The following is a 72,089-nucleotide window of genomic DNA, read 5'->3' on the forward strand; positions in this document are numbered from 1 at the left end:
AAATATTGCAGTCAGTATGCTGATATTCCATGGAGAATGAAAAATGTTTAGTGGACAGTTTAGAATATTGTCAGAATATGGTGTCATCAAAACTGCTGAATTCGCTTCTTTATTTATATCACTGAGGTAGGTTTAATACCATTTAAATATCTTCAAAGCCATGTCTTTACTGAAAAAAATCAGCTGTTTCAACAATAGACAATAAACACTTTCCTCCTAGCATGTTTCCCTTGAATATGAGCTATAGGCAACTGGGGAGGGACAAAGCTTGGCACCTCCTGTCAAAAAGCAGACAGTCTGCAGGGAATGCAGAACTCATCACCTCTGCCATGCAAGTTCGTCTTTCGCATGTGTGGATGGAGCTGGGTTCAAGTCTGTGAAGGGAGAGTAGGAGCTGGTGGCATGAAAGGAAAAGGAAGAAATTTAACCTATTCCCCAAGAACAAATCATAAAACAGAGCGCTCATCAGATTCTATACATGCCCTCATAAGTTCATTGTGGCGGAGGACAAAGCTGATTAATCGTGTTTTCTTAGTTGCTACTACTACATTAATTAATTCAATGCTTTCAACAGATGTCCGCATGAAAATGCGGCAACTCAACTAGAAAAAACAGATCTTATAAACAGGGGTCTTAGGAGCTGAGATAATACTCAAGTAAAACAGTAGTTCTCTGAATAACAGGGCCAGTACCAGCGATATGGAAAATAAGCAAATGAGACCCTGAGGACAGAATGAAGATGGAGAGAAGGAGCACAGTTACAGTGCGTCTTCTCAGGTCAAGGGTGGAAAAGTTCTGGGATTGTGTATGAAGCTACATGTGTGTTTCTGTAACTTCTTAAAAGCCTTGCATATCTCTCCAGTGAAAAATGTATTTGCAGTATTCCTTACCCATTATTGGAAAGGAATAAGTTAATTTCCTATTGGACAAGAGATTGCCTTAAGTTATCCAAACACATTTAGATCAAGTTTTTCTAGTGTAACGCCTGTCTAGAAATATCCAAACAAGTGGCTTTTACAGCAGAGAGCACTGGTCACATAAAAGATGCCTGAATTAATGATATTGCACACTGAAAATGCAGCACTGTCGGTTGCATTGGAAATGTCCCCTCTCTTCACCTGCCTCCTCATAGTGAGGAGGACACTCTCCTGCCTCCCGTCCATTCATCCTGAGCCTGTGCTGCTGCCAGCACATATGACAACTATTGCCAATTGTGACAGTTGTTTCTGTGAAGGGGGACATCTGTCTACATAAAAACAGGCTGGGGTCTGCAAACTCATTCACAGAGGCCATGAAATAGTCATCAGATGGTAAAAATTACCTTCTTGGTTAAAAGACAAACTAGGGTCTCAAAAATGAGAGAGACTGTATCTGACTAACGCTCACCTGAGCCAGGCTGACGTTTGTATTATATGTGTTCAGGGGAACCCCTGTAATTGCTGACAGATGGGTTCCATCTAAAGATCCTTCCACCTCTACATGCATCTTGAATGTTTTGAAGTGTTGACATAAAAAATATGGTCCCCACCATACACCAAAAAGCAGAAACATGAAATTTTTGAAAAAGATACCAATATGTACTACAGATGTCTCATCATGAGCTGTTTGCAAACGCTAATCAAAGAGCCCGCTAGTTTTGTGCCTTTCCATAGATGGGATTTTCCCAGAGGAGTTTCAACATGAGCCCAACTCTCTCCTTGGCATCCTGTTTCTCTGCTGATTGTTTCTCTAAATCTTTTGCTGTAAGCCTAAAAGCAAAAAGTCCTCCATACAGTTGGTTCCAATTAACCAAATTAAAGCTATAGATTTTTAAACAAAAATAAAAAGACAGGGACAACATTTAAGCATTCAAAGCACAACAAGAATGAGTCTATTGCTCAGTGATTGGGCAGGCAGTTATATTAACTCTTGACATTCTACCTGATACAACATAGTTGCAGGGTAAACGCATTAGCAGTTTGGTGTTTCTTTAATTTTTGCATAGAAGCATCAATTTTTTTTTGTCAGATCACATTTTGTAACACAATATCAATCTTGCCATATACATGTTCTAGACAGGCTATAGGGATTCTGCTATAATTATGTCAAAAAATGAAATATTTCAAAATCTGATTGACAGCTTGATTACAATAATGCATGTGATTAAATTTAGGGTGTGCTGATGTAACGAAGGATGGAATGTCAGTGATAATTAACTGTATTTTTGTTAAATTTTATTGAGCATTTCTTGCTCCTAGGTTGGAGTATATTGAAACTAATGAGACACCTAGTGGTAGCATTTTTTTAGAGTTTCTTAGTGCCATTTGGGACTGGAGAAAACCAGTTCTTATGCAAATCATGTATTTTTGTTACATGTCATGTGTAAATTTTATGTAGATTGGCTTGGTCATAAACACCAAAACTGCAGTAAACCAGCATGACGGGAAGGATTCCATGCTATGTTCGAGTACAGAAGAGCAGCAGTAAGGATTTTTTCTTCTCCAGACAGCTAGTTCTGGATAATCAAGCTTGCCAGAAGAAAGAAAATTGTGGATTATGATGAAATGCAATGGTTTACTTTTAATTTTCATTGTATGGTATCTTCTCCCGAGAAAATAGTCAATGACTTCTGCCCCTTCTACTTCCTCAAAGAAAGTTTGTACAAGACAATTAATCCACCAAATACCTATTTATATGAACATGGATTAACTTTTGATATGAAAAAGGATTCAATGTGTTCTGCTTTTCATTAGGGTGGTTTTTTTTCTCTGAACAATAAGCTCCTTGGATAAAAACTTCTGTGTCCAATCTCATAAAAGATCTTAGGTATTTTAGGGTGTTGCTTGGAAAGAAAAGAAAAATGTTACCTATATGATAAATTTTTAGTACACTTTCTGTAGTTCTGTTCTCCCTCCAAGCATTAGCCAAACTGCTGGATAAAAGCAGACATGGGAATCTGTTATTTCCTAGACTCAAATAATTCAAGGTGCTTTTGAATCATAGATTCAAAACTGTGCTCCTTCACTGGTCTGCTGATATCTGCTAACCTTGATATTCTCCTTGCCCATCTCTTCCACAAGTTTTACCACCCTCTCAAATGTCTCCCTTACAACTGGAACATCCATTCCAGGCCAGTACTCTTCCTCTGACCCAGATTTATTCCCTTTTAAAGGCGTGTAACTGCTGGCTTGTCAGAAACCAGGTTACCTATATTCATTCTATTTTTGGGAGTGAGGGGACAGGGTAGAACAACTAACAGAAAGCTCTGGAATTTATTTGATATTTAGTGACTGTAATCTCTTTCAACAAATGTTATGTTTTCCTCTGTATCTGGGTAACACTCAGTAAACTTTGCTTGCTAGCAAGATATAGATGGTAAAAACACATAAATAAAATGCAGCATAATATAATAAAGTGGAACATAAATATATAAAGCTGACATACTCATTTATTTTCTGCAAAAGGAAACCCCAAAGAGATTGCTAGAGAAAGTAACGAATACATGGTGATTCTTTATTTTTCCTACCACATAAATACAGTTTCAAAAAGTGGGAGGAAAGATGCATTTTTTGTTATTTACAAGCAACAGAGTTAATGTTGTATTGTTTAAAAATCCTCTGTGGAAAACCTACAACAGCCTGGTGATACTGGAAGTGATAGTGACATGTTTTAGCAGCGGGAAATATGGAATTGTAGATAGGGAGTAACTATACAAGTTTTTGCAAAGCATGGATCTCTGTCTGTAACAAAAGGGTGTTGAAAAACATACAACCTCATTCTTCCTTGCATTTTGGTAGAGCCTAAGCACCTTAAGAAACGACTGTTTGATCAGTAAGTCTATTGCTAAGGGTAAGGTCACCTCATTCAAGAGATCTCTATCCTCTGAGCTACAAAGGATAGGAAATAAGGTTATAGATTCCTGGCTTCTTATTTAAATAGCGTAGTGAGAACACCACTACTGTTTAGCAGAGAAGTGTTTGGAGGTATGCTAATGACCACAAGAAAATTTCAAACCTCCATAATGTGCTTTAATCACCAGCTGGAGATCAAAAGCCACCATGTGATTTTATACAGCATGGGCAGCTTCCAGAAATGCCTTACATGGAAAGAGATCAATGGTAAAATTGGTAGATACAGCAAAGCTTTTGCAGTAAAAGCGTTTTATGTATCTTGTTCAAAGCATTTAAGTGCCTTTTAGATCACTGATTGAACCATAGACATTATAAAGTGGAACCTTTTAATACCAAAATAAAATTGCAGAGTAAAATTCCATTATAGGAAAAAGCATTGCACTGCAACAGGACAGATAATAATTCTTTCACATGTAATGGGATATATGAAATCTTTGATGATAAACAGAAGTTCTTTGTATCATTATAGTTAGGCTCCGTGTACTGTTGTTTGTGTGCATGTGACTGTATCTACAGTGTAGGATATACAGTGCTCCCCAGATAAAATGTATGCATACCTATAAATATAGCTTCTAACTGAGATGGGTGAAGACACTTCACATCCAAGACAGTCCAGTTGTTTATTTTTAAGTAGCAAAAACTGCCCATGCATATGAGTTTGGACCTTGACCAAAGAAAACATACAAACCCTTTAGAAACTCATGAAAGTCCTTTAAATTGGATTAATTTAATGCACTTCAAACAAATTCTAGTCTTAGAAGCTTCAAGTTATTTAAAATTATTCCCTTTAACAGCTTCAAATCACATGTCTGTTAGGATCACAAAACTTCCAGAAAAAGTGAAACTTCCAATGTTCCAATGGATCTGACTCTGTAGCTTTGCTTCCACAGCATTTTCATTACATTGTCTAATACTCCATCCCCTTTCCATTGAATTATTGGGTTCTCTGTAGAGTTTGGATGTCTTCTTCCCCACATTCCGTTCCTTCATCTAACTATACAACTACTTAACTCGGGGAATGAATACATTAAGATGCCTCAGCATCTTAATTTTGAATTTAACGTTTTGAACAGTACAATTAATAATGGTTTTGAATTCATAATATAGAAAAAGGAGTCAAGAAATATAGGTCTCACTTGAACATTTATTACAAATTTCCTTCGTCACGTCAAGCTAAACATTCACTCAGCATCTCTGTGCCTGATTCTTCATTTGTAAGTAGGTGTAAGTATTCATTTGCTGAAGTGATTTTTTATTAAGTCCTTTAAGAACTTGATCCTATTATGAAACAAGATTGCACCTTTCTTTGGTGAGGAGAACTTAGGTGACAGCTTTATCTCATGTGTAATTTTCTAGACAGATGTGTAATAACTTGATTGAGCAAAAAAGTTGTTTCATCAAATAGACTGAATATTCAAAATAATAGTTGATTCTCTCTGGCTTCTTATTCACTGCATTCTGAAGGAATTAATAAACAAAAATTAAAATATCTATCTAATCAAATACAAAAATTAGTCTAACTTCTAAAGACACCTGGAAAGATCTTAAACACATGGCAAAACATATTTTGTTCCTAGCTACCTTTTAACAGCCCTCAGACACAATAGGATGTTGTATTGGTCTCCTAAAATACACACAAGCTCTGAGGTTACAAGACAGATCATCTTAAATACTCTTAGAATGTATATTAATGGATGAACAAAGACAACTCTGGAGCACCACACTGCTATTCTTAGAGAACAGCGATTACCCTTTTAAAGTTTAATAGAAGTACATTAGAGGAAAAAACCCACACCCTTCATTTAATTTATACACATCTTTCCACTTAGGAAAACAGTGTGAAATGTGAATGAGAGGTAAATAAGAAAGAAAGCAAGCAAGCTTGCAGTAATCACATTTTTCCCCTAGTGTCAGTGTACTCACACTGCAGGATAACACATAGATATGATGGGAAGCATAAATCTTTGCACACCACAGTAGGTACAATGTGGGCGGGCGGTAACACAATGCTACTGAGTCAAGAACTGCTTCTTGGAATGTGATCGTACCACTGCTTCTTCTCAAACTATTTATGGCCTCTGACCACCAGGTTTTTGGCAAAATTTTTTGGTCTAGCACTTCAAGGGGACTGTAATTTGAAGCAAATACTGTGGTGATTTTTAGGAATAGTAAACTCTAGTCTCTACTCCTGTTTGTGTTCCTCAAACCCCAGTTAGGACAGCCGAGTGCAGTGCATATGTACTCTTTTATCAAGCATCTGTAGTGACACAGTCTCCCCATTCATTTTGGAATGTTTGTTCATTTTATTTTAACTTTTTTTAAAAAAAAAAGGTTTGCTTTTTTAAAGCATTTTGTGTAGTATGGCAAGGTGTTTGTGAAATGTATATGGACTTCTCTCATTTTGCAAAGAATAATAAAAGGTTTGCAGAAAGGGACCACATGCTAGAAGTCTGAGCCATTTAATTCTATAATTTTTGGAAGAGTGGAAATGTGAAGAACATAATGTAAAATTATCACCGAGGCCTTTAATAACTTTTTAAAATCAAAGGTCATTTAATCTTTCTCTAAAGAAATAAACAACAATCTTGTGAGGTTTTATGGCAATAATTTTCAAGAACAAAATTTAAGGGAAATGTTGTATTACTTTTAATTTTCTAGATTGTTGCTTGCTTACTTGCATCTGTATGTGGAAATGCACGTGTGCAGCTTTTGCTCCAGTATTCCCTTCTGATATCTTGCAGACCTTTCGTCTTTAGACATGAGCCTAACTGAAGTATAACACACTATCTCACTATTTGCAGATTTGGCATTCTCTTATTTGGTATTTTTACTGGAACATTCATATTAATGCATTCCTCTGTTGCACTCTACCCAGCCTTGTGAGAAAGAACTGAACCCACTTAGATCTGGTCTACATTTCTGACCTTGCCTAATAATCTCTGAAGACCTTAAGGAAATATTTTAATCAATCTATGCCTCAGTTTTCTTACTGTAGAATGAAATTGTGAGGCTAAATAGTTCAGAACATTTCACTTTATTTCTTTCTTTTTTCTTTTTTTTTGGGTGAGGTAGGAGGATTCAAATGTTCTTTGAGCTATTTTAAGTCTTTTGAGGAACATTCTTAATATTCTCCTGGTAATGAGGATGTAACTTGCATGTCTTCTGGAATTGATGAGTACATGTAGCTCTCCTGAAAGATTAGCCATTTGTGAAATGGTTATTCTCCATTTATTCTGGAGATTCACCAGTCTTCTGGAAACTTTCAAGGTTAATCAATCTAGGTTATTTTATGATATGCTGGTTTAGAAGAATTTATACTGCAGTTTGATCACTATCTCTTCAGATGTTCTTGTCAAGCCATACTCAAAATGTGACACTTTTTATCCCATTGCTAAATTAAAAGGAGGTAACTGCCTATTTGCCTCTGTACAGTTTATAATGCATATTTATTACTATTTAACAGTAGCATCTGAACTCTTCTTAACAGCTCTATCTGTAGTGCACACATAGACTGGATTGACCATTTCATCTAAGATTAGCGATCTTTTAAGGAAAAGTTATAAAGTTCTCTCTCTGGAGAAGAATTAAACACAATTATAAAACCTAAAACAATTCTTAAAGCATATTTGAAAGTTTTAGTCAGCACTTTCCAGGAATGCTCTTACTACACATTACAGTGAAGGATGATAATGAGATACCCATCCTACGCTTTTGATTGTTCGGTCAATACTTGCGTTTCTGAGATCTAGTCAAACCACTGACAGTATATAGGGAGCAACTGAGAAAAGCTGTGGCCACTTCAGATTTGGTTAAAACTTTAAGAATCTCCAGTTGTAGCAGTATTAAAGCAAACACATCCAGACTGGCTAAACAAAAATCCAGCCCTTTAGTGTATGGAAACATAATATATTAAAGTCTCTGCCCTGATAGCTTATTGGCAGAATCTTATCTTTTTATTAATAAGAAGTAGGACTGGTATATTGAAACTATGCCTTTTGCTTAAAACTGAATTGATTATTCTGGATCAATGGAAAAAAAATTAGAGGCACAATGATGTCCTGGTTTCTCCCTTCCTGCAGGAAAGAGAATATTTTTTGGCCAAACTTTTAGATGGGATAGCAGAATTTGCTTTAGATCTCTATGGCCTCATTGTTAAGATTGTTTTCAGACTGACATCCTAAAGATTAGCTTTTCACTAAAGGAATGAATGGAATATCTATTAAATTTTTAATTTTATTTTCTATATCAGCATCTTAAAATGTTTTCACGATGCCAGGAATCCCATATTAAAGAGAATAGTATATTAAAGAGAATAATATTAAAGAGAAAGTGAAATGCTATCATGTGTGGTAGCGTCCTCCGCTTCTTTCAAACAAACCTTTGGTCTTTCCTAAGAGCCGCAACACCGTATAACATTCAGAACAGCTCAGATTTTTTAACATCTGCAGGATTCCTAGTGTATATTTATTTCCATTATTCCTAATGTAGCCCAAGTTTTCAACGAAATATTCTGTATAAGTACTATAATGATGAACACACTATGGAATGATTGTTCTTAGTTTGTTTTAAGCTATTCAGTACTTCTAAAATTGCAGCATGGTGAAGATATTGGCCGTGAAAACATAATGCTTTTTTTAAAGGTTTGAAACCCTCAGCAAAGTAACAGACCAGAAACAGTAACAGCCCTTTTATTTTCCTGCCTCATCTTCTAAATCCCCTGTTTTGGCATATCTTTAATCTTCCATGCTTGCCTCCCACTTCATAGCTTGCAAGAAGCAAGTGTGAGTGTGCATGCATTTGTACCCAACAACAAAAGGAGATGTAGTGATACCGGATGCCAAATGGATCAGATTTGCTATGTGAACTGATGTTGTATGATTTGACTTGGACCTGAAGAAAAGCAGATTGGAATGGGGAGGAAAGAGAATCAGAAGAGGAAAAAGTCAGAATCCATGCTGACCCTTCAAAGGCATGGGCTCTTTTTCATAAAACTTTGCAATTATTTTTAATTATGCAAAATGTTCTGCACTCAAAACAATTTGAGTACCACAGACATGTTAAAAAAAAAAAATCGGTCAGGACTAAACACAGGCTTTGCCGAAGCATAGATAAAAAGCTTCTTTGGTGTAGGAAGAAGCTCCATTGCACAACTGTGCGAGACCATAGTAGGTAAAATGAGAAAAGTTCTGACAGCTAAGGAGGAAAGTAGGTAAAATCATGAGGTATGTAGTGGTATGTAATGAAGTAATGTGCAAACACACGCTGTGGCGCTGAGGTGGCTGGAGGAGTTGGTTTTGGCCTGGGCATCAGTCATGCAAGATGGAGAACTGATGCATAACCTTGTTCTCCAGACACCCAGTGGCCTCTGTCTTGCCCTCTTTCTGGGCCAGAGGTTATCACCACACGGCATCAGCCTGACGGAGGCCTTTCCAAACTTATTTTGTCTTAAAGCGCCCAAATTTCGTGCTGCTACACCGTAAAATACTTCAGCTCTTGGCCCATCGCGGCCGCTGTGCCTGATGGGAAGTGTAGTCCGTGACCGCCGCTGGCCCGGCGAGGCTACGGACTACACTTCCCATCAGTCACCGCGGAAGAGGCGGGGCGAGGGCGGGGGACCGTGGCGCGGCGGCCCAATGAGCGCTGGCGATGGTGGGAGGTGAGCGCCGCGGCGGGCGGGCTGCCTCAGGGCTCCTCGCAGTGCGGGAATTTCGGACGGGGCGGAAGGAGCGGCGGCGGGGCCTGGGCGCGGAGGAGGTATTTGAAACTGGTGTCTGCTTTTGGGGTGTAGTGCGGTTTTTTTTTTAAGGAGGTGAGTTTTGGGTGTTGTTTCGCTTCCCCTTCGGCCTGTCGGGCATCTCCGGCCTTTTTGGTGGAACGTGGCCGGGTTTTCCCGCTTCCCTCGATGAGGCGGTTGGTGGGAGCGGGCCCCGTTCCTGCCTTTCGCCTGCTGCCGGGGGTAGGAAAGGCACCTTCCCTGCTGCCCCTCGTCCCGGCCCGTGGCATCTTCCTGGGCCGCAGGGAGACAGAGAACCGGTGGGTAAGAGCTCCCTCCGTTTCACCGCTTCTCCCGCCTTCGTGGGCTGCCTTTGGTGATAGCAACCTAAATTGCTTTACTTCGCGCTTTTTTTTTTTTTTTTTTTTTTCTTTCTGGCACTAAGGTGCGGTGGGGGAGGCGGAGTAAGAGCTATACTCAGTGCCACTTAGAGGTTTGTCACCTTCAGAAGCATCCTGGTGTGGCTAACAAGCAAAATATCACTATATCACTTTGGTTGGGAGGCATTCCTGAGTTTTGCTTTGAAGTAAACATAATATTTTTCTTTTAAATGCAAACCTACAACTCCAAATAAAAATTTGCAATTTTAGGATTGGGAGAGGCCTGTTGTGTAAGAGACAGGACCCAGCTCAGCCCAGTTATCAATGGTTGTGTGTTATTTTTGTTTCCTATTTCTCGCCATTTACCTTCTTTTGCAATTGCAGGCAAGGTGCACCCTGTTGTTTTCTTTGGTTTTCTATTTGTGCTTAAGCCTTTTAATTCATAGGGAAGCTATGGACCCTTTTTTTACTTAGCAAAAAAAAAAAAAGTTGTTGTGAAGCTTCCTTTAGGTATTACTGTGTCAAAAGACTTGTGCCTTCCTCTGTAGGAATAACCTGTCCACTTAATTCTTGGGCATAATCCCCAAATAAGGTAGGATTCTTAATGAATTTCAGAGCTGTTCGTTTTTATACACTGTGCCAAACTATCAAAAAGCGTTTGAGTGTCTCATATGCATGGGTACTTGCTGTTGGTTTGGTGGTGAGGTGATTTGGAGTGACAGATGATTTGGCACTGTATAGAGCTTACTGTGGTCATTATTGCAATAACTGAGTGATGCTTAGGGTTTTTGGGAGAACCTTAAATACTCTTCAAAAGAAGAAAATGTATTCTTGAGAAGGCAATTTAAAATTAGTTAGGAACACAGTCATTCCTCTTGTGAATGTTTCCTATCTCTGAACAAATTTTAAAAAGACACCTCTATGACTCTCTATCCCTCTATGAGGGGAAAAAAAAAGTGTTCAGTTTTCCCAGTATGGCGCTATTGTGATGAAATGCTTCTTGTTAGTTGTGGTCCACCAATATACATTTATTCATTTTGTCTAAAAAGACTTTTTCTTATTTCTTGGGGAAAGAACCCTAGCACCTCTTCCTCCGTAAGTACCATTATTTGTCAGATGTCTAAATTGCCAGGAAATGAGATTATAGCGGTACTCAAAAATGTAACACAATGATAGATCAGTATCAGAATGTCCAACTTATTCAGGAAAGTCTTTGTTTACTATCTACCTCACTTGGAATTATAAGCCACTGATACTTCAGGTACTCTTTTTTGTGGTCCCTCCTATGAAGCAGTTCTACAGTATTCAGAAGTCTTAAAATTTAATGTTCTTTCCTTCCCACTCCTTGAGCAAAAACTTAATTTTGGGTTTTTTTGCTTCTCTTTATTTCCTTTTTTGCAGGGAGACCTAGATGTCTTGCTATGACTGATGAACAGTATTAATGATGTATAGACTTCAGGTCTTGCTGGGGCTTTTCCAGAGAATAAAAGACGACGATCAGGAAGAAACCAGTCTGCCTTGCCACTCAGCAGAAATACTTACTTCAAAATAAATTTAATTTGTATTCATTTCAGAGTTTTATTGAGAATGGATGCCAACAAAAATTGAGAAGTGGCTATTCATATTTATTCTACGAGTTCAAGTATCGTTAGAGTAGCAACCATTGCAGACAACATTTGTAAAGACAACATCACTAATAGCACTACTGATGCAAAATTGTCTGCATATCTGAAGTATAGTGCACTCAGTTTCTTCCAAGATGTTTTATTAGGGAGAAGCAGGAGAAATAGCCTCTGTAGTACTAAGAGGCTTTTGGAGAGAGTTTAGACAAATAGACTTCTGTTATTCATACTTGTTAGTAGCAAAGTCTTTGTTTTGAGCATATTGTAGCCACATAAAATGCTGCTGTTTACAGTCATGCACCTTGAAAATGGCTCTTGTCAGATAACTTAGCTAAGTAGGGTCAGGTCTGTTTGATACTTGAATGTTAGTATAGTACTTGACATCTATGGGACTCTGTTTCCAAGGACTTCAGCGTGGTGGCAGGCACTAATGAATTAAGCTTCACGGTACCTGTGGGATAGAAAATATTTCCATTTACTGATGGGGGGAGGTAATGGAGATGCAGGAAGGTTAAAGGTGATTTTTTTGTGTGTGCGTGAATTTTTAAAGGTGGTTTTAGGGAGAAGTAGATGACTTTATTCCAGTTGTGCAACGTACAGTAGGCAGCTCTACATCATGTTTGCTAGTTCATAAGTTTCCCGACAAACCCCTCATGTTTGCTGTATTGTGAGTGGACAAGCACATAGAATGGTGGAACTTACACTAAAATGTTATTATCTGTTTTTGTTGTTTTTGTCTGTTTTTGTTTTTTCCCAGTTCTATATTCTCATGTAGAAATTTTTTGCAGTCTCCAGGTGTTTCTGGTTTCAGTCAATAGAAGGTCATTGAATGGGTTTATCCAAATAAATGTGAAAGCATGTGCAGCCATTGCTTAAATATTTCCATGGATAACAGCTTTTTTGCAAAAGAGCGAGTGCTCGGTATTGTGCATGCCGCCCATTGAAAGCGATCAGTGTTTGGCACCTATGGCCTACTGATAGTTTGACCAACTTGTAAGTAGGCACGGTGCCATCTTAACAGATGGATATGAATATAGACAGCCAAGAAACCATGTATGTGTATCTAGTGTATTTGTTAAGGGCAGGTTCCCAGCTGGGGATGTTCAAACTTATGTCCGTTTTGAATTTTTGCTTTTATGGGTAAAGGGAAGTTGTCATTAATTTTTTTTCAGCTAAATACCTTCAGGCATACATTTACTGACCATATTAAACAAAACAAAAACAAACAAAAAAAGAAAAAGGGAAACACCAGCTTGTTCAATACTCCTGAAGAGCTATTTTAAGAAAACTTAATTCCCCTTTAAGCGAGGCTACTATTAAGAGACTCGCTGTGAATGTCAAGATGTAAAGCATATCAATAGTTTTATTTCACTGGCTTGCTAGCTTTATTGAAAAAGAGGCTACAAATTTTTATTTTACTGGACAGCAGTCTGTCCAGCATTCAGGCATCTAAGTGCATCTGTCCAAGTCTTGCTGGAATTATTCGTAGCAATGAGGAGGTCAAGGGATGCAGTCCTTCATGCCCTCTTCATGTCTCTTATATTGTTCTTAGCTTGAGGACAGTATGCTCATTTTGTAAAGGGTACAAAAACATATACATGACAGTGAGTGTGATCTTGTCCCACATTGAGTCATTAGGCCACTGCTGATATTTGCACTTCGTTTTTCTCCTTATGTGAGTCAGTCCTGGGGCTTCAGACTTCTGGCTTATTTTGCGTTATCACTTCTAATGGTTTCAGTCTGTCCTTTGTTTTAATCCTTTTCCTGATCTGGGTGTCCTGAGGAGCTGCTTAAAGGTCTGCTGTGATCTTTTTGGCCTGATCTTGTAAGTGATATCAACACATAGCCATTCCCACCACCCTCTGTTCCTTCTGGCGCTCTGACACCATTATGTTCTCAGTGGTATGGGCTTAGCTGAGTGAGCTGCAATTGCATTTGGTGCTTGGAAGTCTAATTCTTTTCCTGTAGAAAATCTGGAGGAAGAACCTTCCTCTAACACAGTACAGTATGTATCACCTTGAAGATTAAGGAAAAAAAAGAATTGAAAAGAGAGGAGTTTCTTGAGCAGGGTATGGATAAAGCTCTGGGTAAAGTTAGCATTAAATTTTAAGTGTGAAATATCATGTATCTTAATTATAGGGAAGAATGTTGTGATAGAGAAATAAGTGGAAATATGGGAAAGTAATGCAGAGTTAAAAATCCTATTTTTGTAATAATGACGAAGCTTGCACAATATAAGTATTGATAAATACCAGTGGTGTGGTTTTTTTTTTTATTATTAGAACCTTAGCTTGGTTCATGGTGTTGGAGAAAGATGACAGGAGTGGACAAATGGTCATTGTAAGCGCTGTGGTTCTATGAGATTCTGGTGGTAGTTCATTCCTTTTTTCAAACCATCTTCTTGTGATGTGAGTATTTCATAATACTGTTTTGTTGAAGTTACTCATTTAACCACAGTAGCTGTTCAGGTGCGGTTCTATGACACAGAGATACTTCTCAGTTTAATAAGGACCCTGAGAAAGCAGAACTTTTCTTTGGCATGAGTCATACACCTTCTCTTCTGCATTTATTCCTATATTGAATGACTGGTGTCTGCAGACTGCTTGGTGCTTATACTCTCTGACCACGTTCTTTTAGATCTGCCACATATGGAGGGCGTAATATTTAATATCAAATTTACTTATTTGGAGGTAGTTGATGCTATATGGGATTTCTGATTTAGGAGAGTGATATAAAACATACTGAAAACAATACAAGTGTCTGTAACACGTGGCAAACTACAGCAATTGCAATACACAGTTTAGTTGCAATGCCGATGTGATTCTCATTACCAGTGTATATAAACTACAGCAATTGCAATACACAGTTTAGTTGCAATGCCGATGTGATTCTCATTACCAGTGTATATAATATGCTCACCGTCACGATGCTGATGGCCCCAGCCACCAGGAACGAATACCTGAGTTGAAACCAGCTCAAGCCCATTGCTCTCTTCAAAATTCTTTTGCTATCCATTTAGTTTTTATACTCTTATGTTGGGCTGACCCTTGTATTCATTCTGCCCCGCTCCTTGGGCATGACATGCCCAGACATCGTTGCCCTGCTCCATCCATTGTTGGGCTACATTCTGTCACATTCTGTGCCCTAGGGGTTTGGTTGTTCACAGCTGCAGACTTGGGTGTTAGCTGACATGAAACTTGACAGTTATTCTTGCATTTAGTAAGTGGAGAAATGGGTATGGGCTGCTTTTTCAGATGTTAGCTGGGTGACAGACGTTTGGGGAAGAAAATTTCCTGAAGATACTACTCAGTCAGAAAAGAGGCTTGTAGAGGGGGGAGTGCTTTTGGAACAGCTGTCATAGTTATGTGGTTTTCTATTTGGGAAATCAGAAAAAGTCCTAGAGGAGCATCAGAACTAAAAGAGGAAAACTGATGTTAACTAACTACATTTGGCTTAGGGTTATTGTATTGAGTATCTAGATGAATGGGAAAAAGATATTTTGCTATTCAGAAACTTCCTGAATTGGGTATTAATATTCCTTTCTGCTTCCCCAAGCAAAATAATAAAATCCCACCAGTCAGAAGGATATCCTTTAGAAAATGACTGTGGCTCTGTATGCCTTTTATCCTCATAAGGTAGAGGGAAGGATCAGTTCTTTGTAAAACAATTAAATGTAAAGAGATCTAGTGCACTCTTTGCCATATCATGGCTGCGTATTCGGTAAGTTGTTCTACTGAATCAAAATCTGTCTCTGCTAAAAACTCAAAACATTTATTTGCTCAAAACGAGGCCTGTTCTGCAGAAAGATGCACTTGCTTGGTTCCAGTGGGCCAATAAGCAGTATTTCCAGAAATACCGTGCCTGGGGTTGGGAGAAGGCAACGGTAATACTTTTCCATTTATGATCTCAGAATAGGTAGTTATATACTAGTTTGATGATCTACTAAATGCTGCCCAGTGAACAATAAGCAGACTTCTATTTTTGTTGCTTACAGTTATATAGGAGAAAAAATAATTAACTGCTTGAATGGCTTGGTTTTTTGGGTGTTTTTTTTACAGCTAAGAGGAATTCCTCAGTATTACTGAGGACTTGGACTACATGACACTTCTTCAGTAAGTTTCACTCCAAGAAAACTGATGAGGTTTATTTCATTAGTTTACTTGTTTCTAAGTTTAGACCTATGGTTTGTTGTGATTGGTTGAGTATGATAGATTTGGAGATTTTTTTCTAGCATGTTTTATACCGGCAAGGTCTTCTAATAGGTTTATCTGGTGAAGATTTTTGCTGTCAAGTTTTTTTGTCATGCCTGGAAAAATTACTTGGTTTTCACTTAGAATTCATGCCAGTGTAACTACTTACTATATTTCCTTTAAAGTATCTTTGTAGTAACAAATTAAAACTTAAACAATTCATTTCAACTTTTTCATGCTTCCACCAGATTTCTATGTAAAATAAGCCTGGTCAGCATGTAACCTATGATATTCTTTTTTTCCTCTTTCCTTCCCTTCCCTCCTCTCCCTCCAAGGAAAATGCCGTATAATAAGAGGACTACTGGAAAAAGAGCCCCTGCAAAAAGGAGACTTGCTGAGGCGTTTACTCTGGGGGAGGTTCTAGCAGATACATCAAGAAAAGAATGGAAATTAGGTGTCCCTATAGGGCAAGGAGGCTTTGGACGCCTATACCTTGGTAAGTGTAGTTATCTTTGATGCTTTAAAGTGGAGAGTGAGATGTTTACTCAAAGCAATGAAAAATTGACCCTAAGTTATAAATGAAGAGTGTCTTCAAGTGATTTTTTTTTTTTTCACTAGAACCTTAGCTTGGTCATGGTGTGGGGCAAAAAATGACAGGAGTGGACAAACGGTCATTGTAAGCACTCTAGTTGTATGAGATTCTGGTGGTAGTTCATTCATTTTTTAAAAACCAAAATCTTTATTGCTTTTTAGCAGTGAAGGATAGTTTAGTGTTTATTTAATTTTGATTTTTTGGTCTGGCTGAAAGAAGGGTTTTTTACATAAGTGTCTTTATATCACGAATTTGGAACTGAAACTGTCTAAGCATACTCTATGGAGGCAGCTGATCAGCCAGTATTTTGGCTGGTTGTAACTTTGGTGCTGCTTTTGATGTTTTCTTGTTTTGCAATGCTGTTTATTGAATTCAAGGAAGACTTCTTTTAGTGGGTAGTGTTCCACACTTGCTCTCTCTGTTATTTGAACAAATGAACAGATAAGAGAGGTATTGAGGATACCTCAGGGAAGTAAAAAAAAAACCTTGATTGCTCCTAGTAATTTTGCAAACAATTTTGAAGGGATGAAAGCTTACGTGATAATGATAATAAGGTTTTCTTTTGCTACGCGTTTATGATCTTCCTCCTCATGGTGAAAAAATTGCACTGAATTCATATAGAGTTGGAGGAAAAAAAAGAATCCATCCTGCTTTCAAAATGAACAGACTGCAGCATAAGTGGATTAAGAAGAAAAACAGGACAAGCAGGTGGCTTCTTGCCAAAGAAGCTCTCTACTAGTTACTCAGCCTTGCTCAATGAGCTACTAAATTTACTGAGACTGGAGTTCCAGCTCACTCAAATTGTGTAGTTCTTTGTGTTAAGAATTCCTATGTTGTTCAAGCCAAAGCTTGCCCTTTGGTTCCCCATCATTTGCACAAAGCTGTGCCCCTGACTGTTCCTGTAATTTGTGCTTGCCTAACTTGATGTCCTTCATACCTGTATCTCCTGTCACAAATACCAAAAGCTTAGTAGCTACAGAAAGTCACTTTGAATACATGACGTGGCAAAATATGTTTTTCATCCTTATGTTCACAGCTTTGTACATTCATCGCAGTCCTAGAAAGGGAACAAATGATATTGACTAGGAAAAAATTACTAAATAATAAAAAAGAATTCCTTATAGTAAGCTGCCTGTTCTCAAACAGAAGGGAGAATGCAAGACCTACATCCATGTAGATAGAGTATCCTTGCCAAATAGAGAAGGTCTCTTACCGAAGTCTAAGGTACCGATACATGTTCACGTCAATACTTAATTGCTTTGTCATTTGTTTGTCCATGCTGCGTAGCAGATAAGTATGTTTTATGACTGTTTCCTCTCCTACTACTAATATTTATTTTTTAAATAAATATTTAACATTTAGCTTCTTTTTTAACAGCTGATGTTAATTCTTCAAAACCAGTTGGCAGTGACGCACCTTATGTTGCAAAAGTGGTAAGAGAGCATTTGAATCTTTACTTCACAACTTGAAAATGTTTGTTGTAGAGTAGCATGTGTAATTTAAAACATCTTCTGACTGAAAAAAATACAATTCCATAGTGCTCTTTAAAACAAAAGTGTGCTGGTACAGAGGAATGCTGCTGAGAATTGGGACACCTATGTATGAGGGTAGATAATGGAACATCAGTGGAGTTGAAAAAGGTTCATGAAATTGATCAGATTCTGTTTCATTTGCTGCTTCCTGTAAACAGCCCAAATATCACAAAATTAATTACATCTGGCTAGCTTTTGGAGAATTTCTGTGAATCAGTGGTGAGTCTGTGAACTGTTGTTCACCACTGGATGTTGGTAAGCTGACAGATGGCTTGGGAGAAGAAACAGCAAAACTTTGATTCCTGAGGTCGCCACAGATATAAAGTCCTTTAAATATTTTATCATAAAACACCTATATATTCTGATTTCTATTGAATTAAGATGGCATTGGCACATAATTTTTAACAAAAGCAAATTCTTTCTATTAGTTGAAATTTTCTTATGTTTTCAGTCTTAAAAGAGAATTGTTTAACTTGATTTGGCTATAATATTCTCTTCCTAGTATAAACTATTTTTCTTTAAATTTTGCTAGATTATTTTGTGTAGATTCTACTATTATATATGATTCCCTGGTAAAGTCTTAGTGAAAAACCTGGGAATATGGGAATAACCACAGTCGATCCAGACCAGTCAGTACCTTGGTGGTACTCTTGGTCCTGTGACAAAAGCAAATACCAGAAAACTGTACAAGAGCTTCACAATGTTAAAAATCAGTTCTTCAGCACAGTTCAGAACTGCAGGGTTTTAATCTTTTATTTATTTAACTATATGGGGATACTGAAATGCTTTACTGCAATAGCTGGCCCCTTCTGTAAATATGTTAATACTTTTAACATTTGTTACTGAAACTAAAAGATCAGGTTAATTTAGAATAGAATACGTTTTAGTTAGTATGTGCCTTTAATCTTGATATTTATATCTGCTGACTACAGAGAAATTCTAGAGTACTGGTTTTAATACTGTTCAGACACCTCAAGATACTCTTGGTGATGACCCTTTTTCCAAAACGTTTTCACTTGCTAAAAAAAGCACTGCTTACAATGCAAATGTCAAACTACCACGCTTTCAACGTCAGCGTGCTGCTGCTGCCACCTTTGGTGTTTGTGGGCAGGAATTCCATATAGACCAGAGCTCCAGCCTGCAGCTGTTGTATGGTGGCAACCTGCTTTTACATGCCCAACCTGTGCCATCAAGGGCAGCGGGTGTCCATTATGATGGAGCTGTGGGCTGTTTTAGAGGCAGATGATGGATTTTCATGTTACCAGCAGTGGCTCACCTATGGGAGGCATTGGCTCCTAATTACTGGCTCCTGCTGAGTTTGGACTGATCAGGAAGCAGAGTGCCATTTAACTTCCATGGGAGGATCCAGTTTGACTTGCTTGGAGAATCGTCAGATATGCATTATTTTATACTGTGCGTAATTGCTCTCCTTGCCCTTCTGAGGTTGAAACCTGTCCATCTGCATCTCTTCTCCTCCACTTTGGGCTCTAAATATTAGAAGACTTGTAACATTTGGGTTGCTTTTGTGCTAGATTCACTTTGTTGCAGCAATTTGTAAATACCCCCATTGCTAATCTCTCCAATGACTACTTACTTTTAATTTGTCTTTTATAATTTTGTCTTTATGGCAATAAAGAGTAGCCCTAGTCTTTGTGCTGCCCTCGCAAATGACCCATAACATATTATGCCTCTACAGTCTAGTATAACTCAGCTACGGATGAGGGCCTGGTTTCTAATGCCTGAGTGATTCCTAGTTGAACTATCAGCTGAAGCAAAGTGGTTAACAGCTTTGAACAATTATAAGTGTTTAACAAAATATGTGCTTCTATAGTAATGTTCTCCAAATTAAGCTATTAAAGCGGGATGGAAATTGGCTTAGTCTTTGACATATCCTCATAGTATTGATGTCTGAGCGGTTCAAAATGAATCACAGTTTTTATTAAAAAAAGAAATGCTTTTTAACATGTGGACCTTTCAGATGTCATTGTTCAGGAGTGGATGCAGAGTTTAATAACACTTCATTAAATTGCTGACAGTAAAAGATTAGAATTGTTAAAATATTACTTGAAGAAATTTGCTGGGTTTCAACATGTACTCCATAATCTCTTTCATTATGATATCTTTTCTAATTAGACTTTAATTTCAGTTTTGCAAATCGTGTTTATAATGACCCTGGGCATAAAGTTGTAGAAATTTGTGTTTGAAGTCTTTCTGGTTTTAGTGTATTGCAAGATGACTATGTGGCAAATATTGGACATCATTACATGAGCCTTTTTAACATAGCTTATGAGTTTGTTTATCTGTATGTAGAATTAATGGTATTATGGGGAAACAGCTTTATAATCAACATGAAGATCTGTTTTATGCTTAAATCATTTATCCATCCCCCAAGTATGGAAAGATACCAGATTTTCAGCATTTGCTCTGACTATAGAGAGATATATCTTTTTTTAAGCACTGAGACATATTTTTGTGGAATAATTTATTTAAAGATAAATATTTTAAGAATCTTGAACACCTACAGTTTTTAGCTGTACTTTAGTAAGAAAATAACATTCTTCAAACCTATGTAAATTGAATCAAAAGAATATGTATTGTTTATATTCTAATTAAGTTAGAGTATTAATGGATTTTGCTACACAGAAACAAGCTAATAGGTCAAATATCGTTTGTTCAAGATAACTGCAGTATAAGAATTCAGCTGTTTAACCTTTCTCTTTATATATAATCTCTGTATCACTAATTTGTTGTCCATAGAGGATAAATAAACAGAGTAAATATGCATGTACCAAAGTTTATGTGCATTGATCAGTCAGTCTAGTTGGGTTTGTTTTTCTTCCAGTTCATGGCTTAAGTCTGAACGTTGGCCCCACAATAAGGGGCCAGAAAACTGTTGTCTTGGCTCCATTGTTTACCAGGGCAATGCTGCTGGAGGAAGTGAGGAGGAGATAGGCAGTAGCTTTGTAATCGAGTGTCCAGGCCTAGGAGTGATGCCTCAGCTGATATCTGCTCCCATTCTGACTGGTCATTCTACTCTGAGCCAGTGCATCACATGCACATGAAAGCCCACGTTCATCAGTGTGTTTGGTCTCTTTACGTTGCTTCGTTAATGTCAGACAGCAGAAAACCTCTATTAGCTGAGTCGTACAGTCCGGACTTTAGCAGTTTTCTGGATTGCTACATCTGCATTTAAGAGTTACAATTAGAACCATTTAAGATTGATGTTACATATCTTGGAATTTTGGCTAATATGTGATTTTATTCTTTCTGGGTTTCTTTGCCAGTAACCACGCAATTGTTTCTGGTTAGATTTTTAAGTGTAGAATATTCCAAAATGGGTATTTTCACTGAGCTAGAATGGGTTTGGACATATGAGAGTAACTAGGCTGAAATAAATTTGCTTAAGCTTATCTCAAAATCAATCACTTAAAAACTGTAAGACATGAGATCACTTTTTTTTTCCCCTCCCCTAAGTTCTGGAAATGTAGAGTACAGTTACTTGGCCATTTGCAATTCTTGCAGTATTTCAAAGCTTTGGTGTTTTCAAACTAATTTCTCTCTTGCACTTTACTTGTAATATGTGGTTATCAGAGATTTGTCTCTAGAAAATGGAACTGAGATACCTTATGTTAGCTTAAATAGAAGGTAGACTCTGAAGTCAAAATAGGCATAGTTCTTAGAATGTAGTTTAAGAGAAATTGTGAAATCCTCTGTAATTTTTTTACCTTGATCAACTGATGTATGAAGGGAACAAAATACCTTATGTTCAGTAGGAATTCAAACTTTTTAAAGATTTTCCCATCAAAACATTTCAGGTGTTATTTTAGGCTCACTAATGACTATTGCAACTGATGCAATCCAGCCTTAATCTGGAAAATCTGAGATCATGAATGTTGTTTAATGTTCTCTGCTAAACTTTTGCTGCCAATTATTCATGGTAATTCTATACAGTTCAGTTAATTTGTTATTCTTTCATTTTTTTCTTATGGGAAAGGATTCTTTGATACCCTTGATGTTAAGCAATCTGTAATTAAAATAACATTTTAGAGCCAACCTTCTTTTATAAAAAGAACATATTCTATTGAATTTATCAGCACTGGGTAGAGCATTTGAGGGACAATATGCTTTTATAGGGTGACTGTTACATTTTGTGAGCTTTGAATAATTATTAGGTACTAACACAGCAGTTTTTAACTAATCTTAAATTGTCTTAAAGGAACCCAGCCAGAATGGACCTCTTTTTACTGAATTAAAGTTCTACATGCGAGCTGCTAAGCCAGATGAAAGTAAGCAGTCTATTAAAATGTTTTTAATGAACTACAAGCATTTAGGAAAGTAGAGCCTACAGGAGTAAGGTCAAACTTTAAAAGAATCTTTTTAGGTAATTTAAAAAATTTTTTTGAATGATTGAAATCTAATTCAGACATACAGTAAAAATAGGGTTTTTTGGTAAGATATTCTCTGTAGTTGTGTTGATGGTATTGTCAAAATCAAAACTTTAGTTGCATCTCTGTCCCTACAACAGATGCGTCATTAACTTTGCAGTATACTTTGCATTGAAATTTCCATGAAATAAGCAGCTCACATGTATGCAGAAACTGTAAGTGATGTGAATACTCCTTATTTAAGTCTCTACTGCTGCGAATTCATGAACGTATCTTTATTTGTATTTACAGTTCAGAAGTGGACTAAGTCCCATAAATTGAAATATTTAGGTGTACCAAGATACTGGGGTTCTGGCTTGCATGAAAAAAATGGAAACAGGTGAATATATCTTTTGTTGACATACACTGGGATTTATTTTATCCACAACCAGTATCCCTTTTAGCCTAATTTACTCTATCAGATGTGTTTTCCACCTATCTTCATGTTGTTCATTTCTGCTGTAAAGGTTCATGTTCATAACAGCCTACGTTTAAGGAACAGAAACACGTTATCTGTATTCTGTGTGATACTTGTATTTGTGTCTATTACATTCTTAGTGATTTAGTTTTCATTTGTTTAGAACATTGCTGTAATACAGTGATGCTATACCTATGTGGTTTAGAAGCTTTTCATATCTGAATTAAAATAAAGTTGACTTCTAATGTATAAGTCCTTGAATAATATGACTACTTTTAAAGTTTTTCTTCTGGTGTCGTGTGCACTTAAAGGGAATTTTCACTCACACATCTAAAGGACTTAGTGCTCTCTCTTGATCTATTTTATTTTCCATAGGGATAAGTTTGGGGTTTTTTGACTTACTTTGTGAGCTAGAATAATTTCTAGTCTGATGTTAAATTTGTCTTAAGTCTAGCAGTAGTTTTTAGTTTTGTTGTGTGTCATGAAGGGTTTTAGTTACTTGGTCTTGAATGCTATGCCTGTTTATGTAGCAGTCCTTGTTTCCTAGTGGGCTTTCTCTGTACAGCTGTGCTGCAAGAAGTTTTAGTAGCTCTCTGGCAGCTTATAGTAGGTCAGGTGTCTTTGTGTGAGCCACTACCTAGAGCAGTTGGTGTGTATGTTTAGTATGTCAGAATTGTCATTGTTTCAGTAGTTCGTAAACTTCAAAACAAATCTAATGTAAAAACAACATTAATTTTGAGAGGCAAAAGTAAATATAACTTTTTTTTCCCAAATCAACTTTTCTTTGCATTCAGTATTTGATGCATGAGATTCTTAAATATAGCTTCTAAGAGCTCTTACTGTAATAGAACCAGCTTGGCTATAGCAATGAATATCAGAGCACCTTTGGCAACTGGGAGATTTTTCTTTTTAATAAAAGGTTGTAATACGTTTCAAGAAACTAACTTTTTTAAGTAACCATGTTAAATCACCTAGTCATTTGTAAAGTAAAAAATGTGTCTCTATACGTGATTGATGCTTGGTTTTACCTATAGTGAATTATAATACAGAGATTTTCCTCTGTGGGTACTTGTTATTGTATTGCATAACTATCCAGGAATAAAGAACAGTTCTTTTGATGAACAAAGTTTTGACTAGCTGATGTAAAGAAGTTAAAGAATTGATGTACAATATTAAAAGAAGTCAAGTATTTCCCATATACTTATTTCCTGTGTACCTGCAGTTTTTTTTCAATCAGTAATTTGTACAATTAAAACGTAGGTAAAATACTTTGCTAAGTACAATTCAATAACTTCACTGTTGGGTTTTTTTCCTTGAATTTAGTTACCGATTTATGATAATGGATCGATTTGGCAGGGATCTTCAGAAGATGTGTGAAGAGAATGCAAAGCGATTTTCCCATAAAACTGTACTCCAGTTAGGCCTGAGAATAGTAAGTTTAAAAAATATATTTTTACTATCTGGCTTCCCTGTGTAAGTCTCAGCTAAATCACACTTTTGTGCTGAGTACTGGTCCTCTGCTGGGTGGAGCTGGGTACTGCATTTATATGACTTTTTTTTTTGTTAGCTTGATATTCTGGAATACGTCCATGAGCATGAATATGTGCATGGAGACATCAAGGCCTCAAACCTTCTTGTGAGTTACAAGAACCCTCATCAGGTATTTCTGATGCATTTTATTCCTAATGGTTTAAACCTTCTATTTGACAACACATCGAAGAGCTTTGAACCTGTGAAATCTACCAGAAGCTCATTTTTAAGAATGTATATGGTAACATTATTTCTGCTTGACATTTACATCTAGTTAATATTTGTTGTGGTTCAGCCTCAGCTGGCAACTGAACACCACGCAGCCGCTCGCTCACACCCCCCCCACCCCTGTGGGATGGGGAAGAGAATCGGACGAGCAAAAGAACTTGTGGGTTGAGATAAGCACAGTTTAATGATTACAATAAAATTATAATGATAAATGATTATGATAATAATGACAATAATATTAATATAATAAAAGGGAAAAGGAAGGGAAAGGGAAAACAGGAAAAAAAAAACAGAAACACAAACGATACAACCGCTCACCACCCACTGACCGACGCTGCCCGTCCCCGAGCCGCGATTGCTTCCTCCTCCCCCGGCCAGCCCATCCCAGGTAGCATACTGGGCATGACGTCACATTATATGGAATATCCCTTTGGTCAGTTTGAATCCGCTCTCTTAGCTGTGCCCCCTCCCCTCCTGGCTTCTTGTGTACCTGGCAGAGCATGGGAAGCTAGAAATGTCCTGGACTAGTACAAGCACTGCCCAGCAACAGCCCAAACATCTGTGTGTTATCTCAACAGGTTTTTTTCCCATGCTAATTTCAAAGCACAGCACTATGCCAGCTAGTGTGAAGAAATATAATTCTATCCCAGCTAAAACCATGACAATATTCTATGGGTGTTTTATGCATTTTGCTGGACAGTTATCAAATTGACTATTTGCCCTAACTAATATTATAGAGAAATTCTCAAGATAAAAAAAAAATTGACTCACAAACAGGTATTTGCAGGTGGGAGCTTCAAATTATATAGCATACCAGTAAATTATGTTTGCCTGTCTGCATTGTTACCTCATTCCTTTGTTCAAAAAATCCATCAAATAAGTGTTCTGTTACTTGGAAAAATCGGTCTTTAGAGTGTTGATTGTTCCACTTCATTTATGGAACTCTTTCATTTTTCTGCATTTTTAACTCTCTTTACTACTCAAACAATGCATACTACAGTTTCAGAATTATGTATGTCGTCTTATCCAAATGTTTTAGCTCATGAAATAAGTAAAATAATCTCAGTTCCATTAAAGAAACTGTGGAGTTACTGAGAGGTAATACTATGTAGTAGTGTTCAAATGGGACAGCTGACTTTAAAGAGAGTAGCACAGTAGGTGTAATGTTCATGGAGTTATAAATAAGACTTTTTTTTTTTACTGGTAATAACAGACTATTTTACTGTACTTCTCTGCATCAACAAGAAATGACTTCGAGATCAGGCCGCTATATGGAAAACCTGTCTGTCACGTTTTCAAATCATATGTAGTAATCTCAATAAAGCAATGAGGAAAGGATAATTTAAAGTAAAAAACCGTACCATTTTTAATATTTTTTAGGAATTTCTGAGAATGGTTGGGAGTTACATTTATTATTTGTATAATTTTTGTATTTATAGTTCTTTAATCTTAGAATTCTTTGTGGAAATTACTAGGTGTACTTGGTGGATTATGGACTTGCTTACCGATACTGTCCTGACGGAGTTCACAAAGTATATAAAGAAGATCCTAAAAGGTGTCACGATGGAACTATTGAGTATACCAGCATTGATGCACACAAGGGTGTGGGTAAGGATGTAAAACTTCTTCCTCAGCAATAGGCATTTTTGCATCCTTTTTATAAACACAAAAGACTTAATTTGCCACATTGAGTTTTGTTAACAACCAGGTTTCTGAATCTATAACATTTTTTTTAAAATTATTTTTCTCTATGGACTATGCAGGCATTTTTCTTTTTTCCATTTGCTAACTTTTACTTTGATATTAATTTACTGTATTTTAATGTAACTTTCTTAAATAGATTACCTTAATTTATAAAGAATGTTAAAATGTTTAGTGTATTGCTTTTTATTAACTAAGTAGAAATGGAATAGTGCTTATGAGATCTTGATAGAAAAACAGGCCCTGTTTTCAGGAGATAGTTTGTTATCAGTGTGAGCATTGTTCCATCATATTTGGCAAAGATGCACAGTATTCTTTATCTTGATTATGGCTTAATATTTATAAGATTTTAAAAATGAAACTTCATTTAATTATGAAATATTATTTCATAATTATGCCTTTCGTCACCAAATATCAAAAGTCGAGAAGTGAGAAAAGGTTGAACATGAAAAGGACAGGTCTATGTCTGATGAAACATTCAGCATTTATAGTGAATATCAATTTTATTTTCTTCATTCTTTTTTTTTATTAGCATAAAAGTGTGTCCTGCAAAAATTCAGTTGTTGAAATTTATTATTTACTTCAGGATGAGCTGTTGCACCTATGCTTAAAACTGAACACAAACAAAGATGACTTGACTTGCCCCTTTGTACTTCTCTTGTAGTCTGTGACCAATGTACATGTGCGTGGTTTCTGGGGATTTTTGGCAAGGCTTTTAGGGATCTGATCTATTATTGTCCTCTGTTCAGTTTTCAGGCCACACTGTGGCCATTTCAGGCCAGCATTATGGAATATTTTTTTTTCAGGAGCTGGGGTTTTAGCACTGTTACCTTTTTACAGAAGAAGGGAACTAAAAACTCTTTCAAACAGAAAGTGAGTCACTTCACTAACTTGCTCTATTTTTTCCACAATTGGAGTACTTAAAAAGCTTCCCAAACTGGGCATGTCATATCCTTGAGTAGAAGAAAGATTGATAAAGGACTTGAAAATTAAGTTATCCTTCCAGATGTAGGAACAATATTTTTTTCTTCCTTGCTTTCACACCAAAATAAAGAAATAAGTAACAGATACTGTAGTGTTACATTGTTTGCATTGGCTTTCTATTGTCTTAACATATTTGCAAATTTTAGCTGTTGTTAAACTATGCGTGCTTTATTAGCTGCTCTTACAGTTCTTTTTCTATGCGTGCATATATATTTAGCGCCGTCGAGACGTGGTGACCTGGAGATTTTGGGTTACTGTATGATTCATTGGCTTAGTGGCCATCTACCATGGGAGGATAATTTGAAAGATCCAAATTTTGTCAAAGACTCAAAAATGAGGTGAGAAACTACTTGTTTTCTTTCTCCTTTGAAACTGAAAATAGGAGTAAAATGTCTTTATGTAGAAAAGCTTTGTATTTTCGATGTTCCTTTTTGGTGAGTAGGCTATTGTTTTGTATGTCCCCCAGTTTCCCTTCATTGTGTCTCATGTATCCTTGGTTTGTAATGAAATTTTACTTGTACTATTCTACTCTGTCTTTTTGCGTATGTGAGATGCTGGTTTACCCACCACAGTATTGTCCTTAAGAGTGCTTTTTGGCTTAACCAGAGCAGTATTCTAATCAGAATGCAGGAAACCATTAGTCCTGCTTCACAGAAAGAGAGCTGAAGCATGGAGTACGAGTACGCATTATAACACCATGCTCTGAAGTCAGTGGCAGAGATGAGAGTGAAAGGTGGATCTTAAATGTCTTTGAGCATCATTCCAGCTAGAGGGCTGCTAATGTGGGATTTTAAAATTATTTTTTTTTGTCCCTCTCTCTCACTGTTACATACCTTTGTCTTCCCCCACCCTTGTTGAACCCTCTGTTGTCAGGTATTTAATATGAAGAAAGCTGTCCCAGCACAGCAGTTTCTGTCTCATTAAGAAGTAATTGTTACCTGGCTTCCTTATCTCTACTTTTAATGCTTTGGCCTCCATTGATGTTAGCAAAGCTACCCCTGCTTCCTCCCAGTTATTATTTTGGCAGGTGATCTGCTCTGAATAATATCAGCTAGAGAAGGAGTCCTTTAGCAGGAAGAGGTGAGAACATTGGTATGTGAGGATTTAAAATGGACTAGTTCTTTTCCTTCAGTCTTCTACTTGCTTGCTTTTATAGGAATTGAAAACTGTTGAACGAAAACTTAAAATATCTCAGGTAGCCTGTCTGGCATTCGTCAGGTTCTCAAATGTACTGCACTACTGAAAATTGCTTCACTAAGTCATACCAAAGGTTTATCTAGTAGTTTTTCCTGTCTCTGACAGTGGCCCAAGCTAGGTATTTAGGAAGTCTATCAAAACAGGACAAGATTCAAAGTTTGAAAGAAACAATAGTTTTGAATAATTCTGTTTTTCAGATGTAGAGATAATATTTCAGTTTTGATGGACAAATGCTTTCCTGGGAAAAATAAACCAGGTAAGAGCTGTTTTAAATTAAAATACTTTGGTTTGTACCATGTGGTAAGCATTGGCTAATAATTTGTTTTAATGTCCTTTTTCTTTAAAAAACAAAACAAACAAACAAAAAAACCACAAAACCCCCAACCCCAAAACAAAGCCATCAATCTGTTTGGGTGCCATCATCAAATTTTAGACAACTTTACACAATGGATAGAAGCTCTGAAATTCGTGTTTACATAGGGTAGGCTGTGCTACTCTGTATACAAATAAAAACAGATCAGTTCAGTTGCTGCAAAAGGTGAGGAGTTGTCAGACTGTCAGCAGCTTTTTTCCAGAGAGGTGTGTCTCAGGCATTGTACTCTAATTTGTTGCTTCTTTAAGTCCTTGTTTACTTAAGTTTTGTACCTATTCTTACTTTTATCAGCAGCAACAAAGTGGGATGAATTAGATTGTTGATTTGGAGAAGTTCTAGACTCTTGGCTGCAGTTGTATGAACTGCAGACACTGTGCTTCTAACTAATGACAGTATTAAGTATTTGCAAACATGAAATGTGTAAATTGGTTTTCCACAGCTGAATTTTAGAGATCCAAAATAATAAAGTAATGAGAACTGGAAGTCCTAGATTGTTTCTACTTGGCATTGGTGATTTGCTGAGTAGATTTATGTTTTTAAAAAAACCCTGACTATTAGAAACACACTTTCTGAGGATCTTAAATATTTGGTTATTTCCAGCTACTGCTGGTGATCAGAAGAGTATTTTCTATGTAAAGTATGACTTGTCTGGTTTTTCAGTGGTCAGATGTTTCATCTGGTTTTTTTAATATGTTTCAGTCTTGAACTGAAGTAGTCTGGGATAACATTGAGGTTCCTGTCAGTATTTTTAAATATAGACATAAGAAATATCATGTAAACAAGCATTCATTGGTGAAGATTGGCCTATTACATTTTTTACGACTGACTGTTTTCTTCATTGCAACGAATGTGTAAAAAACAGTGATGCTGTCATCACTGGTTAATGAACCTCGGTATAATTTTTTTCTAAAATGTGTTGTAGTAAAGTCATAATTATGAGTTTATAAATAACCATTTCAAAAAATGGCGTAAGTAGTGCATGCATAATTTCTGACTCTTCTGTGGTAAGAATGAATGATTAAAATGTTTTCAAATAGAAATTAACTGGAGGTACCATTTCTTTAGATGAAATCGCCAAATATATGGAAAAGGTGAAGCTACTGAGCTATGAAGAGAAACCTGTTTATCAGCATTTCCGAGAAATACTTCTGCAAGGTCTTAAGGCCATTGGGCAAAAAGATGATGGAGTACTTGACTTTGGCTTGTCAGAGAATGGAGACTTGCAAACAAATCCCATGCAAAAGGTTTTTACTCTAAAAATTTGTCATCTCTTAATGTGTGGTGGTTTTTTGAGCCAAATAAGAATTAAAGTGGTATTGGAAGTAGGTGTCATAACTGCATCCAGTAGGAAATAGGCAAATAGTGAAATGTTTAAGTCCTCCTCTTTTGCATTATTTCTCTATCTTCACTAATTGTTCTTAAACTTAATACAGAATGGTGTTTATAGGTATTCTTTCATAAAGTCATTTGGTGAGGCATGCGGCGGCAGCAACGGTAAGTCCTGTGACTGGGCGCTAGATTGGGGTAGAAACAGGGGTTGCCTGTGCCAGGGAACCTGGTAGAGAGCCAGTGGGGCCCTCGCGCCAAAAACAACTGGCTGCTCTTTAGAGCAAGGCAGACGGGGCTTGGGCGTTGCTGGGGCAACAGCGGGAGATTTAAACAGGTCCCTAGGGAGCACGAGCGACCAGGAGTGTGGCAAACAGGGCGTGGCGCGTTCGTGCAGGCAGGGCGAGCAGGCAGCTGGTGAGCTCTCCTCGTGGTCTGCACTCTCCTGGAAAAGACTTAGCCATGGTCTCTGTTCGGACAAGAGCTATCACCAGGAGGCATGTGGCGATGCAGACAGAACTCCCACTAAAACACGCAGCCACCCAGGTGTCTGGCTGCAGGGAGTGCCAGAGCCTTGCTCCAGTCATGGAGGGCTCCCGAGACAGGACCTGTGTTTGGTGTGAGCAGGTGGAGGATCTGCTCAGCATGGTGGCAGAGCTGAAAGAAGAAGTTGTGAGACTGAGGAGTATCAGGGAATGTGAGAGGGAGATAGACTGGTGGAGCCACTCCCTACCATCCCTGAGACAAGCACACCAGATGGAAGCATCAAGAGAAGGAGTGGCCCCCCTGCCTTTGTGCCGCCAGGCAGAGGGAGGGGACCCAAAAGACGGAGGATGGATTCAGATCCCTGCTTGGTGCAGGGGGCAAATCTTCTCCCAGCCAACTTCGCCCCCCCCAGGTGCCCTTACACAATAGGTATGGGGCTCTGGAACCCGAGGGCCAGGAGGACAAAGGTACAGACAGTGATCCACCCAAGGGGTTGACTAGAGGGAACCAGTCAGCCCCATGCTTTACAATGGCCACTGGTAAGAAAAAAAGAAGGGTAATTGTTGTAGGGGACTCCCTTCTGAGGGGAACAGAGGGTCCGGTATGCCGACCGGACCCATTCCATAGGGAAGTCTGCTGCCTCCCTGGGGCAAGGGTAAGACATTACCAGGAAGCTCCCTAGGCTAGTAAAAGGATCCAATTATTATCTGCTAGTGGTTGTTCAGGTTGGCAGTGATGAGGTAGCTGAGAGAGGCGCAAAGGCAATCCAAAGGGACTTTAGAGAACTGGGGCGATTGCTTGAAGGATCAGGAGCGCAGGTAGTGTCTCCTGGCTACCGATGGGATGGAGGAAAACATACGGAAAGGAACAGGAAATCCCATCTCATTAACACGTGGCTCAGAGGCTGGCGCCAGCGGTGGGGTTTTGTTTTTTTTGATCATGGGGCAGTTTACCTGGCCCCAGGTCTGTTGGAGATAGATGGGGTTCACCTGTCGCAAAGGGGGGAAAAAAGATTCTAGCTTAGGAGTTAGCAGGCCTCGTTGAGAGGGCTTTAAACTAGATATGAAGGGGTAAGGGGATAAAACCAGGCTTGCTAGGAATGAGCCTAGGGGTGGCATGCCTGTGTTGGAAAAGAGATCAATAGCTCAACTGAAGTACGTTTATACCAATGTATGCAGCATGGGCAATAAACAGGCAGAGCTGGACGCCATTGCGTGCCAGGGAAACTATGATGTGGTTGCCATCATGGAAACATGGTGGGATGACTCACACAACTGAAGCACTGCAATGGATGGCTACACGCTCTTTAGAAGGGACAGGCAAGGAAGGAGAGGTGGAGGGGTAGCCTCGTATGTTAGAGAGTGTTTTGACTGTCTAGAACTCAATGACGGTAATGATACCATTGAGTTGCTTATGGGTAAGGGTCAGGGGGAAGGCCAATAAGGGAGATGTCCTGGTGGGAGTCTGTTATAGACCACCCAACCAGGATGAGGAGACAGATGAAGTAAGTACTCTACAAGCAGTTGGCTGAAGTCTCACGATCTCTAGCCCTAGCTCTAGTGGGAGACTTCAACTTACCAGATATCTGCTGGAAATACAACACAGCAGAGAGAAAGCAGTCTCGGAGGTTCCTGGAGTGTGTGGGAGAACTTCCTGATGCAGCTGGTGAGTGAGCCAACCAGGGGAGGTGCCCCGCTGGACCTGCTGTTTATGAACAGAAAAGGCCTGGTGGGTGATGTGGTGGTCGGAGGCTGTCTTGGGCTCAGCAACCATGACATAAGAGTTTTTGATTCTTGGAGAAGTAAGGAAGAGGGTCAGCAAAACCACTACCCTGGACTTCAGAAGGGCAGACTTTGGATTGTTAAGGAGTCTGGTTAACAGAGTCCCTTGGGAGGCAGTTCTGAAGGGCAAAGGAGTCCAGGAAGGCTGGATGTTACTAAAGAAGGAAGTCTCAAAGGCACAGGAGCAGGCCGTCCCCATGTGCCGTAAGTTGAGCAGGTGGGGGAGAAGACTGGCTTGGCTGAATAGGGAGCTCTGGCTGGAACTCAAGGAAAAAAAGGAGTGCTTACTGCCTTTGGAAGAAGGGGCAGGTGACTCAGGAGGACTACAAGGATGTTGTGAGGTTATGCAGGGAAAAGATTAGGAAGGCAAAGGCCCAGCTGGAACTTAAACTGGCCACCACCGTTAAAGATAAAAAATATTTTTATAAATACAACAGTGACAAAAGGAGGGCCAGGGAGAATCTCCCTCCTTTGTTGGATGTGGAAGGTAACCTTGCCAGGAAAGATGAGGAGAAGGCTGAGGTGCTTAATGCTTTCTTTGCCTCAGTCTTTAATAGTCAAACTGGTCATCCCAAGGGTTGTCAGGCCCTTGTGCTGGGAGATGGAGCTAGTGTGCAGAATTAAGTCCCAGTTGTTGAAGAGGTGGCAGTCACCGACCTGCTCCTTCAACTGGATGTTCACAAGTCCATGGGGCCGGATGGGAACCACCCAAGGATACTGAGGGAGCTGGCAGAGGAGCTCGCCAAGCCGTTCTCCATCATTTATCAGCAGTCCTGGTCAACCGCGGAGGTCCCAGATGACTGGAAACTGGCAAATGTGATGCCCCTCTACAAGAAGGGTCAGAAGGAGGATCCGGGGAACTACAGGCCTGTCAGCCTGATCTCGGTGCCGGGAAAGGTCATGGAGCAGATCATCTTGAATGCCATTACACGGCATGTGTGGGACAACCAGGGGATCAGGGTCAGCCAGCATGGGTTTATGAAAGGGAGGTCCTGCCTCACTAACCTGGTCTCCTTCTATGATAATGTGACTCGCTTAGTGGATGAAGGGGAAGGCTGTAGATGTTGTCTACTTGGACTTTAGTAAGGCCTTTGACACTGTGTCCCACAGCATTCTCCTGGAGAAGCTGGCTGCTCACGGCTTGGACAAGTGCACTCTGTGCTAGGTTAAAAACTGGCTGGACGGCCAGGCCCAGAGAGTGGTGGTGAATGGAGCTAAATCCAGTTGGCACCCGGTCACAAGCCAGGGCTCAGCATTGGGGCCAGTCTTGTTTAATATCTTCATTGATGATCTGGATGAGGGGATTGAGTGCACCCTCAGTAAGTTTGCAGATGACACCAACTTGGGTGGAAGTGTCGATCTGCTGGAGGGCAGGAAGGCCCTTCAGAGGGACCTGGACAGGCTGGATCGCTGGGCCGGAGCCAAGGGTATGAGATTCAACAAGGCCAAATGCCAGGTCCTGCACTTGGGTTGCAACAATCCCATGCAACGCTACAGGCTTGGGGAGGAGTGGCTGGAGAGCTGCCTGGAGGAAAAGGACCTGGGGGTGTTGGTTGACAGCCAGCTGAACATGAGCCAGCAGTGTGCTCAGGCGGCCAAGAAGGCCGATGGCATCCTGGCTTGTACCAGGAGTAGTGTGGCCAGCAGGAGCAGGGAGGTGATCGTGACCTTGTACTCGGCACTGGTGAGGCTGCACCTCAAGTACTGTGTTTAGTTTTGGGCCCCTCAGTACAGGAAGGACATCGAGGTGCTGGAGCGTGTCCAAAGAAGGGCCATGAAGCTGTTGAAGGTTCTGGAGAGCAGGTCTTATGAGGAGAGGTTGAGGGAGCTGGGGTTGTTTAGTCTGGAGAAGAGGAGTCTGAGGGGAGACCTTATCGCGCTCTACAACTGCCTGAAAGGAGGTTGCAGCGAGGTGGGTGTTGGTCTCTTCTCCCAAGTAACTAGCGATAGGACGAGAGGAAATGGCCTCAAGCTGTACCAGGGGAAGTTTAGGTTAGACATTAGGAAAAACTTCTTCACCGAAAGGGTTGTCAGGTGTTGGAACAGGCTGCCCAGGGAGGTGGTTGAGTCTCTATCCCTGGAGGTATTTAAAAGAAGGGTAGATGTGGTGCTTGAGGATATGGTTTAGTGGTGGACTTGGCAGTGATAGGTTAGCAGTTGGACTTGATGATTTTAAGGGTCTTTTCCAACCTTAAAGATTCTATGATAATATCTTGGATAACAGAATGTATATGTATAGTTGAAATGACATTTGAACAAATGATCATTCAGTTTATTACTTATTTTCCTTAAATTGGTAAAACTCCAGATGGGTCAAAATACGTGTAAGGTAAAATAAGCCGTTTTTGTTTCATATTAGTTTTCTTTTTGTGATTAGTTCAAAGCTTAGTTTTAAGTGTACATCTTTATGCCAAGTATTTGATTCTGGAATTCACATTTTTAATTCAGTGTGTTCTAGTATGTTACTTATGAGTCATAATTATAGTGGTAGGCTAGGGGTATTTTATTCCTTGTTTAAGAAGGCTTAAACTCTAGGTTTGGACTCCCATTTGAATACAGTGTAAGAACTTTTTAAACCTTAGGGAAATCATATGTCAAAATGGTTTGTAGTAACTATAAAAAATGGTCAAATAACAGAACAATAGTTGATCGAACGGTTTGGGTTGGAAGGGACCTTTAGAGGTCATCTAGGCCAACCCCCTGCAGTGAGCAGGGACATCTTCAACTAGATCAGGTTGTTCAGAGCCCTGTCCAACCTGCACGTGAAAGTTTCTGGAGATGGGACATCTACCACCTCTCTGGGCAACTTGTTCCAGTGTTTTACAACCAACATTGTAAAAGACTTCTTCCTTATATCCAGTCTAAATCTACCCTATTTTTGTTTAAAACCGTTTCCCCTTGTCCTGTCAGATCAAGCCTGTTATTATTATCCCATACTTAAAAATGCATTTATTACTTGTTATTAAAAAATGCAGATAAACAGGCGGGCAGTTTATTGATTTCTTTAGTGTGAACCAGGGAACTGAAAATTATAATACAGGATAATAGTACAAGAATTCTGCCTGCTTACTGGCATGATCAGCAGTATGTTAAAGATGGGCAAAAAACACAAAAGAAAAAAAGCTGTAGGATTTTTAAGTCTTTTGGAGATATACGTCCAGCTTTTGTCACTTACTTTGCCCAGTAAATAATACTTTGGCTAAAATTATACAGCCATGGTGTCATCTTACTAATGTTTTCTGCTGAACTGAATGTAAAGATCTGTCCAAAAGGAGAGTTCATTAGCATAAATTCTTCTGTTCCCCCTGTGGATCGACATGGTTTGAGACCTGTGTTTTGGGGGGAAAAAAATCATTTTTAATGGTTGGCTGGTTTCTTTGCTGAATAAGTTGGCCTGCTGCAGAGCCAGCATCTGTGACCTTTAGTGTCCTTGTCCAGCAGAGATGGCTGGTGCACATTTCCAATGGAATAAAACTACAAAAATCAGTCCAATATCAGTCCAATATCAAATCCAATATCAAATTTCCAACAGCAGTCAAGACCATTCACAAAGGGTGGGATAATACTTTTCGATAGGTTCTTAGCTACTAGCATCAATTAGGAGTTAGCTTTTATATTGGGTTTTGGTGGGGTTTGGGGAGGGTGCGGCTGGGTGCTTGGTTTTTGGTTTTTTTGTGTGGTTTTTTTTTTTTACTTTGAGGAACCAGATGAATGATGAATGGTCAGCTTGCTCAGTTGTCGCAAATATATTCAAGCACTTATATAAAACTATGAGTGTTACTGGCCTGTTTGAAGGTTTTCAGCTGTCTACTTCATATTGCAGTGGACTTCATGCCAGCTACTGCTAGTGTCCAGACAGAATAAGATTGTTTGCTTGAAATCAGGTTGACAGAGCCTGCATGCTTTTGACCAAATACCAGCACAGATGACTCTTCCATGTTGGATTTTCTAAGCCTTGTAACAGCTGTGGTGTAGGGTAGGGTAGAAGAATAGATTGTGCTAGTCCTCCTTCCAAGGTCATATTTTGCACTTTTCTTCAAGAATGAATGGAAAGAGGGCCTTCAGCAGGATGTCTTCCTTCCCAGAGTATATTTGGGAACTCACGCTACTAGGCTTTTCTTCCAAGGGGTATCAGACATTAATGAGAGGCTAGGAGAACTGGAAGATGATTTGTGCTAGTTGAGAATAGCTGGACACTTAGATAAACAGAGGAAGAAAAGAAGAACACAGAATGCTAATTAAAATGATATGTATTTTCAGCTGTGATAGGAAGCTCAGCTTGATGACTGAGTGTTTTAAAGATAAGCTTCAAATTCCAAACTCTGTTAGCATTACGGAAAGCAGTTTCTAACTTATCACTGATCAGTAGCATCTTGTCTCTGAAAGCCAGTATCTTCTAGCACATGCTGAATTTCTTTTGGTGTGCTTAATGTCTAATTTGGAAAAGAAAAATGCAGTCTGACACCCACCCATGAGAAGATGGTGACCTCTAATATAGAGTATTTATGGCATTTTGGCTGTACTGGTCTTTTAATCACAATAGGTCTTATGACACCTACTCTTCAGTTCCTTTGGGGCAATCTACTATAGTATTTCCATAAAACTGTTGTTTGATGTCCTGAAGTTATGGTATTTCATAGCTAGGAGACAATATTTCTAGCTTCTGTGTAAATAAATTCTTAGAATGTAGGATTCTCCTGTGCTTTCAGCCCATATCGCTAATTGAGCCATGATGTGCGTTTATATGTTGCATATAGGCATGGTTGTTTTGGAATCTCGGTCATTCTCCAGTATTGGTATTTGGCTAAAACTCACAGATGACTGCTATATTAAAAGTTAACATTTTATTTTCTATATCATGACTCAAGCTTCCCCAGATGTATAAGTAAATGAAAGACAGTCCACAGTTCTGCGGAAGGTTGGTTTTTTTTTGTTTGGGTTTTTTTAGTGTGTTAGTAAATGCATATTGGTTTGTGTGTGTGATATTTTATAGTAGTTCTAGCAAAACAAGAAGCTAACAGTACCATGTGTTGAAGGAAAGTATCTGAAGCTCTTGACTAAATTATTTAGGGCAAGGACCACATCTTACTTTTGTTCAGTGCTGAAAAGTTGCTGGGAGATATTGGCAGTAAACTAAAGTGGAAAAATATGGATCTTAGTGATTTGTGGTTCCCTCTAATGTTCAGCTTCAGATGCGCAGGTGTTACTTTTGTCAGATGAATGCTGCTTGATTTCTACTACTATGTAATTCACCTGCATCAAGATTAAGAAACCATTTTTTATTAAATAAGCTTGGAAACAAGATAAATGTATTTCGCTTTTGTGTAGCATGTATTGGATATCTGTGTTTCTGATGAGCGTTTAAAATGTTTTCTAGTACAATTGGGAGGAATGCATTATCTCTCATATAAAAGCAGTACAGCGCTGAAATAGTCCTCCTTAATTTTGGTCAGAATGAACAAAAGTGTCTGTGTTTATTCCTGCCTAATGCATCACAAATCTGCTGACATGCTAACCTTGGAGTCTTGGCTGGCGGTAATCAGGCCTGTGCACCGGCAGGAAAGATGTACCTAATGCACTCCATCAGTGCAGTTTGCATATGGAAGTTCTCACAGGGGAGCTGCCCTGTGCCAGCTGAGGGTTACCTGCCCACTGCAGTTATTGTATGTAATTATCGAACCAATCTGTTCAGCCCAGCAGGGTTTAGATGGTAATCATGAAGCAACACTTTGGAAAGGAAAGATGTAATGCACTCTCCCCTTCTCTCATGAGCTATGTGAAGTTGTAGCCACCTTTAAAGCTGTATTAGTAAAGCTCTAGTCTCACACAATTGAAAAAAATGAAAAAGGGAAAGATAAACTCTTCCAGTATTCAACAAAGTTATCATCTATGTCTGACACAGATATGGGTCAACTCATCCTTTGCAAAAATCATGTGGCTTTAAAAAAAAGTCTTTCCATAACCACCGTAAGAATACTTCGCAATTGTAAGATTAATTGTAATATACAGATAATAACAGCTCTATCCATTTAGAGGTTTTAAGATAATGTACCTTGAATAGAGTTCAGATTTCCCAAGTACCTCTCTTTGGAACAGAACCCATGGTTGCTATTGGAAAAATATAATAGTGTACTGTCAGTGGGTGTTAGCTACTTCTAAGCTGTGCAAAGAAAGCCTTAAGAAGGAAGGATCCAGATAAACTTGAATTTAATGAGGTGTAATTGCTTTTAACATCAGCTTTGGGTAAAATGTTTTTCTGTGTTCTGTAAGATTGCACCTTTTGAACAGTTACTCAATGTAAATAAAAAAGTGGATTTTGATCATAAAAACTTGTGTTTTCATACATTAAAATTTCAACTCCTAATGTGATCTGCACATAGGGGAATTGAACTTTTAAAATTGTCTATTGCCTAGTACTAGTATTCTTGCATTAATATATGAATAAAATTTCTTTACAACTGGAGGTGTTTTATAATATACTAAGAAATAATGCTTAAAATTTGGGAGTACCATGTGAGGATAAGATATTTTCTACTTTGTGTGGTCTTTTCTGCTCTTGAGTTCAGTTGCACCCCCTTTTTTTTTTTTGTTTTGTTTTTAGCCCCAGAAAAAAAGAAAGGCAGCAGCTGCAACCAGTGAGAGCACTGAAGCAGAAGTGGAAGATACAGGAAGTCCAGAAAAAAAGCAACGTCGTTCTTCTAGTAAGTTGAAAAGTTGTTCTCACAGTCACATGCACTGGTGTGTGGTAGGTTAACCCTGGCTAAGGGCCAAACTCCCACCTAGCCACTCACTCCCCTCCTCAGTGGGTCAGAAGGAGAAAATAGGATAAAAAAACTCATGAGTTGATACAAGACAGGGAGATTGCTTACCACTTAGTGGTGCACACAAAACAGACTCAACTTGGGGAAAATGAATGTAATTTATTGCCAATTAAAATAAATTTGGGTAGTGACAAAGGCAAACATTAGAGCAACATATTTTCTTCACCTTCTCCCAAGCTCGACTTCTTCACTCTAGATTCCTCTATCCCACTCCCTGAGCAGTGCAGGGAGTATGGAGTGGAAATGTGTTATGGTCGGTACGTAGCATTTTCTCTCTGCTGCTCCTTCGTCCTCACATTTTTCCCCTGCTCAGGCGTGGGCTCTCTTTCTTGGGCTGCAGTCCTTCAGGGGAAAAAAATGTGCTCTGATTCCTTCAGGAAATATCCATCTGGTCCAGTGTGGGCTCTCCCACGAATTGCAGGGGATATCTGTTCCATCCTAGGTCCTCTGTGAGCTACAGGGGTTATCTGCTCCTGTGCTATGGAGCATCACCTCCTCCTCTGACCTTGGTGTTCCCTCTGCTGTTTTTCGCTCTCCCCCTGGAGGCACCCCTACCCCCACTCATCCAGTGTTTGTTGCCCTCTCCTCAGTGTTTTCACAGAGGCGCCACAAACAAGTTGGGCTCAACTTTGGCCTATGGTGGGATTGTTTTGGAGCCAGCTTGAATGGACTGTGTCAGCCTCAGGACAGCACCTGGCCTTTTCCCATGGAGGCCACCCCTGTAGCAGACCCCAGCTTACCAAAGCCCTGCCACATGGCCACATATACCCAATACAACAGTTTACCTTTAGCAGTTCAAGTGTTTTTTATCTTTCATAATTTCTTTTTAGATTAATGATAATAAAATAGAAGTATTTAAACTTTCTGTGTAAGAAATACATACTCTCCAATTTTATGCTGCCTAAAGCTGGTAGAAATGCTAGGCGATAAAAATCGGTGCTTGCACCCTGTTCTTTTGCCGTCATTCATTCTCTTCTCCAGTCTCATTTTTGTCCTTGTGCCTTGTCCAGTTCACTGTCAGAATATGCTGACTCCTCAGGACTTCATCACAGTCTGTTAAAGCCAGGGGCTAGCAGCAGCAGCTTCCAAAAGCGAGTGTATTTAAAGTCAAGGAAAGGATCAGCTATAAGGGTAGAAAATGCTGAAGCTACATTTCAGATAATTTGGCATAGTTTCAGTGTTGTCTGGAAAAAGTCGCGGACAGATAAAGCAGGGTTATTTTAAGTCCAAGATTAGAAATCTTCAGTAGATCTGTGTAGGGTAAGCTTATGGTAAGTGTCCTGCCAAACTGTTTGCTGGATCTGACCTCCTAACTCTATCGTGCAGATGTGAACTGAATTCAAATAATTAAAATGATATTTTTCCTAAAGAATTTTTGATTCATACTTTTAAGTAAAAAACCAGATGTTGTCTGTGGTCAAGTAGTCTAAACATAATAAAACAGTAGCACTGTAGTCTACCCCAAAATAAATCTGCTTGTTTTAAAAAAGGATGGAGGAGTATGGCAGAATGCGAAAATGTATCTTACCAATAATATTGCTGTCTTTGAAATGTTATGGATTTACCCTAGTATACTTACTCAAACAGGATGGTACAAAGTACAAGTAATTGATCTAATGTTATTCTAGAACATGACACTCCTTTGTTCATTTTCACGCTGCTCACATTATAGAATTCTGATCACTAAAATCAGTGATTATTTCTTCTACTTGAATGCCTTTTGGATTGTTGACTTCAATTTATAATGAATTTTCTAGTCTGTAAGTGGCTGAAAAATTGTTAATTGTATTTCCTTGAAAGAAAGTATAATGACATTATTTTATAAGATGCTGATGTTTATTCATAGTTCCAGCATTTTAGACTAAATAGAAGTATTTGGGTATTTGGGTATTTTAAGCATCCAGCGGTTAAAATGAGTGATGGACATAAGCTTAAATTTAAACCTCCTCTTGCCAATTCAATAGAGTTACAGGTGAAATGGTTCTAACTTCACCTTTTTATTAACTCTTTCTCAGCCAAAACCAGCACAACTACCCAATTTAATGAATACTGGGTAGAGGAAGCATATCAAATGGTTTCAGGTGAAAAGTTAGACATGTACTTACTCATTTTGTTCTCCAAATCTGGAATCAAAAACTTTACCACTTATTATATGATTCATAAATCTGTGTCAAAGGAAAGGGCAACTGTTTCATAATCTTATGATTTTCGTGCTTTCGATAAACTGAAAATAGCTGATTATTATAGGAATACTTAAAACTGTGTTTCCAAATCTGACTAGTTTTATGTTACCATGGACTTGTTTCTCTGTTATGTGATTAGTCCTGTAACTAAAAAAATAATCCTGAAGTTTACTGTCCTGTAAAATAGATAATTTATTGATACCTCTTAATTGTAGAAGTTGAAGTTTGGTCATACAGCAATGTTTTAAAAGTTCTTGAAATACTATTTTATTGGTTCCTAAAAGGGGATAAATATGCCTGGACAGGGGTTACTCTTCAGGTGTTCAAACAACATCTCATGAGTATTTGGACTTAAAACAGTTGCAAGAAGGGCCCTGCAGCCTCTTGCAGTTCAGCAAGTCATCATTAACCACATCTGAATTTGCAGTTGGTCTAATCCAGTCCAAAAGATTAGTCGGCCCAAAAAGATCCTGATCAGGTGTGCAGTTTTGAGTACACCAGGGTGCTCAGTGGCTACAGGGAATCTGCCAGTAATGAAATCTGCTGCTGTGGCTGGGGAGCTCCCAGGCTTGGTGGAGGAGGAAGAAAGAATGGCACAGAGAAAGCACAGGCATCTTGATAGTCTTGCTTCGTCTGTCTGCTGTCTCTGGTTGTTTTCAGTGTAAGAGTGGCCACTGCAGATGAGTTCAGTAAAAGCCACCCCTTTCAATCATGTCTGCCATCAGTGTTTCTGGAGTTGTCAAACAAGAGTGTTACTCTTCTTTTTAGAAACAGAATTTCAGAAAGCCCTCAAGAAACAAGCCATGTTGTACTGCCGAAATAAGATGCACAAAATTTTGTGGAATTCTTAAACTGTTTTTTATTTAAATTACCATGTTATCAGTTTCATCTCTTTCTTTCCTGTGATAACTGGAACCCATATGCTTTCCTGAAAGCTGGAATTAAGACCTATCCTTTTTAAGGTAATATGGATGATGTTGTATATTACATTAGTCATTGTCTCTCCACCGGGAAAAATGTCATCAGAAGAGATGTTTTCTACTTAAACAAAAAGTTTTTTTCACACTCTGTTACAGCTCCATTTTCATTATTCACTGTCTTCGTGTACGATCATAAAATATACAAGCTTATAAGTGATGATACTGTTAAAGGAGAATACCAAATTTTGACATGCACTGTATGTATCCACCGACGCTTCTGCAGGGGTGTACTGCATAATATTAATAGGACTAATAGGCTTATTTTTAATCAGTTTGTATGGAATAGGCAGCTAGTATAGGGAACTTGGAAAATGGCATAAAAGCTAGAAAAATAGAAATTTCATTAGAACTTGTAAATAATCCTAGGTTCAAAGCTACCAATAGACATAAAACCTCTACCACTGGCAGTTTTCTTTAATCCTGGGGTTGATGAAGATTGGGTTATAGAAATACAGAAATCGTTTAGAACAGAATATTTTTACACCATCCTTTTTTATTTTCTTTTTTTTAAAACAATTTTGAGGTTTATTGATTGGGACAGTATAGGGAGAAATACTGAAGCAGACGTCATAATGAAAGTACTGTATTTTTTAATAGTCAGTACTGCTAGGGGCAGGGATTGTGCATGTCTGTATTGCTGGATAGGATCTAGCATGGTAAGGCCTTAACTGGGGTCTTTGGTTGCTCTTGCAGTATAAATGAAGAACTATGTGAACAGCTCCAGTATGAAAAGAGTCGTACTGATGGATTGGTTAGAAGGCAGTCCACAATGGAGGTTTAATAGTATCTCTCAATTAATTGAGAGATAGCTTTATGTTTATTTACATTACATGGCTTTGCATAAATCAGTATCTGGGTTATTGTCTTAGAAATATTTTTTTTTCTTCATTCAAGCAGGATTTATTACTTGATGTTGGATTAAATCTACACTTAGGCTCATTTTTATATTTAGAGAATTATTGGCCTTGTCATCAAGTTTTAGGAGAAAGCAAATCATACTTTTTGGTTTTTTGAGCTGGTTTGTGGCACCACATGTTACTTATCTTTCTACTCTGCACCAATGCCCATGTTGCAGGTAGATTTTTACCTCTTAAAATCACCCTCATAGAAACATTTTCAACAAAACCTGTACTGTACAGTAGTTCTAATTGCCTGTTACTCATCTGTTCTCTCGTGAAGGATTTGATATTGACTAGTATCTGTAACAGACTCCAGGAGTAAGTGAGTATTAGTCTTAAAACAGCATATCTGGTTCTGTGACTAGTCACCAGGTCTGTCCTTTCTTGCACCATTCTTGGGAATGTTGCCATTTAAATGTTCTTGTATGAGAGTTATGTGATCTGGTTTTAGAAGTTAAAAGCATGTGCTGCTATGTTGTATCTAGAAATTAACAGGAAGATTCAGGTTTTAGAGCAGAGAAATGCTGCTCTCTGTTGTCAGAAATATCGACAAACTTGCTTCTGTATTTTGCATTAAGTATCTTTAAACATGACATGAAGTGATTTTTTTTTATGGCCTGCACCAAAATTGAGGATATTCAAAAAGCTATTTAAATTATGAGAGGTGTCGTAGGAGGTGATTTTTAAGTATAAAAATCCTGAAATATTATGAGTAGGAAGACTAAAATAAATCAGGTATAAAACAAATATCTCTGTGGTTCTTCCCAAATAATAGTTTTCTTTGACAATTTGCAAGTGACAAATTCACTGAGAAGCACCTTGAATATGCGCCACTTATAATAACAAAGAGACAAAATTAATGTCCAAGTTATAAAGTACTGTTTACTCCTGTGTCTGCTTGAAACACGGTTTTCTACTTAGTCTTCCTTTATATTTTAAGCTTATTTCTGTATAGTCTTTTCAGGCCACTGTAGTCCTTAAACATTCACATTTTAAATGTGTTTTAAGTTCCTTGTTACACTTCACGGAACTTTCTTGTTTGCTGCTAATAAAAAGTATTAAATTAAAACAAAACAAAACAAAAAACCTTCAGAGGAAATTTTTTACATGGGGTAATATTTTGTATAATGACCTTACACAGAGAACTAAATAATTAAGAATAAAAATGTTTGCTTTTTTGTTGTTTTTCTGTTACCTGAAGATGTATTGCAGTATACTGAAGAAGTGTTCCAATTCAAACTCAGATATAAAATTTTCAAGTGAAATTTTTCTACAGGAAATAAGAAAACCCATGTAGTGCTTTGACTGAGATTTTCACATGGAACTAAGGTTTTTCAAGGTGTCAAGTAATGTATCTGAGTTAAAATTCCTGCAAATTGCTGTGTGGTGGAGAGGAGGGCTATTTTTAAACACATGCTGCATGTGACTACTGGTTTCTATTGGAATGTCTTTGGTAAAGCAATTTTTACAAATAGAATTAAATCAGTTTATCTGGAACAATTTTGTGTTGGAATTTTTAAAAGCACAGTCATACATTTGGTGTTATCTTTAGGAAATACATGGGCATAAAGTCATCAAATAATACGTTCTTGCATCCTGATGTTTTTCCATATTGTCATATGGAAATGTATTGGCTTCATTTGTTGTAGGAAACAGAGGACTTGGAAGAACAGAAGTATCTAAAGCCAAACCCCATCCCATAACTCTACAGCCTTCATAGGTTTCCTGGGATTCAACTCCATATTTCCATTCTTCTGGTCTCTCTGGGTTTTTTTCTTAATTTTTGTAGAGGAAAGAACTGTGGAGAAAAGAGAAGAAGCCAACTAACCAAAAATACTCATTGTCACCCTTGGAGTTGCTTCAACAGCCTTCAAAGTGCTGAAAAATTCTTGCTTGAGAAGTGTTACAAGTTTTTATCCACTGTCCAGAGTTCGTTGTCAGAGTTGGGAAAAGGCTTGTCAGAGGACTACATACTCTGCCTTATTTCATCCTCTCAAAAGAAAAGTAGCTCTTCCTTGGCACCATATTCAAACTGCCCAAACTGATTTGAGAGCAGTAGACTAGTGTGATGCTTAACTGTCACGAAATGCTGCACAGCCTGGTTTCAGTTCCCATTTGATGTTTGCAGCTGGATGCTGAGTGTAGTCTTTCAGCTTCCAATGCTGGTTTTTAATTTTTTTTTTAATTTAAGAGCAATTATGGGTTCCATCCTCTTGTTTTCCCTTTTCAGTTTGATGACTGTAGAATCTTTTTAGGGGCAGATGAAGGAAAAAGGTCTCCTAGAGAGCCATCCAGCAAAATGAGTTGGTTATATGATATGAGGAAAGACAGCTGAAATATGACTGAAGCACATACAAGACAAAAGTGATACTGTGGCCAGTGGAAGAATTTTGAAGAACTGACAGTCCTAAATTTGTCTCCTTTGGAAATTACAAGTCCACAGTTAATTGCTTAAATAGTAACAAAACATTCTTGAATTGATTTATTTCACTGAGATCTTATGTAGTAACACATGCAAGATCATATCTAGTTGGCTGGGGAGTCAACTTCTCTTCCAAGCTTAACTGTGGCAGTTCAGTATACGTAGCATTAAGTTGCTAGCATTAAAGCAATGTCAGTTCCTGCTGTGGCACATTGGGTGTCAATACAGAAATGATGATCAAGCTCCATCTATGTGGACACTAGTCTGAGGATGTCTCTTCCAGAAACTGCTCGAGAACTCTCCACCCCATGGTCCAACTCTCCAGATTTATTCACGTTTGTTAGAGAGGCAAACATATGGCAAAGTGTGTATGTGAGATTATGCACACATGCACACACATTAGGTTTTGGGTTTTTTTTTAAGAAAGGAAACCTTGCTGTGTCTGATCAATGTACTTGACTGCATCTGCTGCTTTTGAGGGTGAAAGATGTTAGCTGTGTTGTTTAATTATGATTACTACAAGTCTAGTTCAAGAGCTTGGAGACTAAAATTGCTGGAACTCTTCAGCCATTATACTGAGACTGGCATGTACTCAGTCTTTGCCAAGTGTAAATTCCCCATATGCAGGTGATGCAGTTGCTAACATCCAGCATGCCTGCTCCTAGATGTTTTTCACGTACTGATGTTTGCCTAGAGTCTAAAAACTGTATGTCGTTCTGGTTTTGGATATTCCAGCCTATGATGTAACCTAGAAGTCACTATTAACACCTAAATCATACCTGATTTCATCTGCTCAATAGCTGTGTTTTCATACTCAGAATCTCTTATTGTCCTCATTTCCATCAAAGCAGGCAATTAAGTGGGAAACTTGGGACTCTGGTGTCTGCTTATTTTTACCAAAGGAGCCTCCGTCATTTTATAGAAATTTTCATTTTTTTTTGTCACAAGTACAGTTTTATTTCTCTTACTTGTAAGACTCATGCATTTCTAAAACAGTGTATGTAGAATTGGAAAACAGGATGAGAAGGGACATCAAGAGGTGATCTGCACTATACACCAGCCTAAGGACAGGCTTATCTATTGACATCTGTGTTAATCTTGGTCCATACCAATATTTTCTCTTAAAACCTCTATGATGAAGATCCTAAAACATCCCTGGTCAACACTGCTTGTAATACTTAACTCTCCTTACTACTAAAAAGGGTTTGATAAGGTGGAGTATTTTATTTCCATATTTTTAGTACCTAATATAAATTTCCCTTAAGCTTATTAGTTGTCCTATCCACTGTGGACATGAAAATTGCTCTCATGTAATGCAGCAAGCATTTAATGAGTACAAAAGGCTGCACCATCACACCTCTCTCCCATTTTTTTCCTTCATCAGAGAAACTAGTTACATTTTTTTGTTGTTGTTTGGTTTTTTTGTTAGAGAGCTGGAAATGATTATCACCATTCATGAATGTATATATTTTTTTTTTTCATTTTCCTCAGAACTTTCTTGAAGTCCAAAACTATACACAGTACTGCTGGGTTTCTTTTGAAAAATTGCTTTATAATACTGTTTACATGGAGAGGATCAGGTATCACAGTCAACTTGTCTAACAATTCCTCTAGAGCCTCTGGGACTCTTTATGCCTCTGCTGAACTTTGTTCCAGTCTCAAAACAAGCTGTGCAGTGACACCATCTGGTTTATTTTTGCCTATCTAATTCTTCCTCATTTAAATTGCTGTTTCAACCTAATTCAGTTTAATCTGATTTATAAAGACCCTCTCCTTTGCTTGTAATAGCTTTGTTCGTGTCCTCATTTGGTGCTGCCCACACAGGACTTCTCCTGTTTTCTGAAACAGAATTGCCATTTCTCCTACAAGAAAAGGTTGTGGGGAGGGGGCAATATAAGTTATCAGGCTAACTAATTTTGAAAATGCAGACAAGCTTTTTGGTACAGAAGACCTTCCTTCTGTTCTGAAATAGCTGCAAACTTTGAAGCTAAGCATGGGTTGGGAGCAGTCATTCTGAGTTTTACACAATTGACTTAGATAGTTTAAGAGAATATTTCTGCTGCTTAAGTTTGAAATGATGAATAAAAGAAACATGACAAGGATTTTTTTTCCTTTTTGTTATGATTCACTTAGAGATTCTCCGTGATCTTGGTTTGTTTAGAAAAGTCTTGAAAAGAACACATTAATGCAATAAAGATAAAGGAAAAAATCAGAGGCAGGGTAGCTCTCTTCTCCTTTTTGGTGTTCCATCATGGGCAATTAGAAATGGATAAGCCCTTACTGAAGTAGGAATTAGTAAGCTTAAATTGCTTGTATTGTCTGTGACTATCATGAAAAGCTACACTTCTGCAATACAAACGTGAAAATCTGATCACTCACGTCTTTTTTCTCTATAGACAAACACCTGTCATAATTTTCATATTGACAGTCTTTCTGACAACAGATGATTTTGACCTGTCTTTGCAGCATTTGCTTATGCAGTCTATGAAGGGATGAGAAGAAAAGTCACAGTTACCTCAGTCAAAGCCATTGATCATTAATGAAAGGGAAAAAGATCAGGTTATTGTTTTTTTCTTGAAGAGAAAACTTTGGTTGTTCTCTGCTTTCTGTTGCAATACCATGAATCCAGAGGGAAAAATCTCAGGAGGGATGGAACCAGTACAGTTCATGCAGTTGATAGGATAATGTGGCCTACCTACCACTAAGACTACTCAACTTGAAAAGTCAGCAGGCATGTCTGGTGCTAGAATTTGCAATTATAGTAGCTGAAATATTTTGTGATGTTGAAAAGTATAAACTAATTCTTGAAGATAAACCAGAATTTAGCTGGGAGAAGGAATGATTTACATAGTTAAGTCACTATATTAATTTATGATACCTGCTTGTATTGCTTTTAGCTACCAATGCTTGTAAGGTACCGGAATAGATTTGGTTTTTACATAGTAGTTGGGGAGTGTGTGTGTGTGTTTTTTGCCAGAACAGGTCGTTCACTGATAAAACTGCTCTATGCAACAAGAGACTATCACCAGAGCTGTCTGTTGGTTTTGGTTTGTTTTAAAGTGATTTATTAATCAAAGATGTATTGGCTGACAAAAATATTTTTGTAGTTTTATGTTGAATGTAGCAAATATTTTTTCATTCTCCGTTTCACTTTCAAGAATGGAAAAATTCCTCAATGTTAATTTTGGTATTTTTAATTTGAAATCAACGTTTTAAGAGCAAATGAAGTTATGTAAAATTAAACAACCGTGAAAGCAAAACTGCGATAGTTCATTGTGTTTCTTGGTATGGTTTTGGATTTGGTTAGACTCAAGATTATTTTGGTTTGTTTTGCATTGTTCTCTGCCTCCTTGCTTTCCCTCAAATTTACTCACTGAGCTTGAGCAATCAATGACTCATACCGCTCAAAGGCTGTTGTTTTATGCAAGCAGCTTCTTAAGGACTTCCGTGAAACTCAGTTTTACTTCTTTTTCTTTGTCAGTAATGCAGATTAAGAAGTTGACAGGAACTATAGAGTTATAGATAGTTTTGCAAGCAAGAACTTACCTAGTTAGGCATACTGACTTCAAGGAGGAAATCAGGATAAAAAAAATACTGTGACGAGGAGATGAAAAACATTTCATTGCTACTGCATTTGTGAAAATGGTAGCAATATTTATTATAAGTAATATTTTTTTCTCAAAGTGACTGCAGTTGAATGTGGTTCACAGAAATTAGCTGTAGTGTTTGGTGGTTTGGTTTTTTTTTCCCCCTTTTTTCTGCTAGTGGGCATGAAAGAATCAAAGTGCAGGGAGTTTTTTATTATTGCATTTAAATGTGGTCTCTGAACAACGTGCCTGCCAGGTTTGTTAGGAATCTTATTTAGATGGCACTGTTTTTTACCTTTGTTAACAAAATATTGTCAAATAATAGCTTGAAACCTGTAGGTAAAGTTGCACTGACAGCTGAGCCCATTTAATGGCTTGACACTGCTAAACAAAAATCTTCTGCTTTCCTTCTACCTGCATGCCTTCCATCTCCCCTTGTGTAAGCTCCATTCAGAATGCTCCAAGATGCTGCCGCTCACTAAACTATGAGAATAGTAGACCAAAAAGAAGTTCTTTGTCAGGTTGTGGATCTGCAACAGCTTAGTGCGAGGCTTCATACTGGGAGGGCACCAAAAATGGCTTCATACTGGGAGGGATCACAGAACTGAAAGTTGGTGCATGGGGAGGAAGGGGAGGGGTTTAGGATTTGGAGAGGATCTGAGGCTTTGTGCTTTGGTGGACACGAGCTGTTAAATTGGCTCCACTGTATGTAATGCTACTGTTTGAGAAGTTGCATGGTACAATGTGTCATTCAGGAGAAAATCCGTGCCCAGAAATTGTGGTAAATTCTTCTGAGTCCACGTCGTGTCCCCCACCCCCCCGCCAAAACTAAATGAATGATTTGAGTTGATCTGTCCGCTTAAAGGGGGCCCAAGTGTTGTCTTGTGACTATTTTTATTTTATTTTATTTTATTATATTTTTATTTTATTTTATAGAAAGTCTTATCTTTTTTTGGTTTGAATTGCAGATGCAGTAGCTACCAGAACCCGGAAGATGACCTCACCAAAACCCAGGAAAGGCACAGCAACCAGAAAGAGAGCCCAAATGTAAATACTAGATGGAGCAACAAATTAAGTTGCTCTTTGGCTCATCAATACGTTTTTTCAGTTACTGTAGCACTGGAATCTTTTTCTTTCTTTTTTAAATGATGAACCCTGTAAAAACATGGGCTGCTCTTTGTACCTAGTTTTGAAGAAGAAATGTTTTATTAAGATATTTGCATAATTTATGTGTACCTTAATACTACTGCAAAATTTTGCCAACTTTGAAGTGAGGATGCATTTTTATTCTTATATACACAAATTAATTTCTTAAAGGCAAACTAAAATAAAGTGCTTTTTTTCTGCTTTATAATGTTGAAATAAAGCCTTTTTAGTTTAGTTATGGGTACTTTATAAGGAACAATGGTGTTGCATCTCATTTCTTCAGATTTTGAGTAAAGTCCTATTGGAAGTCACCTAGATGTACACAGAGATGAAGTCTGAAAAAAATGGTAGAGATGTCTTTTAAATATTTCTGAAGTGTTTGAATTTAAAAAAGAGGGCATAAGACAAAAATCACATCCTTCCATTCTAGTTAGTTATAAAATGTGTTTAAACAATTCTTTGGAGGTAGTGAGTTTTAGTTGTTTTTTTTTGCGTAGTATTTGTGTTTCTGTCACTTTTCCAATTATTCAGAATTTCCCTGGAAAGAAAGAGACCAGAATTTTAGATATAGGGCCCAGGGCAAAGAAAAGAACCAGCCAGAAACCAATGCCCATTCTCAACCCCTTGCTCAGGTTTTCTTTTTATATTAGTGAAAAGGCTAGAAAAGTTGTAATTATGAATAGCTTGGTAAAGTATCTAGTTCCAGTGAAATATTGACTCGTATGTGCTTCTCATAACAACATAATGGTTTACCTTTTTTTAATAGTTGAGAAACATGTAACCTTTTGTAAAGCTACTTCCTTGCTTGGCTTTGAGTCTTCAGAGCTGTATGTCAAAAAATGCAGTGTTTAATTTTGGTGTGAAATACCACGACTTTTCATTTAGATCCTGCAAAAATACATCTAATGAAGGCATGAACATCGTTCTTATCAGGGAGACTGCTTTATGAAGTTTGGAAACCCAACAGGAATCCGTATGAGCCAATGGGTAGTGTATTTGTGTGGATGTCCAGTGCTTTGCTTGCTTGATTGTGTAATGTCTGAGTTCACTGAAATAAATACGTTGTAGCATAAAATGTTGAATAAATGATGAGGTTATGTTTTGAAAACAAGGGAACCTGTCGTTTTGAAATAAAACTGGAATAACATACTTAAAAGATCTTGTGCTTTCTCATTTCTGTTCTGACTGCTATACAGACTCATCTTCCTGGGAATTAGCAAAGTGTGGCTGGCGACTTCAAGCACAGCATTCTCTTTGTTTCAGATGTAAAAATAGGACTGCTAAAGCCTATCTCATATTAAAAACTCCTCAAATCAAACTAATTTTAATGACTTCATTTAATCATTTTGCTCAAAAAGTATGTTACACTATTCTGAAGAACTATTGTCCCGAAAGTGTATTGTGTTCCCTTGCTTGTCTTGCATACTGAATGTCATTCTTCTGTACCTGACTTGTCTAACATCTTAATTCTTTTAGTAACTTATTTACTAGTAAACTTCCTTTCTTTACTTTCCAAGTTTTCAAGGAGACTTTTCCATATATTTGAAAAGAATGTTTTGAGGTGCGCATTTCATAAGTCACCCCTACCTTTTCCCACTCCAAAAATGTCCTGGAAAAAGTTTGTGCTGGCAAGTGTTCTGTGACGAAAAAGGGTGCTCTCCGTTCTGGGTGAATGTTGTTTCAGGGCTTCCCTCTGCTCACAAGAGACTGTGCAAAACTAGTCTTCACAGACCAGAATGTCTCTGGCTTACTGTAAACTGCAATGATATTTAAAGCATGGGACGGTCAGGATGAGCCGCGTGGATGGCTGTGATAACACCTGCAGTTCTACCGGATGTACTGCACGCGGTGTGTGCTCGTACACATGTGCTTTTGCTGTTTTGCAACACGGTGATAGGGAAATACACCGCTTTATAAGAGGCAAGGGTGTAGTAGGGTTTTGTTGACATCCCCATTTGAAAGTAAAGCCCCTAACACAAAAGAAGCAAGCTGCCTTTAGACTGCATTTACTGCTCTTGATGACTCCAGTTGTGTGTAAATATTAGAAAACAGCAGGGTCCTGCATTCCAAGAATCACTTGAGCGGTGCCATGAAGACAAGTGTCCTTACTGGTATTGTAGTCATACTCCCGAGCTCTCCTGCTGTTTCTAATCTGTGCGCACAGCCGTGAAAAAACTGGACTGACATTTACAGGCACAGCAGGGAGACACTTGAGTAGGGAATGTTAAAGACTCCACTACCTATGTTTCAAAGTGGCCACCATACATGATAAATCTTCAGAGGAGAACTAGTCGGCACTTCAGCTGATGGTGTAATGAGGATATTGATAATGAAGCACAGAATGCTTCTTTTAGTGCTTGAACATTTTGCAGACAGATTGTTTATATTTTTTCCCCTAATCAAAAATATCTGGAGAGAGAATCGAATTCAGGGTGGGTATAAGGTATTTTTTAGATGGTACTGATTTGATATTTTTTATGGGAATATTTCCCAATAAGTTCATATAAAACAATAATAGAATTCCCGATATCTGTTGCAGCTAGCCTTAAGAAGGGGGTCAGTTGTTTCCTGAGTAGTTTGACAGACTTTACTCACTGTTTTGTCCCAGTGAGCTGCCAGATTTGGGATGCCATAATACCAGTAATGCAATTAGGTTTTCTGCACGTTGTCTGGTTGACTTCTCAGTTAAGAGTTTCTTTCCCTTTGGGAATAAGACTAGACAGACTGTCATTTGCTATTACTAATTCTGCTTAGCATTATCACTGGAGCTTTTTTGTAATTAGCTATCTTAGTTGGCTCTTAAATTTTAATAGCCAATTGAAGCTACATTTTAGCCAAGTTCCATATCTAAATTGCATTCAGTCCATTAACAAAGTTGGTTAAAAGGCTATTAAAACAAAAGCCAATATATGGTGGTTAGCACTTACATGTTTGCAGCAGTAGCAGTACCAGCCTCCAATGAATATTTGCAAGAAATGGCACTTCCTTCTAGCAAAGGAAGTGAACAAAGAATGACCAAAGTTTGTTTGGGGAACAAAGGCACAGAATACTTTCAGAAAAAAAGAAAAAAAATTGAAGTGTGTCTTTTCTGGAAGAAGATGGGGGAGATGCAGAAGGGGGCAATTAATGGTTCTGCTCAGATTTGACAGGTTCTGGAAAAGCCAAATAAATGAAGTGATGTTTTTCTCCATTTCAGCTGATCAAAATTATTAGCAAAACCATCTGAAGCACCTTCTGGTGGAATTGTCATCTTGCTGAGTTTAGTTGGTAAAACATCCTGCCAGACATTAAAAAAACTGTAAGCATGCCAGCACATAGGCTCAGAGCACCGCTTCTCTAATTGATAGACCCTATAATTTTCTTTTTTACTAAAGACCATGGCTGGATACTTCAGCCTCCTGAGTAATTTAATGTAGCATCAGGCTGAAATTTTATCCCTAGTACTACTTGTTTAAATTAGATTTTTCTCCTCTTTTCTTTCTTGAGGTGTAGACAGTAGATTAACAGCCTTTGGATCATTCTGTGACAAGTAATGGCTTTCTCAGACTTCTCTGCTTTAAAAAAAATCTTTAATGTTGTGAAGGCGTCAGATATTAATACTCTACAGTTTTAATAGAGAGTCTACCAGATGCTGATGAGTTGTTCCAAGGATGGTTTGCAGTGCCCTGTATGGGCGATAGATAAGTATCAGTAGCTTCTTTGTAGGAGATGTGAGGCAAACCCCAGATTATGTCTGAATAACCAGGATATATATGCTTTTACCAGTTTATATAGTGGGAGATCTAAATAGAGTTTCCATAGTGCACCAGTTCCATTGTTAAACAAGACGTAGAGCTGGTGCTCATTGAACATGAGTCAGATCCTGCTGTTTGTAGCTGCACTGCAACATCAAACTGATTGGAAAAGCTCTGTGGCAATAAGTGCCAGTTCCATGCTGGTTTTGGGCGTGTTGGGCTTTTTGCAATGATGCAGTGCTCAAAGGGAGAAGGAATCTGTTTTACCTGCCTGAGGACTGATTTTCATTATATTCTTTTTCACAGGTAGGGAGAAAGCAGGTGTGGTGGGATCAACTTCTTTGGAAATTCCTAGAGCCCTAGCTGGGATCTCAGGGAGAGCTTTGTGCAACTACATGCTAACTCACATGCATTTCAGTTTTCTTCCCTGATATTTTCAAGATTGAGCAGCTGAAGATTTAGAAAGGTGATTCCATGAATTCTTTGCTTCATTTTAGGCCTTCTTTATCTCTATGGATGATACCACTATGGCAAGTTTTGGGTTTGGTTTTTTTTTTTCCCTTCTCTCCTGAAGGGATATACAGAAAAGGGAATATACTGTTTCTGTGAACTGAGTTTTGCCTGGATGCAGAGTAAGCAAGACAGCTCAGAAAAACGCAACAGCTCTCGTTGGATGCTACGGACCAGTTTTCTCTATGCTGACATGCCATGTTTTTAAACATGAAGTCACCAGCAGAATTTCACTTGTACTTCTATCTAGTGATCTGTATTTCATCTTATCCCAACCAAAACCTGTCTTCTTTCAGACTGGATCATATCCTGCCCATGCAGGCTTGCATGCCAGACTTTAAACATGGGTTTTAATTCCCTTGCATTTAGGTCTACTGCATAGAAATAAGTAAAGTATTTTCAAATGGACCTCAAGTTCCACAACGGCCTAAGCTGCTGACAAGTGAATCCTGACAGCCTTCTTTTCACCATTGTGAATGCTGCAACAAGCCAAAATTGAGGATACTGCAAAGTGTACAAGAGTTGTGGAGGAACTGTCATTTGATGGCAGAAAGATTGCCTCCCGTATTTCTATCTCTTGCCTTCGAAGGTCAGCTTTCCAACCCTGCAGACCTTAGCTGCTGTGATCGGGTTTTCATAACTATACTCGAAAGAAAATGATGAGAACACGAGACAGCTGTGAAGTACAGTACAAGTGAAAAGAAAATATACATTTTTATGAACTTACCTGAACTAATTCCTTTTGCCAGACCACTCCAGACAGGAAGAAGCTGGCACAGTGGTAATCTGCATCTGCAGCTTCTGAGAGAAGAAAAATGCTTCCTTGGCAAATGGAGCAAGAAACCTAGAAAATTAAGGATTAATATGTTCATTTATACAGAAGCAGTGAGAACACAATAACATGAAATACAACCAAGGAGGATGCATTTAGAAGACAAAAGAGCCCTGGAAGGGAAGGTACTTAGCTTTGTTCAGAATGCAAACTATAACATGCAGTTCTGGGAATTGGTGAATTGCACAGCTGAATGTTAAAAGAAATTACTTCATACCACAAGAAATACACGATCTGTGCCTTGAAAACCTGAAGGTACTTTCATTTCCCTCTCTGCCAGGAGAGGAGTGGAACGCTGGATCTACTTGAAAGTAAGTAACCCTCTAGCTAATTTTGTTTATCTGCTGCTAATCCTGAACAAAAAATGTTTTACTAATAAACTCAATTCCTTTTTGAAAACAGATATATCTATAAAAATAAAAATGCTTTTATTCTTACATTCTCACTAATCTCTCATTATGGAGCTGTTTCCTTTGGAGTGGTGAGGGTGGATCTGCACTAGCAAACGTGCAATCCCTGTCTCACTTCTAATAATGCTTGGCAATAGCCGTAGCGGAAGGTATACAGTAAACAGCACCATATTTAGAAGACAATATGGTGTTGAAAATATCTGGACATGGTCTAACAACTAGTTCCTTCTGTCACTGACAGAGCTGATCATCAGTAATTTATAGGCTTTGTGGTTTTTTTTAATCAGTGTTGTCAAAGCCGGAAGGAGGTGGAACTTAAAACTCATCTCTTATTCAGACCAGGTGTCACTTGATTTACCACTTTAGAGACTGGCAACATTTTTTGCCTCTGTTATCTTCATACATTACCTGGTTCCATGTGTGGCAGTAAGTTATCTCACTGCTCGTTTGTTTCCCTTCCTCAAGTCAAAACCCTCCTGAAAACAATTTTAAACTCATTATCCCTTTCTGGTATAAGCGCAGCACAAGATTTTCTCTAAATCTGATAAGAATACTTTTCTCTGCAAGGAAACTCTTCTGCTTTGGGGGTAAATTCCAGTTGTTTATATGGAAAGCCTGACTTTTCTGAGGTGATAGTGCCTGGAATATCACTTGAAGCTAGTAGGAGCTGCAGGTATCTAGTATCTCTGAAAATCAAGTTTATGTTGTCTAAAAATGTACCCTTTGTCTGCAAGAAAGAAAATAATATTTTTGTCTGTTTAGCACACTGCTGAATTATCCTTTAAAAGTAGTGATAGAAGCAAAATTGCAAGAGGCCCTAGCAAGGAATGAGTAATTCATAAGTGAAATTGCATGCTGCAACATAATAACTGTTAAGCTAACCCACAGAATTTATGCTTGAACTTGACATTCCTTGATTAACTAAGGGTACTGTGACTGAGGTAATGAGGAACCACAGGAGTAAGAAACAAATGAATTGTGTTTGTGTTTTTGTTGTGTTCTTCACAGTTTTTGCATGTTGCCTTTGTTTTAAGCTCTTTTCAAGAGGTGGTTGTCTTCTTACCCATCTGCATATCACCTGGTGTAGTATGTTGAGTTCCTATGGTAAAATGAATTTTCTTTTCTTAGTTTCTTTGCTTACTTCACGTCATTATGCTTCTTCCTTTTGCCTTCCAAGGAAATTTTTGGGTTATTCCAACAGGTAGTTTAGCTTCATTAGACTAATTATTTAGCCTCATTAAGCAAATTATTAGCCTTATTGACATTTACATTGCCCTGAGGAACATTGAAAATGAGGAGAGCCAGAGCAGACCTGAGGCACTGGCAGGCATTAGAGCAGGCCAGGGCATAACAGACTGTTGTGCTTATAGCTGAGGAAATGGGATTGCTGCTCTGGACAGGCTCTCTGCTTCTTGCCTAGGGTTGAAGATTCAAGCTGTGGGCCTTTCTGACAACAGTGGTTGCCTTGCTGCTTCCTGTTCATCATATCTGCCTGGAAGAAGCAGAGCTGTCTACCTTGGTTCTCTTTCAGCCCTATCCAATCTGATTTCTTCCCCCTTTAAGTGCAGACAACTTTAATTGCTATTTGATGCACTAATCTAATCAGAGCCACGCAGACAATGTTCAAAGCCCTGGCACCAGAAGTGTGAGTCCTGCACGGGTACTGGGGCACCCACTAAATCACTGTGGGTCAGCTGGGTTTCACAGCTTGGCAGGGACTGTGATATTACAGGGAGCCTTCAAGGAGACACAAACAGTGGAGAAGGGTTTGCTCTCCACTCTCCCCTAATTTCTCTCCTTTTATTCCTCCCTTCCACCATAGCATCTCCTCAGGTCTTTACAGGATTTACAGACATGGTTTTTCCCCTTCCATCCATTTTCCCTCTATTTCTCCTTCACAAACACATCTCAAGACTCATCAGAGAAGCTTACGGTTCACTGTGTTTCCACATCATGGTGTTGCCTTCCACAATCCTATTAGTTTTTCTGGAAGACAATCAAACTGGGAATAAAAAAATTGTACCAAAGAAGTGATTTGTTCTGGAAAACAATTTTATCCAGATGTATGATGTTCAACCACAGAGTATTCCTTTACTTCATAGACATGACAATTTTCTGTGTATATGTATTGTCCTGGTATGGTTTCTTGGGAGTGTTTGAGTTTCTTAATGTATTAATGGTCCCCAAGGGAGAGACAGCATAGGCCATAAACCCCTAATTATTTCACGAGTTCTCAAGTATTTAGATTAGAAGGCGAACAAAGGTTTTTGTATATCAAGTCGCATTTCACTGGGAGCTTGTTTGTTGTGGAAACCTGCTTGAATGCATGGATAGCTCATGTAGGTCAGCAATGGAGAGTGTCCAACTTCTTAAAATTGCAAGTTTTATTTTGAATTGCAAGACTTCTTTAGAGAAGTGCCAGGGGATATTATGTGCCCAACAGTTGATCAGTCTAGTAGAACACCAGCCAAACAGGGATCTGAATCTCTGGTGGCAAAAGGACTTGCACCATTTTCTGTTTTAAGAATGACTGCCTTTTCATAAAGTGGAGATTTAACTAAGAAACAACATTCATTAAATAGATTGTTCATAAAGAAAAAAATTAATGTCTGCTAAGATATTTCAATTATTTTGTTTTCTTTGTTTTCTTTGTCACAACCTGAAGAAGATATCTTTGTCTGAACTGGTAAATTTCAAACTCTTCCCTAATAGGAGCATTGCAATTATGGGCAAGAGCACACCTGCCATTGTATCACAAGCAGTGACATGTTTCTAGTGTATGATCTGCTGGCAAGTTATTTAAGCCATCAGCCCACAAAAGACTATCAGACTTGAGTACCTACATAACTCACAGCAGAATTTACGGGCATTGCCAGTTACTTATGTTTGTACCAGCTATGGTGCAGATGTGATTCCTGCTTCCCCAGTCCCTGGTGACATCCCAATGTCTGAAGAAGGCATTCATCAAGAGAAATGGTAGGGAAAATCTGGTGGGTGGATGGGAAAGAGGGATTTCAGGATATCTGCTCCACAGACACCTGTCTCCAGGAAGTCACAACTCCCAACAATTCTGTGTAGGCTTGCTAATCATCACCTCTGCCTTTGATACTAGTCTACTACCCAATTTACTGTCAGCAGCAACGTTGTAGGATGCACTAGAAAGTTTTTAAATCCTGTCATAAGTTCTTCCAGGCCTTATTACAGGATCTGGATTTCTTGCTTCATGTTTCTCTGGAGGAATCAATGAAACGTACATGTTCACTGCTGAATTTTCTACATTAGATTTTAGTGGTAGATTAATCCTGATAATTAATCATGCACTATCAAATGTAGTAAGGTAGACTTTTCTAACATTTCCAGCAGGATGATTGGAAAGAATTAGTGAATTCCTGAATGGAGCACTTCCTTCCTCTCCAGGAGCCTGTTTTTTTTTTTGGTCTTTGTGGAGTATCAACCCAGTCTAAGCACTGAAACAAGGTTTGGGGAATAAAACTTCGATATAACTTTGATCATTTGGGCTTTGCAGAAACCCAGGGCAAATCATTGCTGCTTCTTTCTGTTTTCAGAACAAGGTTTTTGAGAGGAGTCAAGTTCAGCAATTACTATTTTAGAAATTTAAACGGATCACTAAAATGCATTCATCTTTTTGCTTCCTCCTCATCAAAGTATTTGATTACCATTTGATGGTTGGAGGACATCACAGTCAGAAACCCTTTGCCTGTCACTGTTGTATCCTTTGCAAAGAAGAAGCTGAGTTCAAGACCTGCCCCAGAATTCATGCCTACTTTCTACCTCCTTTTGAGAGGTTAGGGGTGTTAAGAGTTGTACATAGCTTACAGAGGGCATACACATAAGTGATACCAAATGGATTTGAACTATTTCTGAAATGTCTAGGAGTACCTCTGGTGCAGAGCACAGTTCTTTTAAGAATTAGGGCATGCTATTCCTCTACAGTTCTTTGCTGTGGCAAAAATGGACAAGTAAGTGGATTAATTATGTAAAACTTGTATTTAGTTTTGCTTCATGTTAACAATGAGGTTAGCATGTGTAGGAATTTGTTTTGATGTTCAGGATTTCTTACATTTGGCCTATTTTACCGAAGTTAAGATTCAGTCCATCCTCTGTCTGACTTTTATGTCCTTGTCAACAATCCTGACATTTTATTGATGAGATATAAATATGAAAGGGAAGACTCTACAAGCGCAAACTCAGAAAAATAACTTTTTATGGAAGTTTTTCCCCTCCTTAAGCTGTTCTCTCCTCCCTACCCTACAAAACATAAGCAAGCACAAGAAGAGAAGAATTAATCAACAGCAAACCAAATGATACAAAGTGAGACATTATTTTTCACCTATTAAAAGGGTAATTGAAAGAGACAGAAGTCAACTAAATTTACTACACTAAAACAATGTACAGTACTGCAAGTTCTTCGACCTAATGGATCAAATACAGTTCCTTAGATCCTTCCCATTGCAAATCCAAGGAGAGAGAATAAAAAGAGGCTTTATTTTTGGAGTTGTTATTCATTTGACTGTAAAATATTTTCCAAAGATAAAAAGCTGTCCTTAATGCTTTACAGTGTGGATTCAGCTTGGAATTTTTTTGTTCTGCAAAAACTTTGCATCACCAGAGTCTCTTTCCTTCCTTGTTCAGGCATTTAAAACCCACATTCAGACCTGTCAATTCTTATACTTGGAGAATGAGACTCATTCAGTTGATTGCTGTCTCACACATTTCTATAGATAGGCTGGATATCAGTCAGAGAGTAAATTCGCATTACAACTAAGCCAATCTAATGGGTACATGGGGTCAGTAGCACAGTCCCGCTTCCTTTTGCTGCTCTCTAGTTATGTGTTCCTGTCCCCTTTGCTGTGCAGTAATGTTGCTCATTCGAGCCTGTAGTGAGCTAGCTAAACCTGCTGACTATACAACAGTTTTGTTAAAACAGGGGTTGGAGTTTTTTGTTTGTTTTCAGAAGGAAATTTTAAAGCCCCTTTTTATCTAAGAAATAATTATTTTCCCCGGCCTTTAATACTTTAATGTCCTCTGTTATTAGGCTGGATGTAAATCATTCAGTCACTGGCCAAAAGTAGTTGTTGGGTGGCTCTGAACACCTGTCCTGTTCTGAGTCCTACACTCCTTTCCTTGGGGAATTAGCCAAGTATCTGATCAAGCTGCATCGTTGTGCCTCATCACTGATATTTTCCTATTGAGAAATACACATAATAAGTAGCATGTGAAAGTGAATTATGAAAAGCAAACTTTTGCAGGCCAAAAGGAGAAATGAAAAACCTACAGTTACCTCCTTTTCCAGCATTGCTTCTAGTAGTGGAGCCATGAGCGTCACTAGGTGTTGTCACTCTCAGCCTGGCACTTGCCCCACACTTTGCTGCTCTTCTTGTCACCAATTAACCATGCCCCAGAGTTAAACCTAGACTGTCCATTTCAAGCTATTAACTTTGTAACCAGAAGAAGTGTTGGGCTGGAATACGATGAACTGAGTTATAATAATTTCCAGAGGTGTCAAGATGCAGATGCTAGCCCTATGACTCCAAGAGAGATGCAGTGGAAGCTGAATGATTGGAAAGGACAAGTTGGAACCAGTTTGCTCCTAGGCCACCCTGTATGGGTTCTTGTGTTATAATAAGGCAATGCTTATACAATAGGTGGATTTGATTGTACACGAAGTGCATTACGAGGAAGTCTATGAGGTGGTCATGACATTATCTTTCACTGTAATGTTGAAAGGAAACAAAATACACATCCTTTCACACAAAAGCAGTGGTCCCCAGGAAAGTGTCTTTGTGTTGAAAGGATAACACAAAATTTTAGGCCTTCACCTGAAATGTGCATGTCTGAAGCTTTGTGTGTTGTAAGAAAGGAAGACATTCTCCCTACAAGTATACTACCTGATTAAGAGAAAGAAATTAAAAAGAATGTGGAGTGTAAAATCAGTCTCGAGGTTTTAAATAGTATTGACTGGGAACTCTAAAGATTTCCATGGGTTGCTTGATAAAGTAGAAAGAGACAATAGAGAATTTTTTACATGCTGGCTTTGCAGAAACATGTTCTATATTTGATTGTTTTATTGAGTGCAGCAACAGAGTATACAAAACATTTGGGATCAATAATGATTTCATATATCTTTCTTCCAAAGATTCCAAGCTATTTTACAAACATTGAGCCTTATATCCTCAGTAGGAGGAGCTCATATCTCAGAACTAGGTACCCTCTTCCTTTTAAAGACAGGGTAAAAGGAGACCAGAAACTCTGTTCAGCTTCCTCAGCATCACATGCTAAGTCAGGTGCTTCATATAAAATCCCCAGCCAACACATGTCACTTCCTCTCCTGGTCCTTCATACAAGCCCTGAAAAGCATTTGTTCATGATTCACCATCCAGCTAAATTATTTAGGTACAATGTTAATGTCCTATGGAGGCCTTGTGGAGTAAAACAGCCTCAGCCCATCCAGTCAAATCTAAGGAGCTATCTCTAGTGGAAATTATATAGGTTCTTCTCTAAACTCCTTTATCTATCTGTCACAAATGAAAAGTAGAGTGGGTACATCCTCAATTATTTCTCTTGGTCAGTTGCTTTAAATACCAGGGGTTGCACCGAACTCATCATCTAGCCTCTCCCGGCCTGGGAATTACATTAATCACCTTAAGACGGCAAATGTACGTGCTGCACCAACCAAGCATTCATGCGACTGCCAATTTCCCAAAGCTCTTTAACAGTTAAAATGTAATTACCTGGGCGGACACGAGACGGTTGACTGACTAGGTTGTGTCGTCACCTTAATTACAAGGCTAGGACTCCTCTGGTGTTATGGAGGGCAGAAGTTAGCACATTTCTGCCTCTTTATCTGGGGGAAACTTTGTAATGCTTGCAGCAGGGTGCTGGGAGTCAGCATGCTGCTGGATTCAGTGCCTGCCTCTGTTGCTGAGACTGGATTAATTTTGGAGCCTTTCTTACCTCTCTTAAAGAAACGGGGAAAACTCATAGCCTGCTTCTGAGAAGTTCTTTGCACTTTATAGGCAAAGAACCCTATGCAAAAACGAGTTCTGATTGCTTAATTGTTTGCAACTATTAGCACAATCTCTCCCATTGCATTCCTGAAACTTTCCACTTCATACAAGTAGGAACATTGAACTAGTATATATTTTCTTTGCACTTTGAGGATCTGGTCTTTTCAAAACGATAGCTATTATTTTATAGGAAGCTGCTAGTACATCATTAGTAGAAGACTAGGTATATTTACCTTTTGAAGTAATTATTTACAATTTGTCAGTTTTCTAGTAATTCTATGATTGCAATCAGTTCATCAGTTTGTAGGATGGATTCTGATTATATATTCAGAGAGGGTGTTTTCTCAAAAAGGGAAATAACAATGTTCAGCATATTGTATAAAAGCAATAAACATCTTCTGGTGTTTATACAAGTTAGGTTTTAATGGAAAGTGTTTTGTAATGCTAGTAAAAATAGCTGTGCTTCACTTTCGGAGGGTAGTGAGGGGAGACAACTGGTGCCTACAACTTCTGAAATTTCAAGGGGGAAATTAGATTATCAGGAAATGGCTTGTAACAGATGCTCAGGTATTGTAAGGAATGCAGACTACAGTGTCCAGCATTCCTAGATCCACCAGTGTTGAATACAGGCTCTCTGAGTAGATATCCCACGCTCTTTTATATTAAATGCAATTAGCTCATTACAGAAATGTGTTCTGTCTTTATCTTCTTACTGTGTGTTGTATCAGCCCAGAAGATGTTGACCCTTCGTGTTATCTTTATATCTTTATATATATATATATATATTTATATTCGTGTTTTAATAGCTTTATATGCAAAATTTCACTGCTTGTTGGATTGGCTGCTTGAAGCCAGTTATGGCCTACCATCAAAAGCTGTTTATCAGGTTTCAAGAGTGTGTCATAGTGGGGTGGTAACAGCAGTAGAGCCCCAATATTACTGTACGTGGTAGCCCATATAGGTGCTACTGTACAATCATGCAAGGTGAGGTTTTTTTTTTCAGAAATGGACTACTAAGATCCAGTTGTGAAGTATTCACTGAGTGGAGTGTATCACTCCAGTGTCCTTGGCTTTGCACAAGGGCAGAGCAAGGCTGGGAGCAGGAGGACCCACTGAGGAGGAGCCAGGGAAGTTTGGGATTGAGATGTGGGACCAAAGCCTGAGACTAAAGATAAATTCTGCATCTGAGAGCAGATGGGCACTTGCTGACGCTCCCTTCTCACCCTCCCCAGTGAGGACTGCTGCAATTCAGGCACAGCGAGGCCCAGGTTAAGTCATGCAAAGGGCCCTCCTGCCTGACGAAGGAAGGCTGTGACCATGGCACATGAGGCATGCTGGAGGGTGGAGGGTGAGCCAGGCCTGAAGCTTGCCATGTGCAAAGTAGTGTGGGCTGCAGAAGGGCCGCGGAGTTGTGAGACCTGGGGTAGCACTGAGGTGACAGCCTGTGTCTCTATTCAGAGACAGGTCCCTGAGAGGAGTGCACTGCCTGGGATCTGGTGATTTAAGTGATTACAGTGAGGTTCAGTCAGGAATTTTTGTTGTAGGAAAACTTTGTTTTTAACATGCAGAAGAAATCCTCTTCACTTAGGTTACAGCTTCTGCTTAGCTCCACCTGCAAGTCCATAAAGACACTTGAAACTTCCCAGAATTTTGATACACAGCTTAGGCCCCATAAACACACACTAGACCTACATCACAGCTCTGGCTGAGAGACTGCCAAAGCTTTTAAAACTTTATAAACTTATAAACATATATAAACTTTATATGTACACTGGTAACAATCCAGAATTGAGAAACATCTGAGAAGGCACGTGGTAAACACGAAGTCAATTACTTTTTTATGACATAAAAGCTACAGGTTTGCCTCAGAACTGCAGAGCCCTGACCACAGCGAACTTGGAAAGTGGATTGGTGTGGCTTAAGGCAGACATATTTCTGTGTTGGAAAAGAGATTTCACAGGTATTTGGGGGATTTGAGGATGAGGCAGAAGAGTATTCCTTATTAGCTAAAAGTGGTTCCATGTATATGAGTGCCTTATGCCACCAACTTCACTAAGTGCACAAAATAGGCAGTTATCATCCAGGGCACCAGCTGGATCTGAGCCATTTTCTCAGGTGATGCCATTTTTTCCTGTCATACTAAACCACTTCAGTTTATAATTTCTTTTCCCTTATATATTTATATTCTGCAGCTTCCTGTAAACCCATGAGGTGTACCTACTTCAAGCTTTCTTCTCCGCAAAAAGCATTCACAAAAATGTAGCTGTGGGGCTTTGTCCTCATAAAAGTAATTTCAGACGTGGGTACCTCTGTTGTTGCTGAACTACTGGCTGACCTTTTAGTCTTCTGTGCCACATTTCAGAAAAGTGGTATGTTTATTTAATAAATCTTCACAGGTGTTCAGGACTTAAAGCCAAGTCACACCAATAAACAACAGGCCTTGACTGACTGGAATGGAGACTGGTGGTGTAATGGAAAGATGTTTTAGTAAGCTGAGAAAACTCCAAAGGCAGCCATCAGGGCTGAGTGGTTGTGCCTGAAGGGAGTCCACACAAAGCTGCAGAGATGTGCTGTGAGCAGAGTCTGGCAGAGGCAACTCCACAGCCACTTGCAACCACTTTGTGCAAGCAAGAGGAACTTTGATAGTAAGTAGGTAAGAAAGGAGCTATAAACTGTTTTCAGAAGGAAAATAATCTTTTATGGAAGACAGGTCTTGCTTTTCTGTCAGAAGGAAGAAGACTCAGTGCTGGGTTGGCCTAAGGACACAGGCTGGGTTGCAGTCCCCGTGGATGGCACGGTAAAGGGAGCACATGACTCTAGTCAGAAGCTTCTTACAGACCCGTACATGTCACGATTTGAACGTTTGGTTTTAAAGGAATATTTGTGCTCTCAGTTAAACTTCTCAGCTTCTTGCTTTTCTTTTGCGTTACTCTGTGAAAGAGTTAGCAGGGTAGTGAGGTCCACAGGTAGGAGACTTCAGAGGGAAACAAGACCTGAAGGCTGGGAAGGGCTGTGGCCCAGTACAAGGGCCTGGACAGGGTATGGGGCTCTGCCAGCTGGATCAGTCATCTGGAAATACATTTCAGAGGACCTGAGTCAGAAAAAGCAACTGACTGATCGTTATGTACCCCCTCCTTTTGCTTTTCTCAGTGGGGTTAGGGGCCTGTTGAAGCATTTGAGACAGAGGGGTGTCAGCACAGAAGCGAGTGGGCTGAGTGACATGCCATGGGAGGGCAGCATTGCTCAGACACAAAGCCGGATGACTTTCAGCCTTGTCCTGCAGGCATCCATGGAAGGACTCCTTCTTCTCTGAGCAGCTCTGCACATCCCCAGTTCATGTGGCCCACTGCCCCTGCCATTGGCCCCAGACACTGTGCGGGAAAGCCAGGCTCGTGGGGGGAACTGCTGTGCCCATGGCCTGTGTTATCTGCTCACCGGTCCCCCAGCAAACTCTGCTCTCCTTGAGCTAGGCTGCTTTCTTTTTCCTTTTGTCTTCGAGTGTCTGCAAAAGATAATTACAAGGAGCTGGGGCCATTTGCTCAAGTTACTTTTAATCCCCATGGTGGTTGTAATGAAGTGTGTACTGCACATCCATTTTACTAAAGTAGTGTATAAGGACACACTTGACTCGTTTTCCCTCTGCAGATGAGAAAGGACAGATTGTTAAGAAAACAGGTTTGCTACCTTATTGGAGCCTTCAAACAGATCCCCCAGCCTGACTTCTTTGGAACTGCTGCAGACTGTCTTCAAAACCTACCAACATCTTTGCCAAAGGGGTTTAAAATGCTTCCTTTCTCTAGGTTAGTGCTGACCTCAGCATCATCGCAGGGTTTATCTCAAAGCAGATGGCCTGCTTTCGTTACCTCCACAAGAACACCAGTAAAGGTATCCTAGTGTGTGGGAGAAATGTCCATTGGAGGAAACGAGGTAGAAACACGCTTACCACTGAACAAAGACATTTCTGAAGATTTCTGCTTTGTGACACTGGCAGGTGCCATTCCTTCATGGTTCAGGCGGGGACTGGGGATTTGGGTATTTACATGCTGGCTGGCCTGCCTCATGTTGAATGCCCGAGGTACTGGTAGAGGACAGAGGTTTTCATGTTCAAATCCTCCTTTCCCTGTTCTTGACTGCACAGAAGTTGGAGCACATATGCAGATACATGTTTATTTATTATTTCCTGAAAAATTGGCTCCTTGGAGCTGCTTTCCATGGAAGAGGTGTCCTGCAGTCTCTCACAGAGGAACCGATGACAGGGATTTAAATCAAGCCCTCCTGTGTGTCAGAAGAGTACATAACTCCCCAGCCAGAGTACATTTTGAAGCTGAGAATACATTGGAGCTTTCAAGCTAGATATATTTTATATAAAGTAATTATGTAGTCTTGTGTTTAAGATATCCACTCAAGTTTCAGTCTAGGAAATGCTTATTTCCCAAAGTAGAACAGTGTCAATAGGAGAGATTCATACCTCAAAGGGCTTTATTGCTTCAAGGCTGGGGTGCTGTCCTGGGAGACTGAAAACAGGGCTGTTCCATTCCAAGTGATCTATCTAAGCATTGTGATTTCTGAATAAAAGTCAGAGGTGAAAACAGTGAAAGTTGACATCAGCAGTTTTGTAACAATTTAGGCATGCATTTTCTCTGTTTGTTTAAAAAAAGAAGTTAGAAAAATTATTTATTTCAGTCCAAACAAAGTGCATGGGTTTTATCTTTGTCACAGAAAACACAAAAATTTATTTGATTTTCCCCCATTATTCTTTTATTTTGGTTCACTTGGTAAATAATATTTTTAAATATGATTAGAGGGGTCTATGCAGAGCTTTTACAAAGCTTTGGTCACTGGACTTGGCATTGTCTGTCAAAGCTTTGGTTGACATGACAACATTATGATTCATTTTTATATATGGTGGCTGATCCAACATCCTTTTGCTAGGAGGGAAGGGAATTTAATTGCTTTTTCATGTCTACAGAGGGATACAGTCATCAGGAAGGGATAGGGATAAATTCCTAATATTCATTAATCATTTGCCTTGCATTATCTTGCCATCCTTCATTTCTTCCCCCAAGTTTCTTAATGTCAGGACTCACTAGGTTGGAAGTATTAGGTTAAAAGGAACTGGGAACTGAAGCTCTTACTTGTAGGATAGGGGGCATCACCTTAACATGAAGGCATCCACCATTGGTAGGGTTTTGCTTCACTGTTCTGCAATTCAAGGGAACTTTGAAGGCCACATGTGTAAATGACCAGAGTAAACTCTGAATGACCACTAAAAACAAGCCCATTTGCTAATTATTATTTTATAGCACTGCTGAATATGCTAGTTACTTCAGACATGTGAAAAGAGAAGACCTAATCCTTAGTTGTCTTTGCAGAGCATTTGCAGACGAAGGAGTCAGCATGCACTGGTATGATATTTGTTATAATCATACTACTACTCTTCATAGTAAGGAAAATATATTCTCCTTTAGGAATTACTGGGCAATCGTTTGCTGAGGGTTAAACAGATAACAGCTCAGACTAAATTATTTTAGTGGTCCTTCATCCCTTAAAAATGTTAACTGAATCTACTACTCTGAGTTAAAAAAAGTGCCATTGCTGTATTAAAGCACTGGGGTGTTTCACAAAAAAAGTTTTGAACTCTTGGTTATAATGAAGAGCTTATTCAGAGAGAGCAAAATAAGTAATTTTGCAGTGAGAGTAAAGCACATTCTCTGACCTCCCCAAAGAAGATTTTCCTGTGATAATCTCAGCCAGGTGAGATCTCAGGAGGAACAGTAAGCAGAAAGTGATTCCTGTGATGTTTAAACTTACAGTTTACTGCTTTGCAAAGTGCCACATAAACTGATTGATAAAAATGTTTGTTTTCAATTAGGTGTCACTAATGAAACATCGATACTTCTTTGAGAGCTTCAGGGCACTCCAATGCTGCATTGTTATGTTCTGCCATTGTTATTTCAGAAGTCAGTGCTGATTTCTTCTCCACATTCCCCTATGGCAGCCTTAAATGCCTTTAATTTTCCATGACACAAGATAGGTATCAGGCTATTTTCTTTCCTTTCTCACTGTATCTCAGCTTGAACTGAGCTTTTGGTGGGCTCACCCCATGCTTCCCTTAGTATCACATTTAAGGCGTCCAGATGGGGTGACAGAATGGAATAAGACACCAGCCCTCCATCTGTTAAAAAAAAAAAAAAAAGAAAGAAATGAAATACAAGGTTTTATTGTTCTTTAAGTAAGAACAGATACAGTCTGTATGTCAAGGCCAAACTATATGCTATTAAATCTATCCTTTGAAGTCTTCCACTGGGCTGACCAAGGACAGATGGTAAACTGTTATCATTTGATATGGGATTAGGTCAAGTCGAAGTTCAAGTTTGAAGGTAACAGTGAGAGTCTCAGTTCAGCTGTCAAATGTATTAGTTTAAATAATGAATAGCACAAAGTCAGCATCTTTGCTACTGTTCTGCTAGTTTAAAAATTGGGAGATTTATTTAGCCACAGATCTCCACACTCTTTAGAAGGCTAAAATGGCAACATATAACTGTTCTAACTTAGTAGCTGAGTATCAATGCAATCTTAATTCTTTTGAAGAATCAAAGAGTTTAGGTCCAGTACGTACCAGCTGAAAATATAATGCAGTTTTTTAATTTTTTGTATCTGGCTCATACATTTTCATTATTCAGCTTTGTGTTTCTATTTTCTTTGCATATGTACCAAACCCATAATATTCTCATTGGAGGAACCGATTACTAGTATCAGATGTAGGGAAGGCTGTAGCAGCATTTCATTTCTTACACTTCATTTTCACACCCAAATAATGAATGAAGACCATTGACCGTGAAGCTGAAATACTGCATACATGTCAAGCTGTCTATTCTTTAAATTTGGCAGTGGAAATGAACTTGCCTTAAAAGAAATCTAACCAAACATGTTTAGAAACAGCTTTCGCAGAACTGGCTGATGTTTGCCATATGACACATGCAATGGACATTAGACATAATTTGGAAGCAAGCAAAGTAGTTAAGCGTATGCCAGTTGAAAAGCTGAGACAAAACGAACTTTCAAGATCTGGTCATAATCTTACACAATAATCCTGTAGCAGCCACATGGCTTAATAATGTGTGCTGCTTATATGAGTTAAGGACTGATGGGATGAGCCGTTGTTGGCAAAGTTAGAGCTAAAGATGCTCAAAATATCTTCCTAGAGAACAGCTCTTCTTCATAGCTCTTTTTTTTTTTTTTTTTCCCCATAATGTCCTCTAGAAGAAATTCAGTGAAAAGGAAACTCTTCTCTGTTAGGTGTGTTGAGGCAGAAGATAGGAGCAGTAGTCACGAACTGTGACGGTGCGAGGTGCTGTACAGTCACAGAAGAAAAAAGTGTTATTGCAGCATAGGGATTGTGTTTCAGGTATATGAGTCAAGAAATTAAAAGAATCTAAGGTTTTTCTGATACTGTTCACTATATTATGGGTACACATTGACTTCTCCATATGACATTTGTTCTTTTATGTACTTATTACATATGTTAATGTGTCATGTGAATAAGTAAATATTGCCAGAAAAACAGGACTTTTGAAGTTGTGACACTTAGTGCTTCATCACTTGACATTCAACAGCTCTTTTTAATTTTTACAGTTGGGATGATGTGTAGCTGACTGTAGCGTTATACTGTGTTAGTAACACATCCAAACTAAAAAAAGAGACAACCCTAGAACTGTTTCTGGTTTACTTTCAGCTCAAAGAGATTTCTGTCTAAAGGCTCAGGACTCAATTCCCATTTGAACAGATTTTTAAGCTTGGCTGGAGGTGGTGGGAAAGTCACTTCATACCATTTTTCCTGTCCCCTGGACTTGGTCTGGCTGAAACCAGTGTTGTAAAAAGCCTGGGGGCTTCCTTCTGTCATGAGGAATGCTGTAGATCCCTGAGTACTGCTGAACTTCAAGGCTGAAATGTGGCACTGTCTAGTCTGCTGCGTCCTTTGCTATGCTCCTTTCTCCCCTTGCTGCCTGCTTCACAGTGCTGAGCTAGCAAACACCAGGCAGAGTGACGGGTGAGATCTGGCAGGCAGACAAGTACTGTGCAGGTGATGGATATGGCATAACATGGCCCTGCACACCTGCTTCTTCTTTAGAGATCCAGAGTGCACTGCACTCTATTTGACCAGTCTCTCCCCTGCACAACTCAAATTTTTTAACTTCAACCTTCAGATTCAAGACTGGTAAATCTCCTGGAAATGTCAGCTATACAGACTGGCCTTTTCCTTATCCTCCCCTCCCAGGCAGCTGTATCCATGTCTGGGAATGGGGATGGAGTGAATGCAGCAGTACCACTTGGAGAAATATTCCTTGGAGAAGAGGCTTTAGGAACTTGTTGAACATTTCTGTGAGCCTTTTCTCACCTCAGTATAAGCTTTATACAATTACCATAGACTGTAAAAATGGAAAACTATGACACCAGGTGGAAAGAGGTTAGGATCTACTTTCTAGCCATGTTTTAAAGTTACTCAGCAAAACCAAAACATTTTCATTTCAGAATGTTGGTCTTTTCCACCTTGTTTTTGTTTAACTGTTTATAATGCTTACCTTAACTACGACCCATCTCTGTATTCCCTACCTGAACAGGAATAAAGCTTCCATTTGACTTGGCGACATAAAGGAATGTTCTGTAATCAAAACCAAACAACATTTGTTCAGTATATTTTGGTATCAAAATGTATTCAGAATACACTAATCTGTACGCACTTTGAGGTCCTCCATGCACATTCCTGTCGTCCTTTCAGTTTGCTTTGTTCCACACACTTTCCCCTCTGCTCATTACTTTGAGAATGGAGCCAGAGACTCCTTGGTTTCAAAATTCTCTGGTTCTTGCAGCTTCGTTTATTTGCGTCCAGTTAGCTCCCTGGGGCCTTAAGTAGTGTTCTTGGTCTTTGGGATAGACAGTGAGCAGACTAAATCCCCACAAGCACTTGGCTTCCCATGTCCAGTGTTAATGTTTCTCCACCAGCTCTAACACTCTTGAAATTGGAAAGTTCTGGGGAGATCCTGGACTTGCCTTCACTTCATTTCTGGGCCCAAGATGACCTGACCCTGGATCTGCATATAAACAAATTAGGGCATGCTCCCTATATTGACTTCTGCTTACAACCTTTCTCTTGACTGTTTATGTGACTT

General features: G+C 38.8%; 1 protein-coding gene across 2 annotated transcripts; it reads left to right on the plus strand.

Annotated features, from left to right (window-relative positions):
- The first annotated feature begins 9,525 nt into the window (after positions 1 to 9,525).
- VRK1 (VRK serine/threonine kinase 1) lies at positions 9,526 to 51,561 on the plus strand. Of its 2 annotated transcripts, none has more exons than XM_064460728.1 (13): positions 9,526 to 9,644; positions 16,131 to 16,291; positions 17,765 to 17,820; positions 22,136 to 22,205; positions 22,596 to 22,683; positions 24,085 to 24,193; positions 24,329 to 24,421; positions 25,995 to 26,127; positions 27,422 to 27,542; positions 28,599 to 28,657; positions 29,840 to 30,018; positions 38,969 to 39,068; positions 50,228 to 51,561. In XM_064460728.1, exons 2-13 carry the CDS (start codon positions 16,135 to 16,137, stop codon positions 50,308 to 50,310), a joined length of 1,248 nt encoding a protein of 415 aa, XP_064316798.1. In that variant the 5' UTR covers positions 9,526 to 9,644; positions 16,131 to 16,134; the 3' UTR covers positions 50,311 to 51,561. The 2 variants fall into 2 exon arrangements, with proteins under 2 accessions (XP_064316798.1, XP_064316799.1); XM_064460729.1 differs by having other exon boundaries at positions 9,551 to 9,699.
- The last annotated feature ends 20,528 nt before the right edge of the window (positions 51,562 to 72,089 follow it).

The sequence above is a fragment of the Phalacrocorax carbo genome, chromosome 9, assembly GCF_963921805.1.
Source record: "Phalacrocorax carbo chromosome 9, bPhaCar2.1, whole genome shotgun sequence".
NCBI lineage: Eukaryota > Metazoa > Chordata > Aves > Suliformes > Phalacrocoracidae > Phalacrocorax > Phalacrocorax carbo.

Bases quoted from the DNA above. Each gene is read 5' to 3' on its own strand.
- VRK1 (XM_064460728.1), top strand. From the start codon at position 16,135: ATGCCGTATAATAAGAGGACTACTGGAAAAAGAGCCCCTGCAAAAAGG. The intron at 26,128-27,421 runs GTAAGGATGTAA...ATATATATTTAG, and splicing joins TGATGCACACAAGGGTGTGG to CGCCGTCGAGACGTGGTGAC. The intron at 28,658-29,839 runs GTAAGAGCTGTT...CCATTTCTTTAG, and splicing joins TCCTGGGAAAAATAAACCAG to ATGAAATCGCCAAATATATG.